The sequence below is a fragment of the Dipodomys merriami genome, unplaced genomic scaffold, assembly GCF_024711535.1.
Source record: "Dipodomys merriami isolate MVZ:Mamm:240054 unplaced genomic scaffold, mDipMer1.0.p SCAF_519, whole genome shotgun sequence".
Classification (NCBI taxonomy): Eukaryota; Metazoa; Chordata; class Mammalia; order Rodentia; family Heteromyidae; genus Dipodomys; species Dipodomys merriami.
The window spans coordinates 502899-570000 of record NW_027206090.1 but is presented as its reverse complement, the minus strand read 5'-3'; the positions used below and the strand labels follow the sequence as shown (position 1 = coordinate 570000).

The window sequence follows — 67102 nt, the reverse complement described above, 5'->3', positions numbered from 1 at the left end:
GATTATAGGTATATGCCACTACGCCCAGTTTATGTTCTTTTTAAGGTGAGTTCATCTAACATACAATTCACGATTTCAAAGAAAGCAGTCAGTGCTAATCGGTGTGTTCATAACGTTGTGCAATCCCTGGTTTCAAAGCATTTCATCACCCTATAAATACTTTGTGCCCATTGAGCAACCACCCAGCTTTCTCCTCTGGGGGATCTCTAACCCGTTCTCTCGGGTTTGCCGGGTCTGCGCCTTGTGTCTGCCCGCTCATGGATGGCGCTCTACCACTTGAGCCACAGCTCCATTTCCAGCTTTTGGGTTCATTGGAGATCAGAGTCTCATGGGGACCTTCCTGCCCGGGCTGGCTTCAAACCACGATCCTCATATGTCAGCCTCCCGAGTAGCTGGGATGACAGGCGTGAGCCACTGGCGCCTGGCTCTACACCCGTGTCTAATGAGCATCTAGTCTCTGGGCGATACTGTGAGGAAGACAGTAATGTCTAGCTAGACACAATTGGGTAGTGCCAGGACCAAGCTGTGACGCCTAACGTGCGGCGTTGTGTGCAAGGAGCTCCTTGGTGCTGGGGGCCTTGGTGTTTTCCTGATCGCACTTCCTCCCAGGTAGGCATCACCAGCCCTTCCAGGTGGAGGGGGAGGATGCGAGAGGCAGCCTGGCGCCCAGCGTCAGGAAGGTTCCTCTGGGGAGAGGACTTGATGCCGGTGGGTTTTGAAGGATGCCTAGGAGTTTGCCAGGCAGCCCGTCAGTACAGATGCGGGGACGTGCTGGGAAGTCGGGTGGGCGGGGGAGGAAAGGCGACTGCGAGGAAAAGGCGCTGTATCTGGAGGTCACCGGGAGCTAGAGCAACAGCCGGCGCCCCGGCCTGGGCGCCCTGCCAGAAGAGGCAAGGCAGGCCGGCCTCCCGCCCGCGTGCCGCCGCCGCCGCCGGGAAGCCGCCTCCGACTTCGGCCGTCTCCCTTTCCGCCCTCCTGCTCCGCGGCCGCGCGTCGCTTCCCGTTCCCACGCCGCCCTGCGCGCCCGCGGGCAGGGCGTGGAGCCCAGTCACCGCGGGCCGGGCCGGGCCGGGCAGCGCCCCGCCTGGGGGTGCGGGGGGGGGGGGGGGCGGCGCTGGGCGCGCTGGGCGGGCGCGCGGCCCCGGGAGCGCGTGCGCGCGCGGCCAAGGCGGAGTCCCGGTGACGTCACTGCAGCTTCAGCCACTACCATCCGGTCCCCTCCCCACTGGGTCCCAAAGCTGTCCAGTGTATAGAAAGGGGGGTCACCTGTGCGTGCCTGCATCCATCCACCCATTCACCCACCTATCCACCCATCCACCCATCCACCATCCACCCATCCACCCATCCACCATCCATCCACCCATCCACCCATCCACCATCCATCCACCCATCCACCCATCCACCATCCACCCATCCACCATCCATCCACCCATCCATCCATCCACCCATCCATCACCTATCTATCTACCATCCATCCACCCATCTATCCATTCACCCATCCACCCACCCATCCACCCATTCACTCATCTATCCACCAGCCATCCACCCATCCATCCACCTATCTACCATCCATCCACCTATCCATCCATCCACCCACCTATCCACCCATCCACCATCCATCCACCCATTCACCCATCTATCCACCCTCCATCCACCCATCCACCCACCTCTCCACCCATCCATCTACCATCCATCCACCCATTCACCCAACTATCCACCATCCATCCACCCATGCACCCATCCATCACCTATCTATCTACCATCCATCCACCCATCTATCCATCCATCCACCCACCCATCCATCCATCTATCCATCCATTCACCCATCCATCCACCCATTCACTCATCTATCCACTATCCATCCACCCACCATCCACCTATCCACCATCCATCCACCCACCCACCCACCCATCCATCCACTCATCCATCTCTCCATCCATCCACCCATCCATCTACCCACTAACCTGTCCACAAGGAGACCATGCATGAATACATACACCTATCCATCCATCTACCCATCCATCAATCATCCATTCATCATCCACCCAACATCCTTTCATGAATCCATCAGCCATCCACCCACCCATCATCCATCCACCCACTTTTCCAGTGATCCATCTACTCCTCTATCTATCTATCTATCTATCTAATCATCCATACAGCAGTCTCTCTGTCCTTCTGCCCACTAGTCTATCCATCCTCTATCCACCCACCCACAATCCATCCATTCATCTACCCACCTCTCCAGCAATCCACCCCCTCCCCATTCACTCATTCACTTCCCCATCCATCTCTCCACCCATCCATTAACTTGCTCTTTCAGTCGGCCATCCTTTGATTCACTCATTGCTTCACCAATGAAAAGTTTCAAGTATCGATAATCAATGTGGTCTTTCTCCAAGTCCACCCCTGGGTGCATACAACCCCTTGTTTGGTGGGGTCAGAGGGAGAGCAGTAGCCACATCCAGGCCAGAGGCTGAGGGCAGAGGGTGGGAGTCACTGGGTGATGCTTCTCTGGCATCCAATGGGGCCTGAGGAGGGCGGCACCATCTTGAGCCAGGGCTGAACGGAGGCGGGGCTTTGAAGAGGAGCTGAGTCACTAGTGCTATAGAGCTTGACTGGTGTGTGACCTGGGAGATTATTTCTACTAGGAGCCCGCAGGGAGGACCGTGAGGGAGGGTGGAGAGGGCGGGGTGGGAGGGGAAGGGAGGGGACATCCCGGTGGCTTGAGCTGGCAGAAAAGAATGGAGCCAGCCTGTGTCACCTGCCTGTCATCCTAGCTACTCAGGAGGATCTGAGGATCAAGAATCAAAGCTAGCCTGGGCAGGAAAGTCCTTGAGTCTCTGATCTCCAATAAACCACCAGAAAACCAGAAGTGGCGCTGTGGCTCAAGTGGTAGAGAACCTGCCTTGAGCTGAAGAGCTGAGGGACAGCGCCCAGGCCCAGAGTTCAGGCCCCACGACCTGGGGTTCTCAGGAGGGCAAGGCAGAGCCTTGGGTGCTAGGCTGAGCTTGAACTTGGCCTTCAGGAGCCCTGGGAGGAGTGACTGGACTGGCGGGGAAGAGACCGGAGGTCAGGGCCCGGAAAGCAGAACCAAGGCATGACATGGGCAGAGGTCAAGGGTCAGATGTGCATCTTTGAACTATGAACTATGGCCTCTTCCCTACCACCCCCCACCCTCCCAACCCCCCCCACTCCCCTGCTTAACTCAGGGTCTCGGTTCTGTTCCTGAGCTTTTGCTTAAGGCAAGCGCTCTACCCCTTGAGCCACAGCGCCACTTCTGCCTTTTTGAGTCATTTGTTGGAAACAGGAGTCTCACGGGGGCTTTTTTGCCTGGGCCGACTTCGAACTGTGATTCTCAGCTCGCAGCCTCCTGATGGAGCTGGGGTGACGGGTGTGAGCCGCTCGTGCCCAGCTGACCTCAACTCTCTCCACAGCTGCCGTGGCTCCCAAGGATGACTTTTTCTACAGCTTCCTGACGCCCTGGCTGGGTGAGGGAATGGAGGGGAGGCCGGGGTGGGGACTTGAAGGAAGGGGGCAGGGGGCAAAGAAGGGGGGGAAGGGGATGTGGAGGAGCAGGAGAGGCCCCCCAACTTCCACCCTCGGGCCCTAGGGGACGGACTTCTGCTCAGCAAAGGTGACAAATGGAGCCGCCATCGGCGCATGCTCACGCCCGCCTTCCACTTCGACATCCTGAAACCCTACATGAAAATCTTCAACCAGTGCTCAGACATTATGCATGTGAGTGTGCGGGCCCTGGACTGGTGTGGGCGGGGGATGGGTGGGGAGAGGCTGGATAGGGGGGTGTTGCGGGGGGCCTCCCTTCCCAGGGTCACAAACCAGGCCCTGTGATCACCACGCCCATGCGGCCACGTGTGTGTGTGTGTGTGTGTGTGTGTGTGTGTGTGTGTGTGTGTGTGTGTGTGTGTCTGTGTCTCTTCCAGGCGAAATGGCGGCGTCAGATGGGCCAGGGCTCCATGGCCTCCTTCGACATGTTTGAGCACGTGAGCCTCATGACCCTGGACAGCCTCCAGAAGTGTGTGTTCACCCACAGCAGCAACTGCCAGGAGTGAGTGAGGCCTCCCTCCAGCCTCAGTTTCCTTACCAGCCCTACCCGCAATGGCCCCTGGTCACCCTGTGAGCATCAATGGTGCAAATCAAGGACTTGCACGCCGTGACTGCTCCCAAAATGCTACTCCCCCCACCTTCATTTGTCCACAAAGACGGGTGCGATTCTGCAGAAGCAGCCCACCCCTCCCCATATTGTTCTTTGATTTATTTATTTTGCCAATACCCGCATTTGAATTGAGGGTCTCCTGCTCTTGAGTGGCTTGTTTGCTCACAACTGGCACTTTTCCACTTGAACCACGTCTCCAGTTCTGATTTGAGATGGTTATTGGGAGAAAGAATGTCTCAGGCTTTTCTACTCAGCTTGGCCAGAAAGAATGTCTCAGGCTTTTCTACTCAGCTTGGCCTCAAACCATGATCCTTGAGATATCAGTCTCCTACTGAGTAACTAAGAGTACAGGTGTAAGCCGCCAGTGCCCAGCTCCTTTCCTTCTTTCTTTTTGGCAGTATTAATATTTGAATTCAGCCCTTGTGCTTGCTGAGCAGGTGCTCTAGCCACTTGAGTCATGTCCCCTTTTCATTTTAGTTCCCCCCACCAACAGAGTCTACAGTTTTTCCCCTCAGGACTGGTTTCAGATTACAAGCCTCCTATTTATGTCTTCCAGGTAGCTGGGATCACAGATGTATGTGACCATGCCCGGCTCGTTGGCTGAGATGCAGTCTTGTTTGCTTTCTTAGCCTGACTATGAACTGTGATCCTTGAGATCCTCACGTCCCCTTCCCCCCAATCCCCAATCCCCAATGGCTAGAATTACAGGTGTGAGCCACCCTCTGGGCCTTTATTTGGGGACTATCGCTATGTAGCCCAGGTTGACCTCAAATTCATCATTCTCCTACTTCAAATTCCCAAGTGTCAAGATCATAGGTGTGTGCCACCAGTGCATCCCGAGCCTCAGTTTCCCTGTTTCACTGAGGCGACAGTGCCTGATTCTTTTTTTTTTTTTTTGTCGGTCGTGGGGCTTGAACTCTGGCCTGGGCGCTGTCCCTCAGCTCTTCAGCTCAAGGCGAGCGCTCTACCACTTGAGCTACAGCGTCTCTTCCGGTTTTCTGGTGTTTTATTGGAGATAAGAGTCTCACAGTCTCTCCTGCCAGGGCTGGCTTTGAACCGCGATCCTCAGATCTCAGTCTCCTGAGTAGCTAGGATTACAGGCGTGCGCCACCAGCGCCCGGCTTCAGTGTCTGATTCTTTTGGGGTGAAATGGTGTGGCAGTTGTCCTGACACTCAGGTGCTTCATATTTGTTGGATGAATGAACATAGTAATTATTACCTTGGTTCATTCATCCTCTGCTGAGGGCGGGGCTCGCGGCTGGAGGCGTGGCTCTGTAGAAGGGGCGTGGTTCCCTGCTGGGGTGGGTAACCCGGCACACTGGTTGGGCGCGGCTCAGCGTCGGGGGCGGGGCTAGGCAGGGAGCGTGACACTGAGGAGGCATGTGTTCCTGGGAGGTGTAGTTCAGTGGTAGGGGCGTGGCTACTGTGGTCCAGCAGTCAGGGAGGCCTGGGCGCTGGGGGCGGAGCCTAGGGCGGGGCGGGGTTAGGCAGTGAGGGGGCGTGGCACCGCAGAGGCGTGCCTTATGCTGAGGCGTAGTTACGGACTAGGGGCGTGGCTAGCGTTAGGGGGTGGTCCGGCGGTCCAGGGCACGCCTCGGCGCTGGGGGCGCGGCTAGGCCCCAGGGGCGTGGCTCCTCACCTGGCCGCTGGTCCTGCTTTCCATCCCCCAGCCCACCCGCCCTGCCCGAAGGACGCGCTTCCGTTACTCCATCTAACGAATCGCCCGGTGGAGGTGGGAGCCGGGTCGGGGTCGGGGCCGGGCGGCTCACGGCTCCTCTTGCTCCCGGCAGGAAGATGAGCGATTACATTTCGGCCATCATCGAGCTGAGCGCGCTGGTGGTGCGGCGCCAGTACCGGCTGCACCACTACCCGGACTGCATCTACTACCGGACGGCCGACGGGCGGCGCTACCGCCGGGCCTGCGACGTGGTGCACCGCTTCACCACCGAGGTCATCCAGGAGCGGCGGCGGGCGCTGCGGCGGCAGGGCGCCGAGGCCTGGCTGAAGGCCAAGCAGGGCCGGACGCTGGACTTCATCGACGTGCTGCTGCTGGCCAAGGCGAGGGGGCCGGCCGGGGGCCGGGGGGCCGGGGCGGAGGAGCCGGGCGGGGGTCTGGGGGGCCGGGCCGGGGGTGGGCCGGGCCGGGGGGGACCTGGGGGGGGCCGGGCCTGGGGAGCCGGGCGGGGGCCGGGGGGCCGGGCCTGGGGAGCCGGGCGGGGGCCGGGCCGGGGGGGACCTGGGGGGAGCCGGGCCGGGGGAGACCTGGGGGGGCCGGGTCGGGGGGGGGTCGGGGGGCCGGGCGGGGGGGGACCTGGGGGGGCCGGGCGGGGGTCGGGGGGCCGGGCCGGGGGAGACCTGGGGGGGGCCGGGTCGGGGGGTCGGGGGGCCGGGCCGGGGGAGACCTGGGGGGGCGGGTCGGGGGTGGGCAGGGGGCCAGGCCGGGGTCTCAGGGGGCCGGGCCGCCACCGCGGGCCCTGCAGGCGGCCCGGCTGCTTTAATCTAACACGAAGGATTCCAGCCCTTAGAAACTAACCCAGGACTTTGGATCGTTTTTCCTTGTTGATGATTTGTTTTTGTCGGTCCTGGGCCCTGAACTCGGGGCCTGGGCGCTGTCCCTCAGCTCTTTCACTCAGGGCTGGCGCTGTACCATTTGAGCCACAGCTCCATTTCTGGTTTTCAGGTAGTTCGTTGGAGATAAGAGTCTCCCAGACTTCCCTGCCTGGGCTGGCTTTGAACCGTGATCCTCAGATCTCAGCCTCCCAGAGGCTAGCAGCATCAGACTCATTTATATTTTTGATCTTGGTCCCATTACTCTTCTCCTCAGTTTCCTCAATTACGGTGATCATAAGACCTGGAGACAGGTCTTGGAGGCATGGCTTGGCAACACCTACCCAACAAGTCCAGTTTGAAGCCCTGACTTCAGATCTTAGTCCCTCCATCACCACCCCCACTACCACTGATTAATAATAATAATAACGATCTGATGACAGTTGTTGGGGCATCAGTGGGAAATGTGGTGTTGAAGACTGCTTAGAAGATAAAGCTAAGCACCACACAATGACATTTTGGTCAACAATGAACCACATCATAACATCCTATCACCCAGGCTGGGGCTCTGCGGTGGAGCCCTTGTCTACTATGTACAAGGCCCTGGTTTCCATTCCAGCACTACACACACACACACACACACACACACAACTAGATTAATTAGTGGCATTACAGCTTCCTTGGGGGGGGGGCCTCTGGAGTAGTGGGGGAGCAGAAATTCACTGCGCACCCTCTCCTGTTCTTTCCAGGATGAAGACGGGAAGGAACTGTCCGATGAGGACATCCGAGCCGAGGCGGACACCTTCATGTTTGAGGGTAAGGTACAGGGGTGGCTGAGTGAGCACTGAAAAGGGCACTGGGAGCCCCTGGGTGGCAAAAGCACCTGCTCCCGTCTGCTGAGGTGTGGTCTTTCCCATCCCCCCCTGGGCTTGCAGGTCACGACACCACATCCAGCGGGCTGTCCTGGGTGCTGTTCAACTTGGCCAAGTACCCCGAATACCAGGAGAAGTGCCGGGAAGAGATCCAGGAAGTCATGAAAGGCCGGGATCTGGAGGAACTGGAGTGGTCAGTGTGGAAAGTCAGGGGGCTGAAGAGGGAAGCCAAAGAGAAAACCAGAAGGGAGGCATGGTCAAGGGGTAGAGTGTCAGCCTTGGGTACGAAAGCGAAGCAAGAGGCCCTGATTTCAAGCCTCCAATACCCACCCATACACACAGAAGGAAGGAAGGAAGGAAGGAAGGAAGGAAGGAAGGAAAGAAGGAAGGAAGGAAGGAACACCAGCTGGGATTGTAACTCCTATTGTTGAAAGCTTGCCTAACATATGAAGCTCTGGGTTCAAGTTCCACAACAAAGAAGCAAAGCAAAAAAGCAATCACGAGCTGGGAATGTGGCTTAGTGGTAAAGTGCTTGCCTAGCACAGATAAAGCCCTGGGTTCAATTCCTCAGTACCACATAAACAGAAAAAGCTAGAAGTGGTGCTGTGGCTCAGGTGGTAGACTGCTTATCCTTGAGCAAAAGAAGCTCAGGGACAGTGCCCAGGCCTCAGAACGGGGGGGGGGGGGGGGGGGGGCGGGGGAGAAGGGGAAGCAATCAGCCAACCAAAACAAAACAAGCCTGCCTGGCATGGTGGTGCATCCCGATAATCTCAGCACTCAGAAGGTGGAGGCAGATGGATGGATCTACACGTGACAGTAACAACAATCAAAACAAAAAGTCCCAAAATACACCCCCATCCCTCCCCCATGGAACTTAGCTATTTTGATTAGTCAGTGGTCTAATGTGTGTGTGTGTGTGTGTGTGTGTGTTGGTCCTGGGGCTTGAACTCAGGCACTCCTGAAGCTGCTTCTCTGCCTGCATGTGTGCGCGTGTGCACGCATGCGTGTGCTGGGGAGTCACGCCCCTCTGCTCTGCAGGGATGATCTGACGCAGCTGCCCTTCACCACCATGTGCATCAAGGAGAGCCTGCGCCAGTTCCCACCGGTGACCCTGGTCTCCCGCCGCTGCACAGAGGACATCAAACTTCCAGATGGGCGTGTCATCCCCAAAGGTGCGCACCGTGTGCCCCGCTCAGGGGCCTGGCTGCACGGGGCAGCTGGCTAGCTGGGCCTGTTGCTTTGGAGGGTGACTGGTGAAACCAAGTGTGTCATATAGGGGAGCTGGGGAAGAGCGAGCCCGGGTAGGAAGGAAGGAACTGGGGTGGCCAGCTGGCCCCAGGAAAGGGGCAAGATGGCAGGGGACTCTTTTAAATTCCAACTGTCCCTTGGTGATCAAGGTTGGGAATCTAGAAAGTTCCAAGACCTAGGCCTTGGGTGTCAATCCACCTGGCCTGTGGGCTGTTACACACACAGATCTTCCCAGCTGTGTGGGGTGAGGGATGGGTTCCAGGGAGAGACGGGAGGGGAGAGGATGCTCATAAATGGGGGGATGTTTTCATCCGTCCTGGGGAGGAAGGGAGGAAGGGAGGAAGGCCAGGGGGCTTCCGTTCGGGAGGAGGCCCGTCTTCAAGGGTGCGGGTTGTGAGGGGCCTTGCCCTCCAGCCCGAGGGCAGCAGGGCGCCAAGGCGGTGACCGGCCGGGCCAGCCATGGCAGCTGGGGGAGGTGGTAGGGAGAGGCAGGGGGAGTAGACAGGGCCCAAGAAGTTTCTAGAGAGGGATGATTGGGAAGTGGCGGCAGATGGCTCCCGAGAATAAAGTGGATCTGGGGAGGGAGGGAGGGGGCGTTGGTGGAGGAGGCCTCCTGACCCTGCCGCCCGCCCCCGTGACCTTGGTCTGTCCCCACAGGAGTCATCTGTTTGATCAGCATCTACGGAACCCACCACAACCCCACGGTGTGGCCTGACTCCAAGGTGAGCGCGTGCGCGTGGGGCTGCGGAGCCGTCAGTCTGGGCTAGCCCCGCCCCCAGGCTCACCCCAGGCTCTTCCGTCTAGGTGTACAACCCCTTCCGCTTCGACCCCGACCAGCCACAGCAGCGGTCGCCGCTGGCCTACGTACCCTTCTCTGCGGGGCCCAGGTAAGGGACTCAGTTTCCCCCGGGGCGGCGGCGACCACGCCCTCCCCACCCGTCATTCCCTCCAACCCCAGTCCGTTCTGCACGGACCCCTCCCCAGGAAAGCAGGAGACCCTGCCGGCGCCGGCCCAGCTCAGGGGCCCAGCTCAGGGGCCCGGCCCAGCTCAGGGGCCCAGCTCAGGGGCCCAGCTCAGGGGGCCCAGCTCAGGGGCCCAGCTCAGGGGGCCCAGCTCAGGGGCCCAGCTCAGGGGCCCAGCTCAGGGGCCCGGCCCAGCTCAGGGGCCCAGCTCAGGGGCCCAGCTCAGGGGCCCGGCCCAGCTCAGGGGGCCCGGCCCAGCTCAGGGGGCCCGGCCCAGCTCAGGGACCCGGCCCAGCTCAGGGGCCCAGCTCAGGGGCCCAGCTCAGGGGCCCAGCTCAGGGGGCCCAGCTCAGGGGCCCAGCTCAGGGGCCCGGCCCAGCTCAGGGGCCCGGCCCAGCTCAGGGGCCCAGCTCAGGGGCCCAGCTCAGGGGCCCAGCTCAGGGACCCTGCCCAGCTCAGGGGCCCGGCCCTGAGCTTCTCGAAGTCTCACCTCGTTGTCACTCGTCCCCCAGGAACTGCATCGGACAGAGCTTCGCCATGGCGGAGATGCGCGTGGTCGTGGCGCTGACGTTGCTGCGCTTCCGCCTGAGCGTGGACCGCACGCGCAAGGTGCGGCGGAAGCCCGAGCTCATCCTCCGCACCGAGAACGGCATCTGGCTCAACGTGGAGCGGCTGCCTCCGCGGGCCGCCACGGACCCGGGCCCAGGCCCCGCCCAGGAGGCCCAGGCCCCGCCCAATAAGGCCTAGGCCCCGCCCAGAGAGATCCAAGGAAGCCACATTCCCGCCCAGGAGGGGGACAGGCCACGCCCTGATGGCGCAGGCCACGCCCCAAGAGAATAAGCCACGCCCCCTCGAAGTCCAGGCTTCATTCCTCAAGGGCCGGGCTCCGCTAGCAGCAGCAGCCGGTTGGTTGTGGCCACGCCCCCAAGGCGAAGGCCCCGCCCCCTGACATCCTTATCCCGCCTCTATCCGCCCCTGGGCTTGAGAGACCAGGCTGTGCAAGCCATGCCCGCCATGCCCCTTGCCTTAAGCCATGCCTCCCAGGAACGAATGGCAGGCCACGCCCCCGCGGTGTCGTGTTTCGTGCCCCGCCCACAGGCTTCTGAGGTGTCAAGCCCCGCCTCCCCGCTGGCTGGACCAGGCTGGCTGGCTTCCACGCGGAGGACCGCGGCGGACCGCGAAGCTGGAGCCCAGGGTGGGATCCGGGAGCCCCTCGAGTCACGTGGGGACAGCTCAGGACCCCAAGTCTGCAGTCAGACTTGGGCTTTCGTCGTTTGATAAACCCAGATCCCCCGCGAAGCCCCTTCCTTCTTGCTGCCTGTTCTGATTTTGAAGAATAAAAGCCAGAGCGGGCAGGTGTCACTGGCAAAGCACCGCCAGCCCGGGCACAGCTGATGGGCTCGGCCCTCGCTTCCATGGGGGAGTCGCTCCCTCTGCTGGACGGCCGGGAGACCACAGGCAGATTCCGGGTCGTGTGCGGGCCAAGCCCAGCTCCTTGGATTTGAGTGACCGTGTGTGCAGGCCTGATGTTCACGGCTGGAGTCCCTGACAGGACATTCACAGGACCTCTGCCCTATCAAGCAGCCTGGTATCCGGTCTGGGGGGGTAAAGACCCCGGCTACCTCGCTCTGGGAGGAACAATACTGAGGATTTGTGTTTGGTGCTCTCTCTTCCTTTCACTTCTGACCCCTCCCCCCACCTTCCCATCTCACCTCCCCACTGTCCTGCTGGGTTCCCGAGATCAACTCCCTGAGACCATTCGCTGTTGAATTCTTGTCATTTCCAAATAAAATATTTGCACTTGATGCCTTGGCTGGCTCTGCTATTCTGATTTGCACCTGTCAGACACTCTACGGTGTCAGCCGCTCTTCCAACTCTAGCTCGGTTAGCTTTCCTTGTTTTTTAAAATAGGATCTGGCTCCATGATCACAGCTGGACTGATCCTCCTATTGATGCTTCCTGATAGACAGGTGTGTACCACTGTGTCCAGCTTTGTATTGGTTGAGATGGGGTCTCATGAACTTTTTGCCTAGATTGGCCTGAAACCTAAAGCCTCCAGATCTTAGACTTCTGAGCAGTTAGGATTACAGGTGTGAGTCACCATACCTAGTTTTATATCTCCTTTGGACTCCTTCCTGTTTCCTAATAATCCCCCTTTCTACTTTTATGTCTTCTTTAACTGTAGGTTCCACGTGAGGTAAACTTTATTTATTTTGTTCAAGACCAAAACTCAAACTCGGTATCTGACACTTTCCCTCAGTGGCTGGTGCTCTACCAGTTGAGCCATGCCTCCAACCCCCTGATATTACCTGAGTCTTGCTTGTTTCATCTGGCATGATCTCTAGGTCCATTTATTTTCATGCATGACATCATTTCGTCTTTATGTCATCATCGTGACATTTTTATGGCTAAATAACACTCCATATAAGCAACATTTTTTTAAAAACATTCATTTGGGGCTGGGATATATAGCTCAGTGGCAAAGCGCTTGCCTAGCAAGTGCAACATCCTGGGTTAGATCCCAGTACCAAAAAAGAAAAGACAAAAAAAATACAGTTAAAACACATTCATTTATCCATTGATGGGCACATAGGCTGTTTTCATGACTGGGTTATTGTGAATAGTGTCATACTAAACATAAATGGGCAGGTGTTCTTTTGTCAGTTATGGGGCTTGAACTCAGGGCCTGGGACCTGTCCCTGAGGTTTTAAAGCAAGCACTCTACCACTTTGAGCCACAGCTCCACTTCCAGGTTTTTGGTGGTTTCAGATGAATCTTATGGATTTTCCTGTGCAGGCTGCTTCTAACGTTGATCCTCAGATTTCAGCCTCCTGAGGAGTCAGTATTACAAGAATGAGCCATCAGTGCCTGGTTTGGTGATTTACTTTCTTTCTCTATTTTTGTCAGCTTGGGGCTTGAAGTCAAAGCCTGGGCGCTGTTTCTGAGATCTTCTGCTTAAGGCTAACACTCTACCACTTTCTTCCACAGCACCATTTCCAGTTTTGTGTGATTAATTGGAGATAAAAATCTCCAATTAAGATTAGCCCAGCCAGACTCCAGTGGCTCATGCCTGTAATCCTAGCTACTCAGGAGGTTGAGATCTGAGGATCGCAGTTCGAGGCCAGCCCAGGCAGGACAGTCCCCGTGAGACTCTGATCTTCAATTAAACACTCACTCAAAAGCTGGAAGTAGAGACGTGGCACAAGTGGCACAGCACTAGCCTTGAGCAAAAAAGCACAGGGACAGCATCTGGGCCTTGAGTTCCAGCCCCGGGACCGGTACAAAAACAGAAAGAAAAGTAAATCTTGACTCCACTCCAATGTCCTTACTTGAGCAGGAATTCTGTTTCTTTCTGTAGAATTCTGGCTGCAGGCCCAGGCCACAGAAAAGGCCTCAAGTAGGTTACCTGTGGTTTGGCCGGCGCGAAGGGCGCCCTGGAGCCCGGGACCACCATTCATTCTGCACGGGCTCCCTGCCAGTCTTCAGAGTCACAGCAGGACGGCAGCCCGGGGAAGGAGGGACTTCCGGTGGGGCTGGCTTCCGGTGGGGGTGGCCGCCGGAAGCGAAGGCCTGCGGCTGGCCCGGGCCTGCGGGCAGGCCTTGCGAGCTTCCGCGCGCGTGGCGGTGCAGCTGCCGGGGTTGCTCGGTCCCCGGCCCCGGGAGTGCGTGGCGGCCCGGGCCCTGCCGAGGCTTCTGCTCCGGTGGGGAGGCCAGCGGGCCGCGCGCCCCGCCATCCCGAGCCCCCCTCGGCCTCCCGGCCCCACAGTGCAGTCCTTTCTCAAGTGAGGAATTTGGGGAAAAGTCCAGACATCTCCAAGAACTGTTAGAACCAAGAAAAACAGGAGAAGGGGAGCCTGCAGCGAGCCAGCAGAGCAAGACGTTTCAGGCAGAGAAACTCCAGGGCAGCCATTCGAAGGAAAAAGTCGGAAGAGAAAGCCTGGGATGTGTTCTGATCAACACCGGTTAAACCCCAACCCGGGCACAAAGGGAAGACCTGGGATAAGAACTTTGCCTTGATGACTGATTGCCTTGGTTGCTGGAATCATAATCGCCATTTGTAATCACTCACTGCTGGCTCTGCTCCTGTAACTTAGCTTCTTTGCTGATTACAAAACTACCATTGACCACCCCATGGATCTTGCCTTCAAATACCCTGAGCTAGCCGGGCGCCGGTGACTCACGCCTGTCATCCTAGCTACTCAAGAGGCTGAGATCTGAAAATCATGGTTCAAAGCCAGCCCGGGCAGGAAAGTCTGTGAGACTCTTATCTCCAATGAACTACCAGAAAAACGGAAGTGGCGTGATGGCTCAAGCAGGCTCAAGCAGTAGAGTGCTCACCTTCAGCTGAAGAGCTGAGGAACAGTGCCCAGGCCCAGAGTTCAAGCTCCACAAACGACAACAACCAAAAAAAAAAAACCCTGATCCAGGTGCTGGTGGCTCACGCCTGTCATCCTAGCGACTCAGGAGGCTGAGATCTGAGCATCACAGTCAAATCCAGCCCAGGCAGAAAAGGCTGTGAAACTCTTATCTCCAATGAACCACTAGAAAACCGGAAGTGGTGCTGTGGCTCAAGCGGTAGAATGCCTTGAGCTGAAGAGTTCAAGGACAGCATCCAAGCCCAGAGTTCAAGCCCCTGACAGACTCTCTCTCCCTCTCCCTCCCCGCCCCCTATTTGAATTTGCTGCTGTTCTTCACTGTCCCTATAGTGGAGAAAGTCGCTGCACCGCTAATGAAGACTCCTAGTCTGAGTGACTGAGTGTTGGTGACTCTCTTCACCAATTGTGGGTTCTAGTCCCACTGGCCCCAGGAAGTTGGGGTACTTGAGAATCTTTGCCTCATTTTGTCTCACTGGGCAGCTTCACGCTTCAAACTCACCTGCATTTGGGATCCTGCCTGAGGTAGAGAAGGCTCAGACCAGCACACAGGGGAACTTGGGACTGTTTTTGGACAAAACATGCCCCCCACACACACCTTTTCTGAGCCCTGAGAGGGCCGTTGCTGTCCACCAGCTAGGACTCTGCCCCGAGCCTCCTGACTGCCCTCCCCATGGGCTCCTCGTTCCTCTTAGCCTTCCCCTCTGCCACTTCTCCTCTGCCCTCTCTGAAGCTGAGGACTCCAGATGTTTCTCCAGATGAGCCCTTTATCTCCACAGTCAGACCCAGAGAGTCAGCCTGGCTGGATTCTTTGTACCTCAACCAAGAAATCCCAAATTGCTCAGCTACAGTGCTCTACCACTTAAACCACACCTACAGCATTCTGTTTCTGCTCTTAAAAGTCATGACCAAGCCAGGTGCCAGTGGCTCACACCTGTCATCCAACAGCTCAGGAGGCTGAGATCTGAGGATCACCATTCAAAGCCAGCCTGGGCAGGAAAGTCTGGAAGACTCTTCTTTTTTTAAATATATATATATATATATATATATATATATATATATATATATTTTATTGTGAAAATACTATACAGAGGGGTTACAATTACATGGGTAAGATAATGAGTACATTTCTTATCAAGCATTGTAGCCTTCTTTGTTTCCCCTTCCCATCCCTTCCCATCCTCCCCTACCCCCCACCAAAGTTGTAAAGTTCATTTTCGACATAACAACTTGTACATCTCATTGTTGCAATGGGTCCACCTGTATCCCTGTTTTAACAATTTGATTTTTCCCTTCCCCTCCACAAATTATAGTGACATCAAATACAGTGAAAGCAGGGGTTATACTGTGGGGGAGGGACACACAAAGCAACAAAGAACAGGAGACTCTTATCTCCAATAAACCACCCAGACAACTGGAAGTGGCGCTGTTGCTCAAGTGGTAGAGCTTCTGAAGTGGTAGAGCGTTGGCGTTGGCCTTGAGCTGAAGAGCTGAGGGACAGCGTTCAGGCCCAGAATTCAAGCCCCATGACCTAACAAAAAAAAAAAAAAAAAAAAAAAGCCATGGCCAATCCTAGCTACTCAGGAGTTTGAGATCCGAGGATCACAGTTCAAAGCCAGCCAGGCCAGCAAAGTCCATGAGACTCTTTACCTCCAATGAACCACTAGAAAACCGAAAGTGGTATTGTGGCTCAAAGTGGTACAGTATTAACCTGAAGCAAAAAGAGCTCAGGCACAGTGCCCAGGTGCTGAGCTGAAACCCCACAACTGGCCAAAAAAAAAGGCAACTGAACCCACACCTTGCGCTGACTGAAGGCAGGACTTGAACCCTTGTCAGTTGTGCAGCTAGTGAGTTAGAGATTCATGTCCAGAGCCTCAGAATTCTCCAGGAGAAATGGAACATTGCATCTTTGCTCAACCTCAGGGGCTCTGGGGAGATGATCTGAGACAAGACTTGATCTAGCCCTGATCTCCTGGGCCCTGAACTCCAAATTCATGCTGTTACTTGCCGTCCTTAGCCTTTGGGAGGGCTGATAGAGCAGAAGGTGCTGATTCCTGAGAGTCCATTGTCAGCCTGTGACCCTGAGTTGTTTCCCTGTGTGCCTTCCCAGCTGTCCTTGCCCTCAGACCTTGGCTGCCTGCCCAGTGTGGGAGGGCGCAGCTGGGTCTGCAGGGGATTGGCTAGTGCACCACAGCCTGGCCTCCTCCTCAGCAGCCAGAGACAAGGAAGTCCCAGATGAGGGAAGCGGAGTTGGTGAGAGAGAAGTTGCTCCTGAAAGAAGGTGCCACACTGGGGAAGGTGGTCGCAGCCTGAAAGGGGGCGGGCACTGCGCCAGGTCGGGGGGGCTCCAGGGAGCCAGCGGGCTCCAGAGACTGGTGGTTTCTGGGTAACATTCTCTCATGACTTCCCCCTTGACTCCAAGTCGGTGATCTAGACTCCTCCCCATGTCTACCTTTGTCTCGCCTCTCCAACCTCTGTTCCTCCTCTCCACTCCCACCACTGCTTCCCTGGGACTGTCTTCTCTTTACCAGCACGCACGCTCCATGCCTCTGTGTTCCTGGAGTTCCCGGATCATCTCCTGAGCTCCCCTCTGTCCCTCGGTCCCAGGATGCTGCAGCTGAGTCTGTCCTACCTGGGCCTGGGCTGGCTGCTGACCATCTCTCCGTGGACGCTCCTGATGCTGGCTGGAGCCTCATGGCTTTTGGCTCGACTCCTGACCTGGACCTACGCTTTCTATGACAACTGCTGCCGTCTTCGATGCTTCCCACAGCCCACCAAACGGAGCTGGTTTTGGGGTCACCTGGGCCTGGTGAGCACGATGGGTCAAGAGCCCACGGTGGTTTCCCAAGGAGTAGGGAATGGGCTTAAGGCACGGGGGGGGGGGGGGAATGTTTGAGGCTTAGGATAGCAGAAAAGTGAGGCAGAGAGGCCGCGCGAAGCTTCTCTTTCTTCATATCCTGCCCAGTCCATTCCTGTCCTCAGTCCACTCACATTTCAGGCTATTCTGTCATGAGTGCATCCCTGGATTATTGGGGGTCATAGGATGGGCAACACCAAACACAGATCCCCCTTCCACTGGCTCAGTTTCTACCCTTGAATTTGAGGCCTACTTTGTGGACCACATAGAGTCTCCACCCTGTGCGAATCATCTCTGTTGGCCTCAGGCAAGTGTACACCTATCTCTGAACTGCTACGAGTGAGACCCCCTGCAGTTGCTAGCAGGACACCGTAGGGGCAGCGCGTCCTTTTCTTATCTTCCTCTCTCTCTCCACCAACAAGTACCAATGGACCTCATTTCTTTTCTTTTCTTTTTTTTTTTTGCCAGTCCTGGGGCTTGAACTCAGGGCCCAGGTGCTATCCCTGAGCCTCTTTGTGCTCAAGGCCGGCGCTCTACCACCTGAGCCACAACGCCACTTCCGGCTTTTTCTGACTAGTTTATTGGAGATCAGAGTCTCACAGACTTTCCTGCCTGGACTGGCTTCAAACCATGATCCTCAGATTTCAGCTTCCTGAGTAGCTAGGATTGCAGGCGTGAGTCACCAGTGCTGGCATGAATAAAATGTGACCTTTTTTCTTGGGACAGTCATGGGACTTAAACTCTCAGAGCCTGGATGCTGTCCCTGAGCTTTTGCTCTACCACTTGAGCCACGGTTCCACTTCCAATTTTTTTTGCTAGTTAATTGCTTTATTGGTGGGAGAGAAGAGTCTCATGGGCTTTCCTGACTAGCCTGGATTCAAACCACAATCCTTACATCTCAGCCTCCTGAGGAGCTGGGATTACAGGCATCAGCCACAGTGCCAGGCTGTTATTATTTCTTTCATCCCTCTCTTCATCTCTTCCACCCATCCATCATTCATACTCCTATGTAGGGCAAGAAACAGAGGAAGAGAGGAAGGAATCAGAGAGACGGACTGAAAAAGAGAGAGATGCACGGGAACCAAAAGAGACAGCTGTGGACGACAGAGGTTGCCCGGTGGCAGCACAGATGAACTCTCGGGAGAAGCGGAGGACAGGGGCAGGCTGGGGTGGCCCCGATGGCCTCCGGCCCGAACTGGCCTCGGCTTCTCCTTCCCTAGACGAAAAGCAACGAGGAAAGCATGAAGCTGGTGGAGGAGCTGGGCCGCTGCTTCCGAGACGTCCACCTGTGGTGGATTGGGCCCATCTGCCCCATCCTGCGGCTCGTCCACCCCAAGTTCGTGGCCCCCCTGCTCCAGGCCCCAGGTATCTCTGCGGGGATTCCCCTCACTGGCATGTCCCTCGCCTCTTCTCCCCCCTCTAGAAAGGCCAGGCTGAGCAGAAGGGGCGGGATGATTCTGTTGGCATAAATCAGAGAGGTGTGTGTGTGTGTGTGTGTGTGTGTGTGTGTGTGCATGTGTGTGTGTGTGCATGCGTGTGTGTGTGTGTGTGTGCGCACGCGCACGCATGTGCAGCATGCTTTCCCCGTCAGGTGGGACATGTCCAAGTTGTGCAGAGGTGTGTTTTGCGCGTTAGCCCAGGCATTTGCCCTGCTGGGTGTTGCAGCCTGGCCTGGGCTATCCATGTCTCCCCTCTTCTTCTGCCTTCCTTCTGGGCTTGGAGGGGGACATGGGGATGCTCCCCCTCTTCTGGGAGCTCTGCACCCTGCGCGGCCTGTGATGGTTCTCCTCCATGTCAGCTGACTTTGCCCCCAAGGAGATGACACTCTACAACTTCCTGGAGCCCTGGCTGGGTGAGCGAGGGGCTGCGGGCGGGCGGGCGGGCGGGCCGGCGGGCAGGCGGGCAAGGCTGGGATGAGGGAGGGCCAGGCGACCGCCCGCCGGACTCAGTCATCAGCCCTTCCTCTCCCCTCTCCCCCCTCCACTAGGAAACGGACTCCTGCTGAGCGCCGGAAGCAAATGGAGCCACCGGCGCCGCTTGCTGACCCCCGCCTTCCACTTCAACATCCTGAAGCCATATGTGAAGATCTTCAACAGGAGCGCGAACACCATGCACGTGCGTGCCTGGAGCCGGGGTCCCTCTGGGAACACCCCGGGCCTGCTGGCATGGCACAGGCGTTCCGCGGCCCGCCATGCCAGCCATGACATATCTGCCGCCACCTGCAAGGCCAGAGCCAGAGCGAAGACTAGGAGAAGCAGGCTCTGCTTCCCGAGGGAAGGGGCCATCATCTCCACGGTCAGGGCGGAGGGTGGAGAGAGATGGAGACTGGGGTCCCGTCGTAACCAGCCACCACTGGGTTCACGATAAAGGTGATGTCGGTGGTTCCCAGTTAACTAAGCACGTACTATGCGCCAGAGAAAGCAGGCGTACGTACTAACGTAACTTATGCCTACCTGGCTGCGGGTGATGCTGAGTGGCAGACCAGGGATTTGAACCTGGCACCTCAGATACAAAAGCAGGCCAGCTTATCTGTTGGACCCATGGCTCCTGGTTCCCTTCAGCTCCCAGTCACAGGTTCAACTCCCTTCCTGGGGGTCAGGTACCTGGGCAGAGGACCAGGAAGGCTGGCCCAACCCTACTCACCAACCTGGCATTGGTTCCAGCCCTGTCCCCTTCCGGCCAGGCCAAGTGGCGGCGTCTGATTGCGGAGGGCATCACGAGTCTGGACATGTTCGAGCACATCAGCCTCATGACCTTGGACAGTCTGCAGAGATGCGTCTTCGGCTTTGACAGCAACTGCCAGGAGTGAGTCCCTGCTCAGACCTGGAAATCTGGGTCATGGACACTCAGGAGGAGAAAGGGGAGGGAGGAATGTCTGGAGAAAACCCGGGGGCCTTCCTGGAGGAAGAGGAGGAGAACTGGAACGGAAGGGGGAGTGAGTGGTCCCTCCAGGCCGGGTAGATTAGTGTGAGTGAAGGCTAGCCAGCAAGGTGAGCAGAGCAGGGCACTGGGGACCGGAAGTGAGTCTGAGGCGACATGTTGCCCAGACTTCCTACCTCTGTGACACGAGGTCTGAACAAAACAGCTTAAGGCAGGAAAGACGTGGTGTGCATTCCCCCCATCAGAGCTTTCATTTCATCAGAGCAGGTGTGGGGGGAGGGTTGAGCAGGTCACCTGTGGTGGTTAGGAAGTAGTGAAAAGGGGGAGGGGCCTGGGGCTTGAGGCTTCTTCCTTCTTCCCTTTTATTCTTTTACCCCAGTCCCCACCTAGGGGACAGAGCCTCCCATAAGCAGAATGAGTCTTCTCCCCGCTTAGTCCTGTCTGGAAGTTTCCTGACAGTCGTGACGAGAGGTCAGAGGCACGCTTGGTCCACCATCTCCTAGGTATCTCCTGTGCAATCAGGTTGATGGGATTAACTGTCACAGAACTGGGTGCCCGTGGCTCCCGCCTGTCATCCCAGCTACTCGGGAGGCTGAGATCTGAGGATCGCGGTTCAAAGCCAGCCTCAGTTTAAAAAGCAAAAAGTTCAAGAGACCCCTCCCTCACCTGAACTAGTAACTTTGTCACCCAGCTGGGTAGGAAGCATAAATAGGAGGATCGTAGTCTAGATGAGCCTGGGTAAAAAGCAAGAGGAGAAAGGGATGAGGGCATGCCTGCCTGGCTAGCTTGAAAGCCTGAGTTCAAGTCCACTTCTACCAAACAACTACAACAAAGCCCCTGTGTCCCGCCTCTGGCCGGTCTGGCCCTGCAGGAGTCGCAGTGACTACATCGAAGCCATCTTGGAGCTGAGCACTCTCGTAGTGAAACGGTACCAGCAGATCTTCCTCCACAAGGACTTCCTGTACTACCTCACCCCCGACGGCCGGCGCTTCCGCAAAGCCTGCCGCCTGGTGCACAGCTTCACTGACGGCATCATCCGCGAACGGCAACGCACCCTTGCCAGCCAGGGCCCCGAGGGCTTCCTCAAGGCCAAGGCCAAGACCAGAACTTTGGACTTCATCGATGTACTGCTCCTGGCCAAGGTGGGCCTCCCTGGGGACACTTTTGATGTTAGCTGTCACCTTAGGCCCAGCACCAGTGGTTGATGCCTATAATCCCATCTACTCAGGAGGTTGAGATCTGAGAATGGTGGTTCAAGTCCATAAGATTCCAAGTCATCAGCAGAAAGGCAGAAGTGGCAGTGTGGCTCAAGCGGTAGAGCCCCAGCCTTGAGTGACAATGTTAAAGGAGAGGGCGAGGCCCTGAGTTCAAGTCCCGGTACTAGCACATCACCGTATGCACACACACACAAGCACACACACACGAAGCCAACAAAAATGTCCAAGAGAAGAAGTTGGAGTTGATGCAGAAGGCCCTGGGGAGGCGCAGGGAAAGAGGGGGAAAGTTGGAAGTACATTTTAGAGGTGACTCTTGATGGCTTCTAGCGCCCTCAGACATGGTGTGGTCTGCAAGCGTTTTCTCTTCCAGGATGAGGACGGGAAGGCGCTGTCCGACCAGGACATCCGGGCGGAGGCCGACACCTTCATGTTTGGGGGTGAGGGTCCCAGTGTGGGTCTTGAGATGGGGCCACGTGTGGGTCCCTCCACGCTGGGGCCCCGCTCTGCGCCCGCCCCCTCCCCGCCCGGGCGCTGTCCGCGCTCAGCCCGGTGACCCCCGCCCCGCCGCTGCCCCTCAGGCCACGACACCACGGCCAGCGGGCTCTCCTGGGTCCTCTACAACCTGGCCAAGCACCCGCAGCACCAGGAGCGCTGCCGGCAGGAGGTGCGGGAGCTCCTGAGGGGCCGCGACCCGCAGGAGGTGGAGTGGTGAGCGCGCTGGGCGGGGCCTCCCCGGCTGCGCCCGGGGGCTGTGTGCTCCGGTCCTGCTTGGGAAGGGTAGCAGCCAGAGCCTGGCCCGCGAAGAGCTGACAGTGTCTTCTTTGTCGGTGCCGGTCCCGGGTCCTGAACCCTGGGCCCCTTGCGCTGGGGCCAGCGCTCTGCCGGCTTCTCCTGGGAGGGAGGGTGGAGGCGGTGCCGGCGGGCGGAGGCCGGAGGAGGGTGCGGGCGCCCCGGTGACGGCGGGCGCCCTCAGGGACGACCTGGCCCGGCTGCCCTTCCTGACCATGTGCCTCAAGGAGAGCCTGCGGCTGCACCCGCCCGTCACCGTCATCTCCCGCCGCTGCGCGCGGGACGTGCGGCTGCCCGACGGCCGGGTCATCCCCAGAGGTGCGGGGGGGGGGGAATGGGAGGGGCGGGAGGAGGGGCGGGGGGGCGCCGGGTCCCGGAGCCCAGCAGGCCGCACAGACTTGCCCTGAACGGCTCTGCCTCCCCCACAGGGAACACCTGTGTCATCAGCATCTTCGGAATCCATCACAACCCTTCCGTCTGGCCGGACCCCGAGGTGCGGCCCCGCCCCCTCCATCCCTGGACCCGGGGGCGTGGTCAGACTGCCCCGCCCTCTGATGTGTGGTCCTGGGCGTGGCGTGTATTGCCCCGCCCACTCGTGGGACCCTGTGGGCGTGGCCAGGGCTGTTGTCCCGCCTATCCATCAGGAGACCTGGCAAGGGGGCGTGGTCATCACGTGGCCTGCCTTCCACAAGGCACCGACGGAGGGGCGTGGCCTGTGCGGCTCCGCCCCGACCCTCGAGGGGCGTGGTCGGTAGGCTCCGCCCCGACCCTCGAGGGGCGTGGTCGGTAGGCCCACGAGGGGCGTGGCCAGGGATCCGGCCGTCTCACCCGGTGCAGCTCTTGCATCGGCGGCGGCCTTCTTTGGGGGCGTGGGAGGGAGGGGGGCTCCTGAGTTGAAAGACACAACCGTCCAGTCCTGCCGCACCCCTAGGTCTACGACCCCTACCGCTTCCACCCAGAAAACGTGCAGGACAGATGTCCGCTGGCTTTCATGCCCTTCTCGGCAGGACCCAGGTGAGGCCTGGGCCCGCTGGGGACGGGCGGGGGGGGGGCGAGGCCGGAGCCGGACACCGGCCAGGGAGACGGAGGCTCGGAGCCGTCCGGGGCTCCTCACCGCCTGGCTGCCCGGGGGGCGCAGTGGCTGGGGATTGGGGTACACGGGTGAGTCAATGATTTGGGTGCGCAGCTGGCCCAGTAGTTTGGAGGTGGGGGCGCGCAAGTTTGGGGTGCATAGGTTTCACGCAGTGGTTTGGAGGTGGGGGCGCGCAAGTTTGGGGTGCATAGGTTTCACGCAGTGGTTTGGAGGTGGGGGCGCGCAGGTTGCTCGTGGTAGTTGGGAGATTGGGTGCACGCCAGAGTTGAGTAGTTTGGAGAACGGGGGCACCGTTGCTGAGCTTCCCCCGCCCGTTGGTCTAGTTGGGGGCAGACCCCCCGTCCGCCCGGGGTCCCCGTCCTCCATGGCCCCAGTTCTCCGGAGTCCCCGTCACCCCCCGTCCGCCCGGGCTCCCCGTCCTCCACCGCCCCGGCACCCCGGGCCCCCAGTCACCCCCCGTCCCCCCGGGGTCCCCGTCCTCCACGGCCCCGTCCCCCCGGGGTCCCCGTCCTCCACCGCCCCGGCACCCCGGGCCCCCAGTCACCCCCCGACCCCGCAGGAACTGCATCGGGCAGACCTTCGCGCTGAGCGAGATGAAGGTGGCGCTGGCGCTGACGCTGCTGCGCTTCCGCGTGCTGCCCGCAGGGGGCGCCGCGGGGCCCGAGCCGCGCCGGAAGCCGGAGCTCATCCTGCGCGCCGAGGGCGGCCTGTGGCTGCGCGCGCAGCCCCTGGACTGACCCCGCCCCGCCCTCCCCCTGCCCGGACAGGCCCCAATAAAGCTGCGCCCCAGTCGTGTCTGAGCCTCTTTGGGTGGGAGGTGGGAGCTGGGGTCCGCACGGGGCCAGGCTGCGTCCCCCGCACCGCAGCCCGGCGGCCTGGCCTCTTACGTCCGCTGGTTTAAGTGTGCGCCCGGCCCCGAGCCCCGGGGCCCTCCTGAGATCCGGGTCTGAGGCTCTGTGCAGCTGCTGCTCCCCGGAGGCCCCGCCCCCCGCAGGAGGCGGCGCGGTGAGTGCGCGCCTGCGCACCGGCCCGGCCCGGCCCCGGCCCGCCCAGCACAGCCCAGCCCCCCGAAAATCCACACCTGTCTGCCCGGCGAGGTGACAGGCCGCCGAGGGTCCAGACTGAGGCCAGGCCGGGGCCGGGGCCTGACCTCGGGGCCGGGCACCAGGCCGGCTCTGAACCGCGATCCTCAGATCTCAGCCTCCGAGTAGCTGGGATGACAGGCGGGAGCCATGGGCATCTGGCCCCGGGATTTTACTCATTTATTTATTCATTGATTCATTTATTTTTGCCGGTCCTGGTTCTTGAACTCTGGGCCTGGGCACTGTCCCTCAGCTCTTCAGCTCAAGGCTAGCGCTCTACCACTTGAGCCACAGCGCCACTTCCGGCTTTTTTCTTTTTGCTTATGTGGTGCTGAGGAATCGAACCCAGGGCCTCAGGCATGCAAGGCAAGCACTCTACCACTGAGCCACCTTCCCAGCCCTGAGATTTTATTTTTATAGCAAACAATGCATAATTTCTTTTTAAGTGGAGGATCTGGATGTGGTCGGACAAGTTTTCCCAGAACCAGTTTGACCTGTCAGCTCCCTGTCTTCGGAGGCCTGTTAGAAGAGGTAGACTGTGCGGAACAGAGACTGCGAAGTCTACCCCTGGCCTCACCTTGGTGGGCAGAAATTTCTTTCCCCTTCTATTCTATAGAAACCCACCCATTCATTGGTCAGGCCTATAATTGTACTTTCTTCTGTGGAATTGGGTAAGCACGTTTGTACAGTGTGTTGTTTTGGTACCTGACTTTTTACATTTGAGATTCACCCATGTCGTACAAGATCTGGGAGCTGTCCCTGAGCTTTTCTTCATGACATTGAGCCTTTCATTCCATGAACATTGTATGCCTCTCCATTTCCTTGAAGATCCTTACATTTTCCCTCCATTACTGCGTTCAAGTTTTTACCAGAGAGATCCTGCACATCTCTTGTTAGATGTCTCCCTGTGCACAAGTCACAATAACAAGGGATTCTTCAAAACATCTGTTCTCCAATGATGGATTGTTTTCCATAACAAGCATTGGCACATCTTTTTCTTGTCCAGGCCACATAAGCCCAGGCCATGCTGGTATTCACAGGTAGGTGGATGGCAGAGAGATCCCCATATCAGACAAATAAAAGCTGGGCATGGTGGCCCACAGCTGACATCCCAGGAGAATAGTGGCCCATATCTCCCCCCACACACACACCCCAAAAAAAACCAGTTGCCTCAAATGATAGAGAACGCGTTTGCCGAGATGTCAAGGCCCTCTTTGTAAATCATGGTGGTATGAGGATGAGGAGATCTTAGCCTTTGCATTGCCCTTTTGATTTCTCCTCCTTATCCAGCTCTTTATATTTATTTATTTGCCAGTCCTGGGGCTTGAACTCAGGGCCTGGGCGCTGTCCCTGAGCTTCTTTTGCTGAAGGCTAGCACTCTACCACTTGAGCCACAGCACCACTTCCAGCCTTATCTGAGAAGTTTATTGGGGATAAGCGGTCTCACAGAGTTCCCTTCCCAGACTGGCTTCAAACCATGATCCTCACATCTCAGCCTCCTGAGTAGTTTAGGATGACAGGCGTGAGACACCCACGCCCGGCTTATCCAGCCCTTTAAAAATCTCCAGACCATTCCTAGCCCACACACAAAAAGAGGCCACAGGAATGCCTGCATCTGTGGATTATAGTCCAATGACCCTAGAACACAGAAGTCAAACTGATGGATCATTGAGAAATGCCCAGAAAGACCTCTGTGTCTGCAGGGTGAGCTAGGGGTTGAGCTGCTTCCCGCAATGTGCGGTTGGAGAGTGGAAGGTCCCACGGTGCTTAGAGACCCTCTGGGCAAGGATGGTAAATGAGTGCAGGTGGGGAGGGGTGTCTTGGGGGTAGGGGTCCCTCAGATTCTGCGCACCTGCTGTGTCATTCTAAAACCCAGGCTGCCCTGGGGCCTGCGCCACCTGCCCGGGGAAGGGCGGCCCCTGCTGGACACTGTGGGGACAGCAAGGCCTGAGGCGTCAAGCTGAAGAGCTGGGGGACAGCGCCCAGGCCCAGAGTTCAAGCCCCACAACTGACCCCAAAAAAAAGACATTCAGGGGACCCATACCTACCTCACAGGCTGCCCTGGCTCTGAGAGTGGATGTGGGTGGATAAAGGCCCCGGATCCCAGGGAAGGACGATTCTGAGGCTTTGATCTCTGCTCCCACCCTACCCCCCACCCCCAGCTATGTAATATAAACCATTTATATAATTAGCTATCATTTATCCGCCTAATTAGCTACAGCTATTATGTTTATCTTTATGGTCTTCATCATCTCTCCATCTTGTTCAGCTAATTACTATTTAAAAAACAATGTAGGGCTGGGAAGGTGGTAGAGTGCTTGCCTTGCATGCATGAGGCCCTGGGTTCGATTCCTCAGCACCACATAAGCAAAAAGAAAAAAAGCCAGAAGTGGCGCTGTGGCTCAAGTGGTAGAGCGCTCGCCTTGAGCTGAAGAGCTGAGGGACAGCGCCTAGGCCCAGAGTTCAGGCCCCATGGCCGGACCCAAAAAAAAAAAAAGTGTGTGTGCTGGTTCTGGGGCTTGAACTTGGGGCCTGGGCGCTTGAACCACGCCTCTACTCCCAGCTTTTGGGTACTTGACTGGAGAAAGGAGTCTTTCTCCCCAGCTCCCCCCACCCCACCCCTACCTTCAGGGCTGGATCTCAGCCTCCTGAGCAGGTAGGATTACAGGCCTGGGCCACAGGTGTCTGTCGGACATTACTAACTGCTATGGAGACTCCTGTGGAAAAGAAGGTGCCCTGCCCTTCCTGCTCTCCGCCTGCTCCCACCTGCGCCCAGCCCCCGGGTGTGGCTTCTCAGCCCTGGAGCTCTGCCCCTGGACTCTGACCCAGGAAATCCCCCGAGGTGCTGGCTGTCTGCTCCTGACCCCCGGCTCTGCATCTCCACCCAGAGCCTGGGCTGCGTGGACGGAGGTCCTGCGGTGTCCCAGGCCGTGCGCTGCTGGACGGGGCTGGCTTCTCAGGCTGCCTTCTGCGAGGAGGAACTGGGCCGCTGCAGGGGGCGTGCGTTCTGGGACAAGGCTGGCCTGGACTCCTGCTTTTATCTCCTGTCCCCTGCACGTGTACACACTGGGGCTGAGGGGATGCCCCCCTCCCCAGCCCACACTGCGTCCAAGAAAGGCCTGTTCCTCTCTGGCTGGCCAGCCCCGCCCCCCTGTGTCCTGGCCACCTGCCTGGCTGGTGGGGAGGAGGAGGAGGAGAGGAGGAGGCAGCTGGGCTTGCAGGGGATTGGACGGTCCACTCCAGCCCTGAAGGCGATTGGCTGGCCTGGCTCAGCCCAATCCCACAGCCTCCTCTGGTCAGGAGTCCAGAAGAAATTATCTCCTTGAGGACCAGAGACCAGGCAGAAGAGGAACCAGCAGCTCCTCCTGAAGAGAAGGATCCAGGACAGGGACGGTAAGCGCGGAGCCCTGACTTTAGGGGAGGGCTTTGCTTCAGGCTGGGCTAGCTCCACAAAGATGGCCGCCCGGGCCTGGGCAGCTGGTTGGACAGCCAATGGCCGCCCGGGCCTGGGCAGCTGGTTGGACAGCCAATGGCCACCTGGGACTGGGCAGCTGGTTGGACAGCCAATGGTTCCTCTCTGAAGTCTATGCCCGTCTCTCTCTAGTGCCCAAAGGGTCCACTCTGTCCTTGGTCCACCTGGTCCTTTCCTTCTTCCTCTTCTCTCCTCCCATTTATTGATGTTTTTCCTAAGATTTGAACCCAGGGCCTGGGCGCTGTCCCCCGAGCTTTTTCGCTCAAGGCTGGTGTTCTACCACTTGAGCCACAGATGCACCTTCTGTTGTTTTGATGATTCAGTGGAGATCAGAGTCTCATGGACTTTCCTCCCCACACTGGCTTCCAGCCAAGATCCTCAGATCTCAACCTCCTGAGTCGCTGGGATGACAGGCGGGAGCCACCAGCGCCCTTTCCCTTATCTATTCCTTTCCTCCTCCCCTCCCCCTCCAGACCCTCCTCCTCCCCCTCCAGACCCTCCTCCTCCCCCTCCAGACCCTCCTCCTCCTCCTGCCTCTTCCTAGGGTTGCCCTGTGTCTCCTTCTCCATTCTTGCTTTGGCTCCCGCATCCCATGCCCGCTCTGTCCAGCGTCCCGGAGCTCCTGGGGCCTTGTGTCTTGCAGGATGCGGTGGCCCAGCCTGTCGTGGCCGGGCCTGGGGCCCATGGTCCCCTCCCCGTGGCTGCTGCTGCTGCTGGCCACGGCGTCCTGGCTCGGGGCTCGGGTCCTCATGTGGATCTACACCTTCTGCAAAAACGCGTGGCGTCTCCGGTGCTTCCCGCAGCCGCCGAGGCGGAACTGGTTCCTGGGGCACGTGGGCCTGGTGAGTGGGAGCGGGCGGGCTCCTGCCCTGGCAGAGGGGCTCCGGGAGTCGGGCGTGGGGCCCCAGCTCCGGTCTGGGCTGTGGCGGCTAAGTCTTACTCCCCAGCTGTCCCTCCAGCTCCTCCCTCTTCCTTGCGTTCTTTCCCACGCTGTCTGTCCTTCCTGGGGCACCCAGGAAAGGCCCAGCAGGAATCCTGCGTGAGGATCCTAAGTGCTCCGGGGCTGGATCAAAGGCCCCCCCCACCACCGGGGACTCTACACCTCCCTATATCCAGGGTTTCGGTTTTTCAAAAGAATGACCTTGGCCAGGCGCCGGTGGCTCCCGCCTTCATCCTAGCTACTCAGGAGGCTGAGATCTGAGAATCACGGTTCAAAGCCAGCCTGGGCAGGAAACTGTGAGACTCTTATCTCCAATACACCACCAAAATACCAGAAGTGGCGCTGTAGCTCAAGGGGTAGAGCGCTCGCCTTGAGCTGAAGAGCTGAGGGACAGCGCCCAGGCCCAGAGTTCAAGTCCCACGACTAACAAAGACAAAAAAAGCTGGAAGTGGCGCTGTGGCTCAAGTGATAGAGCACCAGCCTTGAGCAAAACAAAAAAGGCTCACAGATAGCGCCCAGGCCCTGAGTTCAAGTCTCAGGACTGGAACTGAATGATCTTTGAGTTTGCAGGCAAACACATGCAGGGCATATAAACGTGTGTGTGTGTGGACTGTGATAATGCCGATTTGTCTTGTGAAGCTCCACTCTTCCACAGCACTGTAAGACGTGACACTTAAGAATCACCTAATCTCAATAAAAATTATTTTAAAAATAAAATGAAAAAGACAAAAATGTATGCATCTAACTCTTTACCACCTCCATCTGTGTCTGTCTGTCTGTCCATGAAAGACAGAAGGAAGGGGGACAGTGGGTTTTGGCTTATGATGTTATGGGATACCGGATCGCAGATGGTCCCTACGCGCTGTCCGCGGGCTGGGCCGGGGTTGCTGACGGTGTGAGCCACCCGCACCGGCTCCTCCAACCTTCCAGTCTTCTCAGAATCCCCCACGGACGAGAGGAGGCCGGATCTGCCTCACTCCAGCCCTTCTCATCTCACACACCCTGGGAGAGACAGGAAGGGGGGGGTCAGAAATCATTCCTTCAGATGTGAACCCCCCATTGCTTGCAGGGCCCGCCCACAGAGCAGGGCATGCAGGAAGTGACGGAGCTGGTGGCCGCCTACCCACAGGGGTTCATGGTGTGGCTGGGCCCTGTTGTTCCCCTCATCAGTCTGTGCCACCCCGACGTCGTGCGACCCGTCCTCAACGCCTCAGGTACCCGCGGGGAGCCGGTGGTGGTGAGGGCCCGCACGCCGCACCTCTGCAATGGAGAGAGGGGAGAGGCTGGGGCCGCGGTCCCCCTCTTCCCCCAGCCTGGCCCCTCCCCTCCCCAGGGCCCAGAGGCTCCGGGCTGCTGTCCCCCCCAGCCTGGCCCCTCCCTGCCCTCGGGGACCATGGCTCTCACCCTGGTCATGGCCCTTAGTGGCCGCCAGGTTCTTTTATTCGGGTCTAGCGTGAGGTCAGCAGAGAGAGGGACCCCTGGCCTGCGGGGCAAACGAAGTGGCATTCAGGCCTGGCTGTGACCAGCCGTCCAAGAATGACATTGCAGTCTGTCTGTCTCCCCATGGCGGGTTTGCTGTCTGTGTGTCACTATCCCTGTCAAGGTAGCCCTTCCCTGGCCCCGGGATCCAGGGCCACACACACCGAGACTGGCGAGAGAGTTCACTTTCCCCAGCTGCACTAATCAGTTGCCAGAATCCTCTCCAATCACCCTGGCTTCAAAGTCCACAGTCCTCATGTCACCTGTGACTTTCCAATCGCCAGGCCTGGCTGCCATGCCACCGTCAGCAAGACTGATTTGGAGGGCGAGGGCTGAGTGTGAAGAATTCAGGCTGGGGCTGGGAAGGTGGAGCAGTGGTAGAGCGCTTGCCTTGCATGCCTGAGGCCCTGGTTCCATTCCTCAGCACCACAGAAGCAGAAAAAGCCAGAAGTGGCGCTGTGGCTCAAGTGGTAGAGCGCTAGCCTTGAGCTGAAGAGCTGAGGGACAGTGCCCAGGCCCAGAGTTCAGGCCCCACGACCGACACACCAAAAGAAAACAAAAAAAAAGAATTCAGGCCGCCTTGGGAGAGTGCTGGTGGCTCCCGCCTGTCATCCCAGCCACTCAGGAGGCTGAGACCTGAGGATCGAGATTCAAAGCCAGCCTGCCAGGAAGGAAAAAGTCCCTGTGAGACTCTTTTTTTTTAGGTGGTTTTTTTTTTTTTTTGGGTCCCGTCGTGGAGCCACAGCACCACTTTCGGCTTTTTTCTTTTTGCTTATGTGGTGCTGAGGAATGGAACCCAGGGCCTCAGGCATGCAAGGCAAGCGCTCTACCTCTGAGCCACCTTCCCAGCTGCCCTACCCCCCCCCCAGACTCTTTAATTAACTACTCAAAACTCACTAGTAGTGCTGTGACTCAACATGGTAGAGTACTAGCCTTAACAAAAGAGCTCAGGGGCAGTGCCCAGGCCCTGAGTTTGAGCTCCAGGGCCGGACACACACACACACACACACACACACACACACACACACACACACACACACAATTTAACTGACTTTATACCTGATATAATCAGATAACTGAGACTGAGAAATTCAACTAAGGTAAAGATAAACTGTGTACTGTGTGTGTGTGTGTGTGTGTGTGTATGCCCTCACTAGTCTAGTCTAGGGCTTGAACTCAGGGCCTGGCTGCTGACCCCTAACATTTTGCTCTACCACTCAAGCCACAGCTTCACTTCCTGCTTTGTGTGTGTGTGTGTGTGTGTGTGTGTGTGTGTGTGTGTGTGTGTGTGTGTCGGCCATGGGGCTTGAACTCTGGGCCTGGGTGCTGTCCCTCAGCTCTTCAGCTCAAGGCAAGAGCTTTACTGCTTGGGCCACAGTACCACTTCCAGTATTTTGGAGTTTCCTGCCCAGGCTGGCTTTGAACCGTGATCTCAGATCTCAGCCTCCTGAGTAGCTGGCTTAGGGCCGACTTGTTGGGTTGATGGGAGGCTTGTCAAAGTGCATGACAGACCATGCTGTGGGGGGTGGAGGCCCCACCCCAGCACCCCACCCCCTACCCCGCCTGATGCTCTCTCCTGTCAGCTGAAGTCGCCATCAAGGACGTGATCTTCTATGAGTTCCTGAGGCCCTGGCTGGGTGAGCGTGGGGGGACAGGGCAGGGGACAGGGTGGGGGCAGCCCGGGGGCCTGGGGGGCGCTGCCCTCACCCATGACGCACTCTGCCCACTGCCAGGGGACGGACTCCTGCTGAGCGCCGGGGCCAAATGGGGCCGCCACCGGCGCATGCTGACGCCTGCCTTCCACTTCAGCATCCTGAAGCCATACCTAAAGATCTTCAACGACAGCGTCAACACTATGCACGTGAGCGCCTGCAGCCGTGGCAGCGGAGAGCGGGGCCGCGGTCTGGGCCTGGGATCTGATGGTCACTGGGGGCGTGGTCTGGGATCTGATGGTCACTGGGGGCGTGGTCTTGCCTGGGATCTGATGGTCACTGGGTCGTGGTCTGGGATCTGATGGTCACTGGGTCGTGGTCTGGGATCTGATGGTCACTGGGGGCGTGATCTGGGATCTGATGGTCACTGGGGGCGTGGTCTGGGATCTGATGGTCACTGGGGGCGTGGTCTGGGCCTGGGATCTGATGGTCACTGGGGGCGTGGTCTGGGATCTGATGGTCACTGGGGGCGTGGTCTGGGCCTGGGATCTGATGGTCATTGGAGGTGTGGTCTGGGATCTGATGATCTCTGGGGCATGGTCTGGCCTGGGATCTGATGAGGAGAGAAAACCTCTAACTTTGAGGCTGGTCTACACAAAGCAATGGAATCCCATCTCTAGCTCACAATAGGCACTCACATGACACACAGTAGGTATGTGCATGGCACACAGTAGGTACGTGCATGGCACACAGTAGGTACTCACATGGCACACAGTAGGTGCTCACATGGCACACAGTACGCGCTTGCATGGCACACAGTAGGTACACGCATGGCACACAGTAGGCGCTCGCATGGCACACAGTAGGTGCTCGCATGGCACACAGTAGGTGCTCACCCCTATGGCAGTTTCTGTTTCTTTCAAGCTGGTCCTGGCTCTGTGTTTCTGTCATGACTGGGGCTCAGTCAACTTCAGGCTGGTTTCATATGCTCTTAACTGGGACAAGTAGATTCTTGTCCCTGTGATTCCTCCGATGGCACGGACACATTCCGTGGGAGTGAGAGGCGTCTGAAATGCCCTGGGGGCACAGATTTGTAAGGAGTTGTGGCCCCACCTATTTCCCTCACCTGGTGTTGGCCAGTCGGTCCATCCCAGCATCAAGACTGGGGCTGGAGCCAGGCGCCAGGGGCTCACGCCTGTCATCCTAGCTATGCAGGAGGCTGAGATCTGGGGATCGCGGTTCAAAGCCAGCCCAGGCAGAAAAGTCTGTGAGACTCTGATCTCCAATAAACCACCAGAAAACCAGAAGTGGTGCTGTGAGTCAAGTGGTAGAGTTCTTGCCTTGCTGAGGGACAGCGCCCAGGCCCTGAGTTCAAGCCCACGACAGACAAAAAAAAAAGTGGGTGTGGAGGGAAACAATACTATGCCTTGCATAAATATCTCCTGCCCAATTCTTCCTTTCTTTTACCTCACCTGTACGTGGTAAGGACTGAGCCACACTCACCTCTTCTTCCTCTTCCTCCTCCTCCTCCTCTTCCTCCTCTTCTTCTTCCCTCTTCCTCCTCCTCCTCCTCTTCTTCTTCCCTCTTCCTCCTCCTCCTCCTCCTCCTCCTCTTTGTGTGCCAGTCCTGGGCTTAAACTCAGGGACTGGGCGCTGTCCCTCAGTTTCTTTATGCTCAAGGTGAGAGCTCTACCACTTGAGCCACAGCAACACTTCCGGTTTTCTGGTGGTTCATTGGCGATAAGAGGCTCAGACTTTCCTGCCTGGGCTGGCTTTGAACTGTGATCCTCAGATCTCAGCCTCCTGAGTAGCCGGGGTGACAGGCGCAAGCCGCTGGCGCCCCGCTCCAGTTCTGTGTCACTCTGTGTCAGCCCCGCCCCCTTCTCCGGCCAGGCCAAGTGGCGGCGTCTGATCGCGGAGGGTGTCACACGTCTGGACATGTTCGAGCACATCAGCCTCATGACCTTGGACAGTCTGCTGAAATGCGTCTTCAGCTTTGACAGCAACTGCCAGGAGTGAGTCCCTGGGACCCTACGTGCTGCGGTCATTCCTAGAGACATCTGACCAGATGTGTGAAGTCCTGTCCAGGACGTGGGCCCCTGGGCTACCAACCCAAGGAAGGAGTTCTGGGAGAGTGGGCCATCCAGGGGGAACCAAGGTGGCCTTCCTGGAAGAGGATGGTCAGATCAGTGTCGAAGGGTGAGGAAGGGGACTGGGGACTCATCTTTCCAAGCAGGTAGTGAGAGGCATCTTGGCAGGGAGGCTGGAAGGAATATTGCGAAGCCTGACAAAAGCTGTAAACCCCTCTTGAGCTTTCCAGGGAGCCCCCGAAGGTTCCACGCCCCTGTTCGTAAGATTTCTGTCCTAGTGACAAAGTCCTTCAGGTGGCTGGTATAAAAGGGAGAGAGAGCTGGATGCCCGTGGCTCCCAGAGGCTGAGATCTGAGGATCGCAGTTCAAAGCCAGCCTGTGGGGGTCGGGGAGGCTCAGGGGGCCTCCCGTCGGGCTCGTCCTGCAGGAAGCCCAGCGAGTACATCGCCGCCATCGTGGAGCTCAGCGCCCTGGTGGCCAAGAGACACCAGCAACCGCTGCTGCACCTGGACTTCCTGTACCAGCTGACCCCCGACGGGCGCCGCTTCCGGAAGGCCTGCCGCCTGGTGCACGCCTTCACCGACGCCGTCATCCGGGAACGGCGCCGCTCCCTCCTGGGCCAGGGCCTGGACGATGGCCTCCGGGCCAAGGCCAAGGCCAAAACCCTGGACTTCATCGACGTGCTTCTGCTGGCCAAGGTGGGCCGGGCAGAGGATGGGGGGGAGAGAGGGGGGGACACAAACTGTGTTCTCAGCCTCAGGAAGCTCTCCAGAGAAAATCTGTGTGTAGACGGTGGGTTGGGCGCCGGTGGTCACACCTGTCATCCCAGCTGCTCAGGAGGCTGAGATCTGAGGATCGTGGTTCAAAGCCAGCCCGGGCAGGAAAGTCGGGGAGACTCCTTATCTTCAGTGAATCATCACAAAGCCAGAAGTAGAGAGGTGGCTAGGAGAGGAGGACGCAGGCCGGGGCCTGGGGCGGTGGCGGCCGGGCAGCCCCGGCTTGGGGTGGAAGGTGGGTGCTCGGGCTGCTCTCCGCTGCGGCTCCCGCGTCCTCGGCTCCCGCGTCCTCGGCCTCCTGCGGTTCTGCAGCGTTTTCTCTCCCAGGATGAGGACGGGAAGGCGCTGTCCGACCAGGACATCCGGGCGGAGGCCGACACCTTCATGTTTGAGGGTGAGGCTTGGGGCAGGAGTCCCTCCACGCTGGGGCCCCGCTCTGCGCCCGCCCCCTCCCCGCCCGGGCGCTGTCCGCGCTCAGCCCGGTGACCCCCGCCCCGCCGCTGCCCCTCAGGCCACGACACCACGGCCAGCGGGCTCTCCTGGGTCCTCTACAACCTGGCCAAGCACCCGCAGCACCAGGAGCGCTGCCGGCAGGAGGTGCGGGAGCTCCTGAGGGGCCGCGACCCGCAGGAGGTGGAGTGGTGAGCGCGCTGGGCGGGGCCTCCCCGGCTGCGCCCGGGGGCTGTGTGCTCCGGTCCTGCTTGGGAAGGGTAGCAGCCAGAGCCTGGCCCGCGAAGAGCTGGCAGTGTCTTCTTTGTCGGTGCCGGTCCCGGGTCCTGAACCCTGGGCCCCTTGCGCTGGGGCCAGCGCCGCGCCCGGCTTCTCCTGGGAGGGAGGGTGGAGGCGGTGCCGGCGGGCGGAGGCCGGAGGAGGGTGCGGGCGCCCCGGTGACGGCGGGCGCCCTCAGGGACGACCTGGCCCGGCTGCCCTTCCTGACCATGTGCCTCAAGGAGAGCCTGCGGCTGCACCCGCCCGTCACCGTCATCTCCCGCCGCTGCGCGCGGGACGTGCGGCTGCCCGACGGCCGGGTCATCCCCAGAGGTGCAGGGGGGGGACGGGGGCGGGCGGGCGGGGGAGGGCGGGGGCGGGGCGGGGCGGGGCGGGGCGGGGCGGGGCGGGGGAGGGCGGGGGCGGGGCACCGGACGCCGCGGCCTCACCCCTCCCCTCCCCCCGCAGGCGTCGTCTGCCTGATCAGCATTTTCGGGATTCATCACAACCCCGCAGTGTGGCCGGACCCCGAGGTGCTGCGCCCGCGCTCCCGGGGTCCCCGGCGGGGCGGGGTTCCGGGGTCACCGGAGGGGCGGGGTCCGGGGTCCCGGGTCGGGAGCCGCCCCGCCGCAGCGCCCCGCCCGCCCCTCTCCGTCCCGCAGGTCTTCGACCCCTCCCGCTTCGACGGGGACCACGCGGAGGACCGGTCCCCGATGGCCTTCATCCCCTTCTCGGCGGGGCCCAGGTGCGGGCGGGGCGCGGAGTGCGGAGCGGGGGCGGGGCCCAGGTGCGGGCGGGGCGGGGCGCGGAGTGCGGGGCGGGGGCGGGGCCCAGGTGCGGGCGGGGCGGGGCGCGGAGGGCAGGGCGGGGCGGGCCGGATTGCGGCCCGGGGGGGCGGGGGCGGGCCCGGGGGCGGGGCCCAGGTGCGGGCGGGGCGGGGCGCGGAGGGCGGAACGGGGGCGGGGCCCAGGTGCGGGCAGGGCGGGGCGGGCCGGATTGCGGCCGGGGGGGCGGGGGCGGGCCCGGGGGCGGGGCCCAGGTGCGGACGGGGCGGGGCGCGGAGTGCGGGGGCGGGGCCCAGGTGGGGGCGGGGCGCGGAGGGCGGGGGCGGGGCCCAGGTGGGGGCGGGGCGCGGAGGGCGGGACGGGGGCGGGGCCCAGCTGCGGGCGGGGCGGGGCGGGCCGGATTGCGGCCCGGGGGGCCGGGGGCGGGCCCGGGGGCGGGGCCCAGGTGCGGACAGGGCGCGGGGCGGGGCGCACTGTGCGGGCTCCGCGCCAGGCGGGGGGAAGCGGTGCGGAGATTGGGGCGCAGCTGCTCGCGGCTGCTCGCGCCCCGTGGCCTGAGTTAGGGACCAGAATCTTCCCCGTCCGCCCGGGGTCCCCGTCGTCCACGGCCCCGTCGCCCCGGGGTCCCCGTCCTCCACCGCCCCGGCACCCCGGGCCCCCAGTCACCCCCCGTCCCCCCGGGGTCCCCGTCCTCCACGGCCCCGGCACCCCGGGCTCCCCGTCCTCCATGGCCCCAGTACTCCGGAGTCCCCGTCACCCCCCATCCCCCCGGGCTCCCCGTCCTCCAGCGCCCCGGCACCCCGGGCCCCCAGTCACCCCCCGACCCCGCAGGAACTGCATCGGGCAGACCTTCGCGCTGAGCGAGATGAAGGTGGCGCTGGCGCTGACGCTGCTGCGCTTCCGCGTGCTGCCCGCAGGGGGCGCCGCGGGGCCCGAGCCGCGCCGGAAGCCGGAGCTCATCCTGCGCGCCGAGGGCGGCCTGTGGCTGCGCGCGCAGCCCCTGGACTGACCCCGCCCCGCCCTCCCCCTGCCCGGACAGGCCCCAATAAAGCTGCGCCCACCGAGTCCGCGCCTCACTGCCGGCGGGGTGGGCGGGGCCGGCGGGGTGGGCGGGGCCGGCGGGGTGGGCGGGGCCGTGCCGGAGGGCGGGGCCTCGAGCACCTGGACCCGGGATGGAGCCGCGGTGCGCTGACTGCCTGGAATCCCAGCCGCTCCAAGGCAGAGACCTGAGGATGGAGGTTCGAGGCCAGCCCGGGCAGGAGAGTCCGAGAGAACTCTTATTTCCAGTGAACCAGCCAAAAAAGCCACACGCACACGCACACACAGAGGGGGCTGAGGCCTGAGGCTCTGTCACTGACCCTCCGCCCTCCGGGCCGCGGGTGGATGTCCTCCGGCCTGGAACGGGGATCCCTTCCCCTGACCGCGTGGAGGCCGCCTGTGCCCGGGCCGGGAGAGGCCCCGGAGGAGCGGGGCTGGGGCGGCCCGGGTGCAGCGCGGGCCTGGAGCTGAGGAGCCGAGGGACAGCGCCCGGCCCGAGATCGGGCCCAGGACCCACCAGCAAACAAGAAAAGAGGGACACTGCGGGGAGAACCCGAGGCCTGCGGGCAGGGAAGGGGGGCCTCGAGTGTGCTGACCCCCGCCCAAGCAGCCTTGCCTGCCCCGTGAGTTCTCTGAGCAGCTGAACTGACCCCTGACCCTTCCCCAGAACAGAAGCATTTACTATCTAGGCACTTTTCTGAGTATGTGTACTGATCCCTGCTCCTTCCCCTGGAACGCAAGTTTTGGGGGTTTTGTTTGTTTTTTATGTTTTTGGTCCTTCGTGGGGCCTGAACTCTGGGCCTGGGCGCTGTCCCTCAGCTCTTCAGCTCTAGGCGAGTGCTCTACCACTTGAGCCACAGCGCCACTTCTGATTTTGTGGTGATTTATTGGAGATAAGAGTCTCTGGTGGCTCAGTGGTAGAGCGCTTGCCTTGCATGCCTGAGGCCCTGGGTTAGAATCCTCAGCACCACATAAGCAAAAAGAACAAAAGCTGGAAGTGGCGCTGTGACTCAAGTGGTAGAGCGCTAGCCTTGAGCTGAAGAGCTGAGGGACAGCGCCCAGGCCCAGAGTTCAGGCCCCAGGAAGGACCAAAAAAAAAAAGTCTCATGGCCTTTCTTCCCCGGGCAGCTTTGAATCACAATGCTCAGATCTCAGCTTGCTGAGTAGCTAGGATTACAGGCTTGAGCCACTGGTGCCCAGCATAGAATGGAGTTTTGATTCAGCACTTCCCTGAATACAGATCCTGGTTCCATTCTCCAAAATGCAATCATTGACTAACCCAGCATTTTTTTCCAAATGTATTTACTGATCCCTACTCCCTTCCCTAGGGTGGAAGCATTGTCTAGCCCAGCACATTCCTCAATGAGTTTACTGATCCCTGTTCCCTTTGCTACACAGAAGTCTTGATTTTCCCAGGCCTTCTCTGCACATGTGTGCACTGACCCCAGCTCCATCGTTCAGAGCATGGTTAAGGTGCTGTCCTGTCAGTGGCTGTGAGCAGTGACTGTCCTCACAGAGGGCAAGTCTGCCAGAGGCCTCGGTGTCCACAGCCTCCCCTCCGGAGGAGACTCCGAGGCCACCCGAGCCGCAGGGTTCTGTGTTCTGGACTCGGAGCAACGAGTCACCGGCCCACAATGTGGGTCAGGTGACCACGGGCGATCGGAGCCTGGGCCCTCCTTTCTCTGCAGGCTCCTCCCGTGAGCCAGGCCCGATCGGCATTTCAGGGTTCCTGTGACCACTCAGGAACGCAGCCTCATCCTGGAATAAAGCTGAGAAGCGCTGCCCACCTGGGCATCCCAGGAGCCAGGCGGAGCAGGAAGGCCGGAGTGGAGGGAATAGTCGTAAGATTCTGTTACTAGTTCTCACAGAACCACTGCAGATCCAATTCTGCATGGGTTTGCGCAAGGCCAGCGCTCTACCACTTGAGCCACAGCGCCACTTCCAGTTTTCTGATGGTTTATGGGAGATCAGAGTCTCATGACTTTCTTGCCCAGACTGGCTTTGAACCTTGATCCTCAGATCTCAGCCTCCTGAGTAGCTGGGATAACAGGCGTGAGCCCCATACACCCGGCCTAAAAAAACATTTCTATTGTTATTTTTATTTACTGCCAATCCTGGGTCTTGAACTCAGGGCCTGGGCGCTGTCCCTGAACTTCTTTTGCTCAAGACTAGCACTCTACCCCTTGAGCCACAGCACCACTTCTGGCTTTTTTCCCCTTGTTTATATGGTTCTATTGCTATTATAAAGGTGATGTGCAGAGGATTGAGGGTTTTGTTTTTTTTTTTTTGAAGGGACTGTGTGTACCAGTCCTGGGGTTTGAACTCAGAGCTTGAGATCTTTTTATTTTTGCTCCAGGCTGGTACTCTACTACTTAAACCACAGCTCCACTATGACTTTTTGGTGGTTCTTTGGAGCTAAGAGTCTCATGGGCTTTCCTGCCCTTGGCTGGCTTTGAACCTGGATCCTCCAGTCTCAGCCTCTTGGTAGCTGGGATTACAGGTGTGAGCACAGCACACGGCCTGCTGTTTACCTTCAATGTGTAGGTGTGATGTTCTAACACCCTAGTGCACTCAGGATGGCTCCGCAGCATATCGGCAGTCCTAAGAAGTAGCAGCTTCAGAAATGTCTGGTATGGAGGGGTCCCCCACCCCTTACTCCCAGATCTCTTCAAATGGGGGACAGACCTTCATCCAGGACCTGTGCAGTGAGAAGCTGCTAGAGGAAGGCCTTGGGGTGCCCTGGCCTCCACCCTGTGGTCACGGAATCAGACTGATGCTTGATTTTCTTTTCCCAGCGATTGGAATGATGACTCTTCTTACGACTGTGCATAGCTGACGGGGTCTGGACTCGGGTCTGCTGTCCCCTGCCACGTCTTCCATTGGTGTCTATGTGGGAGCATATGGGAGAAAGCACAGATCTGCCAACTCCAGGCCTGCGCCCTGCTCCACCCAGGGTGTGTGTGTGCGCGCGCGCACACGCACGTGCCAGTCCTGTGCACTGTTCCTGAGCGTTTTCCTTCAAGGATTAGTGCCCTACCACTTGAGCTACAGCTCCACTTGCAACTTTTGGGTGGTTAATTGGAGAAAAGAGTCTCACAGATTTTCTCACCCAGACTGACTTTGAACCGTGATCCTCAGATCTCAGCCTTCTGAGCAGCTGAGATGACGGTCATGAGCCACCAGCACCTACCACTAGCAAATTGCTTTTTTCTTTCTTTTTTGTCAGTCCCGGGGCTTGAACTCTGGGCTTGGGTGCTGTCTCTCAGCTCTTCAGCTCAAGGCGAGTACTCTACCACTTGAGCCACAGAGTCACTTCAGGTTTTCTGCTGGGTCAATGTAAGAGTCTCATGGACTCTCCTGGCTAGGGTTGGCTTTGAACCTTGATCCTCAGGTCTCAGCCTCCTGAGATTCTAGGAAGACAGGCGTGAGCCACCAGAACCTGGCTGCTAGATTTTTTTTTTTCCTGGTTGTGGGGCTGAGCTCAGGGTCTGGCAGCTAAGAAAAGAGTCTCATGGATGCCCCTGCCCGGGCTGGCTTTGAACCGCGATCTTCAGATCGCAGCCTCCTGAGTAGCTGGCATTACAGGTGTGAGCCCAGCTCTTGGTGAGCCTGTCAGCCACGCTCTGGCCTACAGCGTGTTTCGTTCACAGCACAGACACCTGCGCCCAAGGCTTCCTATGGTAGGGTGTGATGAGTGCTGTTTGGATCTCTGGAACTTTCTCATCAGGAAAAAAGTTCTTCGTCTCGGCTTTGTTGCTAATCAGCCAGCAAAGTTTCAAGTGGAAGCGAAGAGGGAGCGCGGGAGGGGGTGCCCCGGGGTGAGGGGGAGCTCATTGCTCATTACCACTCCCCCAGCTCGAGTCTGAAGCTCTCCTGCCTGCAGCTCCCGGGCAGGCCCTTGGGGAATTTTGTTTTTAATTTGCACAAATGAACGTGGAGATGGAAAATTGCAGGCCAACTTTTAACGAACTCCTAGGAGACTGGGGAAGGCCCATGGCAGGTTTGCACAGGAAACTTGGAATGGGGTGCTCTGGGATTGTTAGGGCGAGTTGTGCCAGAAGAGATGCCAACGAGCTTTGTATTGGCAGGGGAAACTCGAACCTTCTTCGGCTCTGATGTGTCCTGGGAGCGATGCCCAGTGGAGCTCTGCCTTCAGGGGTGCTGGGAAGGTTAGGCTGCTGATGGCAGATTCGAGAAACTTCTAATTGTAGAATCTCAGGACACAGCTTTAATTGGCCTCTCTCTAGAGCTTGTTTTGAACTTTAAACACCAGCCAGCAAGTCTCCGGGGCAAACTGCCGCTTGCCACATTACATGCCACACATTAATGACCAAGAAGAGACCTGCATAGCCTGCCATCCCACAGACGCCATTTTAGAGAAGATGTGGGTTCAAGCCAGGAGCCAGTGGCTCCCGCCTGTCATCCCTCGCTACTCAGGAGGCTGAGATCTGAAGATTCTGGTTCAAAGCCAGCTCGGGCAGGAAAGTCTGTGAGACTCTTATCTCCAATGAACCACCAGAAAACCAGAAGTGACGTGTGGCTCACGTGGTAGGGCACTCGCCTTGAGCTGAAGAGCTGAGGGACAGCGCCCAGGCCCAGAGTTCAAGTCCCACAACTGACAAAAAATATTTAAAAAATAAAAAAATAAATGCTAGATAGGACTATTTCAGTGGAGTCCTAAAGATGTCTGTCGCTGTACCACAGGCCACACTGTGGGTGGTACCCATTCATTCATCATTAATCATTCATCAGATCCTACTGAGCAATGTCTGCATTCTAAGGCACTGCGAATTCAAACACAGAGCCAGCAAGATCCTGGGATCTCCTGGTATTAATCTAATGAGGAGAAAATAATTTGGAAGAATACAAATTAATGAGCAGAATAGTTCATTACATGCACCAGTGTCTACTATGCCAATATTGGCAAATTGTATCCCTGAGGAATTGGAGCTCATGTTTGTAGGAATCAGCTGGGTGCTGGTGGCGATCCACCTGCGATCCAAGAAATTCAGGAGGCTGAGATCTGAGGATCATGGGTTTTTTTTGTTCGATTGTCAGTTGTGAGGCTAGAACTCAGGACCTGTGGACTGTCCCTGAGCTTTTTCCTTCAAGGCTTGGTGAGCAAACAACTGCACTTCCAGTTTTTGGGTGGTTCATTGGAGATAAGACTCTCAGGGACTTTCCTGCCCAGGCTGGCTTTGAACTGCCATCTTTGGAGCTCAGCCTCCTGAGAAGCTAGGATCATGGGGGATGAGCCACTGGCACCAGGCTGAGGATCATGGTTTGAAGCCAGCCTAGGCAGGAAAGTTGTGAGACACTTACTGCCAATTAAATATTTAAAAAATCCTGATGCGGGCTACCCGTGGCTCACTTCTGTCATCCTAGCTACTCAGGAGGCTGAGATCTGAGGATCGCGGTTCAAAGCCAGCCCGGGCAGGAAAATCCATGAGACTCATATCGCCAATAAACCACCAGAAAACTGGAAGTGGTGCTGTGGCTCAAGTGGTAGAGCGCTTGCTTTGAGCTGAAGAGCTGAGGGACAGCGCCCAGGCCCAGGGTTCAAGCCCCATGACCAACCAGAAAAGTCGGAACTGGAAGTGTGACTCAAGTGGTGGAGCACCGGCCTCGAACAGGAAAAGCTTAAGGTACAGCACCCGGGCCTCGGTCTTGGCGTGCGCACACACACACACACACACACACACACAGTCTAACATTACCCTTCCCCGCTGACCTCGGCGCCTGGAGGGCCGCAGGGACCCGCCCCGCGCTTCCTCCCCGCGGCCTGGCGGCGGACGGTGCGCAGTGCAGGCCGAGCGCTCGGCGCTCCGCCCGCAGCCGGCCTGCGGTCCGGGCAGTGCGTGCTCGGCGCGTGCAGGTGCAGGTGCGCAGCTCCTGCCAGCCTAACCCCGCCTCACTGCTTTATTGGTCGGTCGTGGGCTCGAACTCGGGGCCGGGCGCTGTCCTCAGCTGCTCGGCTCGGGGCCGGCGCTCTTCCCCTTCAGCTCAGCGCCACTTCGGGTTTCCTGGCGGTTCACTGGAGATCAGGGTCTCGCGGACTCCTGCCCGGCTGGATCTCAGCCTCGGAGCAGCTGGGATGACACAGGCGTCCTCCCGGGTCATCGCCGTCAGCGCGGGTCAGCCCCGCGCTCCCCCTCCCGCCGGACGGCGGCTGCTGCCCCCGTCGATCGGGCCTTGCGGGGGGCGGTCCCTGAAGCGGCAGCCAATCAGAACGCTGCAGCGGCGTCGGCTCTGCCCAATGAGGAGCGCGGAGGGGGCCCCGCCCACGGCGCGGGTCGTCGGGGCCCGGCTCGGGCCGGGTCTCCCACCGAGGCGGCCCCGGAGCGCGGCGCCCGCGGGGCCCGCATCGAGGGTCTCCCCATGGCCACCAGAAGATAAGCAAGAAAGCAAGCTCGGTTGTGGGGAGGAAAGGGGGTCAAACCGATTCCCAGGACTCCAGAACTCCCAGATCCCAGCCGGCTGCGCACGCAGAGCCGACCCGCACCAGCCGCGGAGGTCTGGAGGTCTCGGCGCGACCTCGCGGAGCCCGCGGGCCCCGCGCCGGCCTGGGCGTGGTGGGGCGGGATGTCCGGGGAAGACGCTGAGGGTCCCGGGTCTCCTGGGAGCGGAGTTTGTGTCGCCTGGGTTTCTGGTGTCAGCACTCGGGTGGGACGGAGATCTCCCGGCCTGAATTTTCTAGATGGGAAAGCAGGCGCGCGGTGGGCCTGGGTTCGAGTCCTCAGCACCCCATAAGCAGAAAAACCCAGGAGCCGAAGGAGCCGAAGGAGCCGAGGGACCGGAGCCCTGAGGTCGGTGCCCAACAAAACCTACAGCACTTCCTGTCACCCTTAGTAGAAACTTCCAGCACGTGCGTTTATTTCTGGCCTCCCGTGGGCGGGGCAGTCACACCTGACCGCTGGAGGCAAGGACTCCAGTTTTGCCAGCACTGAGCACCCTCTGGTCGTTCCTGTCCCCCATGCGCTGGCCGGGGGCAGCACCGCGGGGCCCGGCGCTCCCAGCCCGGTGGGGCCGCCTCTCTGCGGGGGTGTGAGAGTCCTTCACTGCGTGGTTGGGATGGCGATCTCCCCGGTGCCTCCCAATCCGAGCCCCCGCCCTCCCTGGAGCGCTGCAACCCGGCCCTCACCCTCGGCCACGTGAGCCGCAGCTCCACTTCTGGTTTTCCTGTGATTCGCGGGAGCTAAGAGTGTCCTGGGCTTTCAGGCCCCGGCTGGCTAGGAACTGTGATCTTCAGATCTCAGCCTCCTGAGTCACCACAATGACAGGTGCATGGAGCTTAGCCCTTGAGAGCCCACCGGGCCTTCCGACACGGGAGCCGCCACTCAGGTGTCCTTGATCAGAGACAGGCTGCATCCCCAGCTCAGGGCACAGCTTCGGGGGCTGCACATAGGACAGCCAGGGAGAAAGGGAAAGGGATGTCTGTCAGGCAGATTGTAGAGCAATTTCTTTTTTCCGGTCCCGGGTCTTGAACTCAGTGCCTGGGCACTGTCCCTGAGCCTCTTCGTGCTCAACACAAGCGCTCTAGCCACTGCGCTACTTCCAGTTTTCTGGTGGATCACTGGAGAGGAGTCTCAAGGGGTTTTGGGGGGGGTTGCCTTTGAACCGTGATCCTCAGATCTCAGCCTCTGGAGCAGCTAGGATGCCCAGTTCTCCAAGCAGTTCTTCAAAGGTCACATTTCTGAGGATACTCCATTGAGATTTCCAAGATGGTCGAAATAGCTTAGATTCCCATAACAGTGCACGTGGGTTGTTTACCCCCTCCACACACCCCCTTAACCTTTGCCAGCATTTGTTTTGTGAAGATCTTGGGGCTTGAACTCAGGGACTGGGCACTGTCCCTGAGCTTTTGGTGCTCCACGCTAGCACTCTACCGCTTGAACCACACAGGGCCACTTCTGGCTTGCTGGTTGGCTGGAGATTAGAATCTGGCTGACTTGGAGCAGCAATCCTCAGATCTCAGCCTCCTGAGCAGCTGGGATGACAGGTGTGAGCCACCAGACCTGGCTGAGAGCTAGTGATTTAATAACACCTGTCCTAGACCTGGCCCAGGGAGCACATGAGACCTACAACTTCCAGACTTCATTGCTTCCTTCCTTCAGGTCAGTCCTTCTCGTGGGAAGTCCTTCCTAGACAAACCTGCAATATTGTGCTTCCGTTCTTACAGAGGTCAAAGCGCAGGTTGACTGTGAACATGAAACATCTCCAGCTGCTGTGCAGATGCCATGGTGAGCAGGAACTCTCCTGGGTGTGTGTCTGGAGAGGAGCAGTGTGCACGGACAGAGGAGACACAGGCCACAAACGTGAGCAGTGTGGGAAAGCTCCCGTTCCAGGCATGTTCACACACACAGGAGAGAGGTGCGTGGGTACCGGCAGTGTGGGAAAGCCCGAGCTTGCTCTGTGGGGTAGGAAACACCAGAAGCCAGAAGCCCCACTCCCACAGTGCACAGCATGGGAAAAGCCCCAGGGCCTGCAGCCCTTTCCGAGCATGGAAAGCGCCACAGTGGACAGAAACCTGCCTGGCAACACGAAGCCTTCAGCCCCGCGGGTGAAACCACGCCGCAGGGGAACCTTCCGTGGGCAAGCAGCATGCCAAAGCCTGTAGTTTCTTCTGGTTCCATTCAGAGCTCAGAGGCACTGCATGCAGGGTGGGGGGCTGCCATGACACCCACTTCCCTCAGGAAGCATGGGAAGTCAAGCAGTGGGGAAACCCACCATGGCGATGGGGGGGGCATGTCATTACCAGATCCTTCTAGCAAATAGAAGCATGTGTGTGGGAAGGCACGTGTAGCCATATAAAACCTGTGGTAACATCTTGTTTGTTTTTTTTGGGGGGGGGTCCGGACGTGGGGCCTGAACTCTGGGCCTGGGCGCTGTCCCTCAGTTCTTCAGCTCAAGGCTAGTGCTCTACCACTTGAGCCACAGCGCCACTTCCAGCTTTTTTCTTTTTTCTTATGTGGTGCTGAGGAATGGAACCCAGGGCCTCAGGCATGCCAGGCAAGCGCTCTACCACTGAGCCACCTTCCCAGCCCCTGAGGTAACATCTTGACTCATATTAGTTCAACCCACTGATATCAAAGAACACATGTGTAACCTTCAGAAGTGAACACGGTGGACTAGCAAAAATTTGGAAGACTTTCTGCAGCCAACGTGCAAAGACACGTGAGCAGAAACTGGGTGGTGCAAAATAGAAGCTGTCAGAGCCGGGCACCAGTGGCTCACGCCTGTCATCCCAGCTACTCAGGAGGCTGAGATCTGAGCATCACGGTTCAAAGCCAGCCTGGGCAGGAAAGGCCATGACACTCGTATCTCCAATGAACCACCAGAAAACCAGAAGTGATGGTGTAGCTCAAGTGATAGAGCGATAGATAGCCTTGAGCTTGAAGAGCTGAAGGACAGTGCCCAAGCCCAGAGTTCAAGCCCCATGACTGACAAAATAAAAATAAAAGAAGCTGTCAGAGGAACCAGTTCACTTCGAGTTCTATGTAAACTCTTCCTATGGAGAAATCCTGGAAATCCAGTATATAGTGTGTGATCTGTGTGGAACATGCCAGAAAATATGCAATAGAAAATGCAATCTTAATTACAAATGTATCTTTGCACTATGTATTTTTTTTCTCCAAAATGGATCATTTTTAGCATTGATGTATGGGTTTTCATATGTAGTGCCTTTTTTTGATATCTTTTTATTATTGTGAAAATACTGTGCAGAGGGGTTACAATTACATGGGTAAGATAATGAGCACATTTCTTATCAAGCATTGTAGCCTCCTCCTTTGTTTCCCCTTCCCATCCCTTCCCATCCATCCCGTCCCCCCCACCCAAAGTTGTAAAGTTCGTTTTCGACATAACAACTTGTACATCTCATTGTTGCAATGGGTCCTCCTGTAACTCTGTTTTAACAATTTGTTTTTTCCCTTCCCCTCCACATATACCAACATCATATATAGTGAAAGCAGGGGTTGTACCATGGGGGAGGGACATACAAGGCAACAAAGACATAATCTTATAAAGATGTTAGAAACAATCGCATGAAAGATTTTTTTTTTGTCAGTCAAGGCTTGAGCTCTGGGCCTGGGCGCTGTCCCTGAACAATTCAGTTCAAGGCTCACGCTCTACCACTTGAGCCATAGTGCCACTTCTAGTTTTCTGGTGTTTTTTGTTTTTTTTTTAAATTGTGATTAAGTGATTACAAAATTTCCCAAATTTCACAGTATTGTGGAATAATGATGCTCATTTAAAGTCACAAGCTCATTTTAACTTTCCTGGAGCAAATTGTCTATCACAGTCTATAACATATAACGGTGTACACATATACACCATACAGATGAGTGGAAGTTCTTTGTTTTTTTTGTTTTTGTTTTTGTTTTTTTTTTTTTGCCAGTTGTGGGGCCTGAACTCTGGGCCTGGGCACTGTCCCTCAGCTCTTCAGCTCAAGGCTAGTGCGCTACCATTGAGCCACAGCGCCACTTCCAGCTTTTTCTGTTATGTGGTGCTGAGGAATTGAACCCAGGGCCTCATGCATACAAGGCAAGCACTTTACCACTGAGCCACCTTTCCAGCCCCAGTTCTTTGTTTCTTAAGTCCTGTTAATTTTGTCGTATCACCTAACATTTTGGATTTAGCATCCACTTATCAGGGAGACCATGTACCGTTTGTCTCTTTGCTCTTGGCTTACCTCGCTCAACATGATTCCTTCTAGCTCCATCCATTTCCCTGCAAATGCCATTATTTTATCATTTCTAATGGCTGCATAATATTCCATTGTGTATAGATACCACAATATTTGCATCCATTCATCTGTGGTGGGGCATCTGGGTTGTTTCCATATCTTAGCTATTGTGAACAGTGCTGCAATAAACATGGAGGTGCACGTGTCCTTGTATATTGGTTCCTGTTGTTCAGGGTAGATGCCTAGAAGTGGTATGACTGGGTCGTAAGGGAGGTCAATCTTTAGCTTTCTAAGGACCCTCCAGACTGCTTTCCAAAGTGGTTGTATGAGTGTACATTCCCACCAGCAGTGTAATAGGGTTCCTCGTTCTCCACATCCCCTCCAGCATTTGCCGTTGGCTGATTTGTGGATGTGGGCCATTCTGACTGGGGTAAGGTGGTATCTCAGGGTTGTCTTTATTTGCATTTCCTTCACAACCAGGGATGGTGAACATTTCCTCATGTGTTTCTTTGCCATTTTTATTTCTTCATCTGAGAAGTCGCTTTTAGTTCCCTTGCCCATTTAGTAATTGGTTTGTTAGGTTTGGGAGGAATTAGTTTCTTCTTTTTTTTTTTTTTTTGTTGGTCGTGGGGCTTGAACTCTGGGCCTGGGCGCTGTCCCTCAGCTCTTCAGCTCAAGGTGAGCGCTCTACCACTTGAGCCACAGCGCCACTTCCGGTTTTCTGGTGGTTTATTGGAGATAGGAGTCTCACAGTCTCTCCTGCCTGGGCTGGCTTTGAACCGCGATCCTCAGATCTCAGCCTCCTGAGTAGCTAGGATTACAGGCGTGAGCCACCAGCGCCCGGCTGGAATTAGTTTCTTGAGTTCCCTTTGTATACAGGATGTTAACCTCTTGTCTGGTATATTGCTGGTAAATATTTTTTCCCAATTAGTTGGTTGTATGTAGTGCCTTTTAAACTTATGTCAGATAAAGTGTTTTGTGTTTTCATTTTAAACCACAGTCTGTGCCCAAAATTGTTTTTTGTTGTTGTGTTTGTTTTTGTGGGTTGTGGAGCTTGAAATCTGGGCTGGGCGCTGTCCCTCAGCTCTTCAGCTCAAGGCTAGCGCTCTGCCACTTGAACCACAGCGCCACTTCCGGCTTTTTTGTTTTTGCTTATGTGGTGCTGAGGAATCGAACCCAGGGCCTCAGGCACTGAGCCACCTTCCCAGCCCCAGAACCTACATGTTCTTAACTCTTGTATATATCCACTCTGTCCCTTGTTGGAATAAATGATATTTTTGTGTACTTCATCATTTTACTTTTAGATGTTTATTTTCTCAAATAACTGTAAACTTTTTAAATAAAGCTCAGCCAGTTTCCAGCAACCTATGAAATGTTCCCTTTATTTACTGTAAAGATATTTCCAAATGTCTATCACTATCAGAGACGGTCAATCGATGTGCCTGATTTTTCCTTTGTCCCAAAAGGAACTGTGGTATGGGGTGATGTCTCCCTCCTGTTACATGTCCTCTGTCTGCTTATGTTGACGCTCTTGTTTGGAAACATGTTTTTTTCTTGGTAGCAAAGACACATCATGGCCAAGACCCTCTCATCAGGTAACACATAACCAACTGATAACACAGCCTTTCTGTATTCTCCCGACTAGGAGCATCTCCTTAAATCCTGTGAGTCGATTGACTCTCTTGGCTAGTTTTCTGTGGATGACTGCTCAGTGCAGCAAGCTGGTGTGCTGAGGGATGGGTGGAGGTCTGGACCACAGGTGTGAAGTCAGTCCAGGCAAAAGCATGAGACCCTATCTGAAAAAATAAGTTCCAAAGGCTGGGGGCATGGCTCAGGTGACAGACTGCCCCAGGCTCCAAGTTCAAGGACCAGACTGGGTATGCACAAGCACACTCAGTCTATTAAAGAGAACAGGCTCGCCGGGCGCTGGTGGCTCACGCCTGTAATCCTAGCTACTCAGGAGGCTGAGATCTGAGGATCTCGGTTCAAAGCCAGCCCGGGCAGGAGAGACCGTGAGACTCCTATCTCCAATAAACCACCAGAAAAACAGAAGTGGCACTGTAGCTCAAGTGGTAGAGCGCTCGCCTTGAGCTGAAGAGCTGAGGGACAGCGCCCAGGCCCAGAGTTCAAGCCCCACGACCGACAAAAAAAAAAAAAAGAGAACAGGCTCATAAATACATGATTGGAATTATAAATACACTAAGTATTCTGCACACAATGTCATGAAACATTACTAGAAACGTCAGGATAATATATATCAAGCCAGGTGCTGGTGGATCACAAATCCTACCTACTGAGGAGGCTGAGACCTGAGGACAGGCAGTGAAGTCTGCAAGAATTTTATGCCCAATTAACCAGCAAAAAGCTAGAAGTGGAGGTGTGGCTCAAGTGGTAAAGCATTGGCCTTGAGCAAGAGAGCAGGGACAGAACCCAGGCCCTGAGTTCAAGTCCTCGTACAGGCAAATAGTAACACCTAACTTCAATATCCCCTACTCCAAATGAAAAGGAGTAAAATCAAGAGAGCATATGCATTTTAACTCAAGTGGATGTAGACCGCTACAGAATATTCCAGTGATGGGACTTGAACTCAGGGCCTGGTTCTTCCTGAGCTTCCTTTTTTGCTCAAGGCTAGTAGTCTACCACTTGAGTCAGCACGACTTCTGCCTTTTGCTGTGTATGTGGTGCTGAGGAGTCACACCAGCTTCATGCATGCTAGGCAAGCACTCTAGCACTGAGCCACATTCCCTGCTCCTGATGGGGTATCTGTAATTATCTTTTTGACACTATATGAAAATACTTGATAATATGCAAACTGCTGGGCCCCGGTGGCTCACGCCTGTAATCCTAGCTATTCAGGAGGCTGAGATCTGAGGATCGTGGTTCAAAGCCAGCCTCGGCAGCAATATCCGCAAGTGGCGCTGTGACTCAAGTGGTAGAGCTCGCCTGGAGCTGAAGAGCTGAGAGAACGCCCAGGCCCTGAGTTCAAGCCCCACGACTGAGACACACAGACACACACACACAAATGGCTGAAAACTCTTAAGAAACCTTAGATCTCAGCCTCTCAAGTAGCTAGGATTAAAGGCATGAGCCACCAGCACCTACCTTAAAAATCCATTTGGAGTTTTGGATGGCCCTTTAGTCAGTTACCATTAAACATACATAAACACCACCTATGACCTGTTAGAAGCACATTTGGAATTGTACTTCGAGTAGAAAGCTGGGCGCCCGTGTCAGCCTGGATTTGAGCAAGGACAGCAGTGAAGCAGGTGAGTTGGGGAGGCAGTGTACAACTTCCACACCTCAGACGAGCCAGAGCAAAGAGCAGTCTATTTGGAGGAAGAGATAAGGTGTGGGGAAGCTTGGAGAACGCGCATGCGGGGAGTCTTCCTGCCTCACCAGAACTCCACGGCTGGAACCACAAGCCAGCCTGTCCTGAGACACCATCAGCTAAGTGAGAGCGGTGGGTCTCCTCTCCTTAACCCACTGGGGATTTGGCCGTGACACCAGCACAGTACTGCTGGCTCATCTGGGGAGCGGCGGCCAGGCCCGACTGTGACATCTGGGCCCACGGGGCACGAGTGTAGACAGCTGCAGGGCAGTGAGCTGCGTGCGCGCCCGCGGGAACACAGGAAGCACTGCAGACAGCGCAGCCCGCTCCACGGAGCAAGGGCTTGGCTGTGGGAGGCACAGCTGCAGCCCCTCCACGTGGGCTCCTGTGGAAGCTGCCAGCCTGAACCCTGGGACTCGGATGCAACTGGCTCCTAGCAGCAGGTGTGAATGAACCTGGCGGGGCCCAGCGGGAGCCGGGGTTCCTCAGCCCCAGCCCCTGCGGCGCTGTCCCTCACGCCGCTCATGACCCCACATGCAGCACACAGCCTGGGCTCAGAGCTTCATATCCAAGGGGCACAAATGGGGGCCTCCGGGGTCCCGACAGATAGAAATCAGCCTGGCCAGCCAGGCACCAATGGCCCACACCTGTAATCCCAGCTACCTAGGAGGCTGAGATCTGAGGATCATGGTTCACCACAGGCAAGAAAACCCTTGAGGCTTATCTCAATTAACCACCAAAAAGTTGGAAGTGCAGCTCTAACTCAAATGATACAGCACCAGCTTGATCAAAAAGCTCAAAGGCAGAGCCCAGGCCCTGAGTTCAAGTCCCAGGAATAGTGTGCATGTACACACACACACACAAACACACACACAAACCCCACCTAGTACAAATGTAACCAAAGAGGCGAAAGATCTGTACAACAGAAATCATAAAGCACTAATGAAAAACTGAAGACACGAAAATGGAAAGGCATTTTGTATTTAAACAATGAAACTTTTGTTTACAATATCCATACCCACAAAGCATTTTACAGCTTCAATGCAATCTCTATCAAAATGTCATTCTTTACAGAGAAAACAAAAACAAAAATCTATGTATATGGAACAAACAAAACCCTGACGTAGCCAAAACCATCTTTACACGCAAGACAGGAGGTAGTACACCACGAACTCACCAGAACCAAACAGCAGAGACGGAGACAGTTCCGCGCGCGGGATCACCCCGAACCCACACCCAGCAGCGACTTTTCCTTCCGAGGTCAGTGAGAACACACGCACTGGAGACATCTGATCAACTGTGGACTCGGCAGTAGTGCACACCTAGAGTCCCGGCACTGCGAGGCTGAGGCGGACAGATGGTGAGGTGGAACTCCGCCCGGGCTCAGCAGCACACAGCGTTCAAAGTTTGAGGCAATCCTTCCTTTAAACGTTACATAATTTATCCTTGGATGGGACATCAGTGCAGAAGATGCTAGTTGTATTCTCAGTTAAATTGTAAAAAGATCAAAACAGCAAAACATAAAAATTTCAAACTAAAAAAAAAAATCTGACTTCTATTTAGGTGAGCTTGCTCCTACATATAAACAGGCAATTAAGGTATTTATTCATTCTCTTGATTTCAATACTTTGGTCTTAACAGAAATTAACTAATAGGGCACCAGGGACTTACCCCTGTAATCCTAGCTACTCATGAGGCTGACATCTGAGGATCACACTGTTTAAAGCCAGCCCAGGCAGGAAAAGTCTATGAGACTCAATCTCCAATTAAGCACAAAAGGAGAGATGGCAGTAGGGCTGTGGCTCAAGTGGTAACGCGCCAGCCTTGAGCAAAAACTCAAAGACAGCAGCCCTGCCCGCGGGTCAGGCACCAGAGCCAGCACGCACGCACGCGCACACACACAAAATAGTTAATACTTAATACATTCTCCATTTTTGCTAAAATAATGCTTTGCTAAACTGTCTCCAAGATGAATTATATGAATTTGGCCAAGAAATGTAAAGGTCAAAGGGTTAATATACAGGAAGTAGTTACAATGCCTATCTGTGCATCTTCTGCTTTTGAACTATTCCTTAACACCAGTAAGTTTTCTCTCTTCACGCTATGGTCTGTCGTCATCCGATTTTGCACGATCCTTGAACAATTATAGAGAAAAGTTTTCAGTAGATCTCCATTTCAAAAACCTATATACAACTGTTTGCATTGTTCTATTTTCCATTTAGCCAAAACATTTTATCAAGGGCCAAATTAAAAAAAAAAATCTAGAAACCTACTAACATTTGTTCCTGTGCAGGTATTCAAGACGCTTAGGCACCTTTTTTTTTTTTTTTTTTTTTTTTTTTAACATTTATGAGACTCTTTGGAGACAATGCCTATTAAAAAGTGAAAAATAGAAAATCTGATTAAAATGTCATTTGCTGCCTAAAAAGACATAATATATACATAAATACATAAACACACATCCAACCAGCCAGAGGAGAATTGCCATTAACAAAAATCCCTTTCTTGGTTACCACTATCAATTATTTTTAAATGTACATTTAAACCTTCTTTCTGGTTTATTACAAATAAATACACTTCCATTCTTTAAGGATCCAACAGAGTTCAAGAGAAAAATCTTATTAAGAGACATTACTTCATAAACTCGCTGTTGCATGAAGAAAAGTTAGGTCAACATTTAATTTCAAGGACAAAATTTAAAATTCCACTGTGGAGTTAATCTGGCAGCTCAGGAAACTAAAACTACAAAATGCCGCATGGAGAATGGAGCATGGAGAAACACACTGACACTTGCAGTATTTCCTCCTGGTTCTGTCACTTCTCAGAAGCCTCGCTCCTTTGCATGAGACAGCCCCTGTGACCTGGCCTGAAATCCTAGCTGTTCAGGAGGCTGAGATCTGAGGAAAGTCCTTCAAGTCAACCCCAGGAGAACCAACCCGAGATGCTCAGCCTCCACTTACACAGTGAAAAGCCAAAATTGAAAAGATTAGCTCAAGAGGTAGAGTGCCAGTACTACATAAGCTCTTAAACAGCCTCGTGTTGAATGACCCTCGTTATTACGTCACTGGCACGTCGTTTTGAACTCAGGGCCAGCTTTTTGCTGGGAATCTCCTGCCCGGGCTGGTCTAGAGGCCCAGCCTCCTGAGTCAGCCTGAGTAGCTAGGATGACGGCCATTGGCATCTGCCAAATGATCCTGCCGTGAGACCTTGCTCATATTTGAAGTGTTTGTGCATGTTCTTCACACCAGCGCACTGGGGGTGACAGGGACAAGGCGGTGGCGGGGGGAACGCGCCCCACCCAGTGTCACCCCAGGTGACACACAGGCCCCCTGACTCAGTGGCTGTAACAAAATACCTGACACAACCAAGATCAAGGAACTAATTTATTTTTTCACGTTAAAAAAAAACTAATCCAGACAGTGCCTCACTGCACGGCCCACATGGGCTCACCTGCTCCACACGCGCCCGCCTGGGCACATCTGAGTCTGAGTTTTCAGTCCCTGGTCCGTGTCTCCACGGACTCGGGACCCGCAGTGAGCCGAGACGTGACACACAACAGCGGGGAGAGACTCGTACGGGACAAAAAGAATTAAACAGGGACCAAGGGCCAGGGCCAACCTGGCACACCCATACCTACACACCCATAGAAGTTTCTAGAACCATGACCAGCTACTGGAGCTCAGACTCTAACCCCACCTATAACCCAGGCTTTCTAGAACACGTGCTCTCGTCTGAGCAACGCTGCGGGAAGGAGGCTTTCCCACATTTCTTACAGAACTTTCCCACGGTGACTGTGCATGGTTGAGCTGGCTCTCCTGCCTCATCACATGCTCGTGCACAGCGCCCTCCCCGGCAGGCCACATGCAGGCCGCTTTCCTGTGAGCAGGAGGAGGTCCCGGAGGGCTCAGGGGCCGGCCTGCTGGGTGTGCGTGCGCTCGTGGCGGCGCAGGTGGCTCTTGTGGAAGAAGTCCTTCCCGCACTGGGAGCACACGCACGGCTTGTGCTCGCTGTGCGTGCGCTCGTGGCGGCGCAGGTCCCCGAGGGAGAAGAAGGCCTTCCCGCACTGGTTGCAGGAGAAGGGCTTCTCGCCGGTGTGGATGCGGATGTGCACCTTGATGTAGCTGGCCGAGCTGAAGGCCTTCCCGCACTGCTTGCACACGAAGGGCTTCTCGCCCGTGTGCGTCTGCTCGTGCTTGCGGAAGTCGCTCCAGGCCGAGAAGGCCTTCCCGCACTGGTTGCAGATGAAGGGCCGCTCCCCGGTGTGCGTGCGCTCGTGCCGCTGCGCGTCGCTCAGGGAGAAGAAGCCCTTCCCGCACTGCTTGCACACGAAGGGCTTCTCCCCGGTGTGGATCCGCTCGTGGACCTTCACGTAGCTCTTGGAGCTGAAGGCCTTCCCGCACAGCTTGCACACGAAGCTCTTCTCGGCGTTGTGCGTGAGCATGTGGCGGCGCAGGTGGCTCACGTAGAAGAAGCCGATGCCGCACTGCTTGCACACGAAGGGCTTCTCCTCCGTGTGCGTGCGCTCGTGCACCTTGATGTAGCTGGCCGAGCTGAAGCACTTGCCGCAGTACTTGCAGATGAAGGGCTTGTCGCCGCTGTGCGTCTGCTCGTGCCGCTGCACGTCCCGGGTGGAGGCGAAGGCCTTGCCGCACTGCTTGCACTCGTACGGCTTCTCCCCGCTGTGCGTGCGCTCGTGCTTACGCACGTCGCTCCACGAGTAGAAGGCCTTCCCACACTGCTTGCACGCACAGGGCTTCACCCCGCTGTGCGTGCGCTCGTGGGACTTGACCACCCGCAGGGAGTAGAAGGCCTTCCCACACTGCTTGCACTCGAAAGGCTTCTCCCCCGTGTGGATGCGCTCGTGCGCGATGCACGAGGTGGACTGACTGAAGGTCTTGCCGCAGTGCTTGCACACATAGGGCCGCACGCCCATGTGGATGCGCTCGTGTCTCTGGAGGTAGATGGGGGAGCTGAAGCCCTTGCCGCACTGCTCACACACATAGCTCTTCTCCCCGCTGTGCGCGTGCACGTGCTTCTGCAGGTGGTTCAGGTAGAAGAAGCCCTTCCCGCACTGCTGGCACACGTACGGCTTCTCCCCGAAGTGCGTCCGCTCGTGGATCTTGATGTAGCTGGAGGAGCTGAACGCCTTCCCGCAGTACCTGCACACAAAGGGCTTGGCGCCCGTGTGCGTCTGCTCGTGGCGCTGCACATCCCGCAGAGACAGGAAGTCCTTCCCGCACAGCTTGCAGATGCACAGGTTCTCGCCCGTGTGGATGCGCTCGTGCATCTTGAAGTAGCTGGCCGAGCTGAAGCCCTTGCCGCACTCCTTGCACATGTAGGGCTTCTCCCCCGCAGGAGCCCTCTCGGGCACCTCGACTGAACTGGCCGGGCCGAAGGCTGCCTCGTACTCCTTGTACGCATGTGCGGCTTCGCCATAGCCCTGAGGCGCATACGGATTCTGCCCGGCAGCACTGGCAAAGGGCACACTCATCGACGAAGGGTCCACAAGGACTTCCGTGTACTCACAGGCCTCACCCGTGCCTGCGTCCACGTCCGCATCCACTGCAGGGGGCATCTGCGTGTCGCCTGCGTCCGAGGCAGAGGCGCTGATGAAAATGTCTTCAAAGGGAATCACTTCTTTATGCTCTGAGAGTCCCTCGACCACTTCATTTCTGGAAAGAAGCACGGTGTTGGCGTTTGGCAGTTAGATCACTCACCCGCGGGGAACAAATTTTATTCCCTCAGAACTTTTTCAATCATGAAGATGTGATGGGAACAGGTTGGGCTTTAGGGTAATGCCCCAGCCCTGCCTGCCACTCCACACGCAAAGCAGGACGAGCATTCTCCACGCTCATGGGCGCAAGTGAGGCCAACAAAATCCCCCTCCCACTCGCCATGCATGCCCACGCCCTGGAGTAATGGCTCGTAACATTCTTGAATGTTCTGCGTACATGGAACAGTCTATATTAAAACATCAGAAATGACTACCATGCTAGGGTTGCTGTTTTCAGACATGGATATGTTTTTACCTTTTTTTTTTTTTTTTGGGGGGGGGGGGTAGGTTGTGAAGCTTGGCCTGGGCGCTGTCCCTCAGCTCTTCAGCTCAAGGCGAGCGCTCTACCACTTGAGCCACAGCGCCACTTCCGGTTTTCTAGTGCTTTATTGGAGATAAGAGTCTCATGGACTTTCCTGCCTGGACTGGCTTTAAACTACGATCCTCAGATCTCAGCCTCCTGAGTAGCTAGGATTACAGGTGTGAGCCACTAGTGCCTGGTCCATTCTTCTATTTTTACTATTTTTTTTGCCAGTCCTGGGGCTTGAACTCAGGGCTTGGGTACTGTCCCTGAGCGTTTTTTGCTCAAAGCTAGCACTCTACCACTTGAAACACAGCTACGTTTAGTGGAGATGAAAAGTCTCAGGGTAGGGGCTGGGAAAGTGACTCAGTTAACAGAGCGCTTGCCTTGCATGCCTGAGGCCCTGGGTTCTATTCCTCAGCACCACATAAGCAAAAAGAAAAAAATCAGAAGTGGCGCTGTGGCTCAAGTGGTAGAGCGCTAGCCTTGAGCTGAAGAGCTGAGGGACAGCGCCCAGGCCGAGTTCAGGCCCCATGACCGGACCTAAAAAAAAAAAAAAAAAAGAAAAATCTCAGGGTAGCCGGGTACCTGTGGCTCAGATCTGTAATCCTCAAGAGGCTGAGACGTGAGGATCACGGTTCAAAGCTAGCCTGGGCAGGAAAGTCCATGAAACTCTCATCTCCAATAAACACTCAGAAAACGGGAAGTGGCGCTGTGGCTCAAGTGGTAGAGTGCTAACCTTGAGCTGAAGAGCTGAGGGACAGCACTCTAGGCCTAAAGTTCAAACGCCACAACTGACAAAAAAAAAAAAAAAAGGAAGAAAAGTCTCAGGGTCTTTCTTTTTTTGGGGGGTCCGGTAGTGGGGCCTGAACTCTGGGCCTGGGCACTGTCCCTCAGCTCTTCAGCTCAAGGTTAGCGCTCTACCACTTGAGCCACAGCGCCACTTCCGGCTTTTTCCTTTTTGCTTATGTGGTGCTGAGGAATCAAAACCAGGGCCTCAGGTATGCAAGGCAAGCGCTCTACCACTGAGCCACCTGCCCAGCCCCAAGTCTCAGGTCTTTCACGGGCAGGTTAGCTTCAAACTGGAACCCTCAGATCTCAGCCTTGGCAGCCAGGAGCCACGTAGTGAACCACCAGTGCTCTTAGGAGAACTGAGTCCAGTCCATTTGAACTTGAGCCTATTATCATGTCATGGTCTTGTTCTTAAATTCTACTAGGACTTTGATTCTCTGATTCTCATGAGTACAAATTACCTTAACTCCATGGCAGGATTTTTGTACTCGTCTTCCATGTTCTGGTCTTCTTGTGTTTTTCCTAAAATGCAGTCCCAGAAAAACACGATCACTATTACATAAAGAAACGACTAGGCTCTAGACAGGTTCCCAACTCCGTGTACAGCAGCAGGGATAAGGCGGGGGCCAGGCCCTCATCCGGCAAGGGGGGAGGTCCTTACCCACGGAGGCCAGGTTGCGGAAGGTCTCGCCCATCACGCTCCTGTACAGCTTCTGTTGGGCAGGGTCCAGCAGAGCCCACTCCTCCAGGGTGAAGTTGACAAACACATCATCGAAGGTCACAGACTCCTGAAAGGTCACAAGGGCATTTCAAGGAGGAAGGGTGCGATCACAGAACTGCAGATACAGACATACCTTCTAGATGTTACCATGTGGCTAAAGCACCTGCTGTCCACACTGCAGATACACAATGCTCAGTGCTGCAAAGAAAGTTCCCATCACGTGTTCTGAGATAGCATTCCTGGAAATGCTCAAGCACAAAGTTGGATACTGCCTGGCATCTGGAAAGTTCTGTGAGACAGACTTCACTAGACAAATTAAGAAGTGTGACTGGATGGTCCTGGTGTATGTGAACATGCTATTTCCTCGGACTAAGGTTCCTGCAGACCAAACCTCAAGAGTACGTAGACTCACAAGGGAGTGCACAGCCCTGTACAATGCTAGCTACTGGAGGCTGATGTCTGAGAAACCTGGGTTTTTGTTTTGGGGATTTTTTCTGGCTGGTCGTTCTCCCTGTACTCTTCAGCTCTATGATTGGAGCCACAGCACCACTTCCGGTTTTCTAGAGGTTTATTGGCGATAAGAGTGTCATGGACTTTCCTGCCCGAGCTGGCTTTGAACCATGATCCTCAGAGCTCAGCTTCCTGAGTAGCTAGGATTATTGGTATGATCCACCGGCACCTGACTGAAACCTGGGTTTTAGACATTTTTTCTTTCATCATAGCCAGGCCAGAAAGTCCATCTCCAAAATAACCAGACAATAGCCAGGCTGATGGTATGGCTAAAGCAACAGGGCACCAGCTAAGCAAGTACAGACCCCAAGATGTCTGAGATATAAAACTCCTCATTAAGCCATGTGGCTTATGCCTGTAATCCTACTTAGGAGGCTGAGATCTGAGGATCACGGGTCAAAGGTAGCCCAGCAAGATAGCCCTACGGCCAACCAAAAAACAAAACAAAACAAAACAAAAAAACCACCCAGAAGTGGTACTATGGCTCAAGAGGTAGAACACTAGCATTGAGCACAAAGCAGCTCAGGGACAGAGCCCAGGTCCTGAGTTGAAGGCCACAACTGACCCAATTTTTTTTTTAAAGGGAAGTAGAGGTGCAGCAGTCTTTAAGGAAGCTCTGTGACACAACCCAGGTCAGGAACAGAATAAAGAGGAAGAGACAGCCGTCCTGGAAGACCCCTCCTGGGAAGATCTCCCTTCTCTCAAGGGGGACTCTGGCCACCTCTACTACAGGAAGCCTCCAATGCCCTACTAGAATGACCTGCCATTCTTCTGGGTCAAAACAAAAGGAATTAGCTGGGTGCTGGTGGCTAACATATGTCATCCTAGCTATACAGGAAACTAAGATCTGAGGACTGCGGTTCAAAGCCTGCCCAGGCAGAAAAAGACTGTGAGACTCTCATCTCCAATTAAGCACCGGATAGCCAGAAGTGGCTCTGTGGTTCAAGTGATAGAGCGCTCACCTTGAGCTGTGAAGAGATCAGGAACAGCGCCTAGACCCAGAGTTTAAGCCCCATGACAAACAATAATAAAAAAAAATACAAAAGCCCGGTGCTGGTGGCTAACTACTCAGAAGGCTGGGATCTGAGAATCACGGTTTAAAGCCAGCTTTAAAGCAAGAAAGTCCGTGAGACTCTCATCACCAATAAACCACTAGAAAATCATAAGTGGTGCTGTGGTTCAAGCGGTAGAGCGTTCATCTTAAGCTGAAGAGCTGAGGGATAGCGCCCAAGCCTAGAGTTCAAGCCCCACAGCCCACAGAAAATGGGGGGAGGAGAAATCAACCATTAGGGTTGGATGCACAGCTCAGGTGGTAGAGCACCACCAATGAGCAAGAGTGCCAGACACCAAATTCAAGTCCCAGTCTTGGACAAAAATAATGATGATGATATAATAAAATTGGGTATGACCCTCTGCAAGTCAGACCTAACTGCAGCCCTTCATGAACACAGACTGTGAATGGTCCTACTTATCATCTACAAAATGGGGAAGGAAAGAAAGCAGGGCATTCCACAGTGAGCCAGAAGGAAATGTGGGCCCCTGCCAAGGGGGACGGCTGCCCACAAAGTACAACAGCCACAGCTAGAACTCTGACCCTAGGACAAGGAACAAGGGCTGCCAAGTCTACAATTCCTGAAACTCCACGCCCATGCTTCTGTAAGCAGGGTTTCTGAACCAGCAGGCAGTCTTCTGCAAAATGGGGTCATTGAGCCAAGAGCTGGTGAAATTACACCTGTAACCCTAGCCTTTGGGAGGCTGAGATCTGAGATTCAGGGTTCAAAGGCATCTGGGGCAGCAAAGTCCATGAGACTCTTCTCTCCAATAACCAACAGAAAGCTGCAATTGGAGCTGTGGCCCAAGAGGTAGAACACTAGCCTTGAATGAAAAAGCTCAGGGGCAGTGACTTCAAGGCCTAGAATCAGCACCAAAAACCAAACAAAAAACCCTTGTGAGAGTCCCTTCATAAGGCCAGGCGCCTCTCAGGCTGTGGTCAATGGAGTGTCTTGGCCCAGGAGTAGCTTCCCTCTGAAACAAGCCATGGGCATGCTCCCTGGGATCCTGTCACAACTCAGGACCAAAAGTGCCCCCTCTAGTGGAAACAAACAAGGAGAGAAGCATCTTGGTGAGGGCTGGCAGGCTGACTGCACCCACAGGCCACTAGCTCCTGTTAGCCCTGCTGACATTTATGGGAAGACTGAGGTCCTCTCTTCCAGAACAAAAAGGTCCTAAGTGATAACAGCCGCCCCTCCCCCCCATTAAAAAATTATCCCCAGGTTTTGATTACCTGAAAACATTCCAAATGACAACGGCCCAGCACCGCTTCCCATCATACAGGGCGCAGCCAGGACTCTGGTAGTCTGGCACTGACTACCACCTGCATTCCACCAGGAGGCCGCAAGTCCCAGAACCAACCATATGCAAAGACCCGAGGTTCAACTCAACTCTCACCGACTGGTAAGGAGCAGGCCATTTCTCTTTAATGACTTGTCCATCCAGGGGCTGGTGAGGAAGCAAGGGAGGCAACTCACCTGTGACAAATCCAACAGATTGTCGGAGAGCGGAGGCAAAGATTCATCCTGCAGCAAAAGAAGGGGGGAGAAGGCCAGGTTAGAGCAGACTGTGGGCCCTGACCACTCCTCCAGCCAGCCAGTCACAAGGAACCGATAGTGGATAAAGTGCACACTGAGTAAATTCCTTCTGTCCAGTGGAAGCCAAAGGGCACCTGTTCCTGTGAGCCATTGAGGACCCAGACTTGTTTCCCAGAGGACTGAGACAGACCCTGGTGCCCAAGGCATTCCTGGTTGTGGCGTGATGTGGTTCAAGGAGTTGCTTACTTTGCCTGGGAAGGGCAACACGTGGCACTGTGGGGATCTCTCCCCCCTCCTCCAAGCCCCCAGCCCCTCACCCACCCCTACAGGTGCAAAGCACTGCAGTGGCTTCGGACGTGACTGTGAGGACCCAGCCAGCAGTGGCACCGACACCTGTGTCAAAATGGGCACCCCAGGTCTACACGAGGCTCTCTCAGCCCATGGAGCCATAGCAAATGCATCACTTCATGCGTCGGTAGGAGTCTCAGCAGAAGTTCTCCTTTCTCTCACTGTCCAATGACAACTCCGTGCTCTTTTGTGATTGGCCTTGCAAAAGACACTAAGTTCCTCATTTGTTTTTAAAACACTACCCACAATCAGGGGAGCCAATGGGGAGCCTGAGCATCACCCCATCTGACATCACCTTTCAGGAACACTGAATTCTACCCACGAGGAACAGTTAAGGCCTTGCGGCGTGTTCAGTAAACGTCACGTCTCTCTTCAGGACCTAGGAAAGGCCCAATTTGTACCAAAGAAAATAGAACTGGTCAGGATAGGGTTCACTAGCCAGCTGGGTGGCGGCATTTCTTTCTTGCACCCTCTGAAAAGAGGACTCCTGAGGGTATCTCAAGTTTTTACCCTTAAGATCTTCCCAACTGAGGCAATGAGCACCATGGCCTCAGAAAAGCTGCTTGCTTCCATTCAGATCATTTGGCACACGCTGCCAGGAAGAGACCCAGGGACCGCTGCAGCGGGGGTCAGCCATCAGCCTTGGATCCCACGCAGGGATTATTCTCCAGGGGTAATAAGGCCTATCTTACCTTTCCAATCAACTGGGAGGGAAGGTGCTCTTTAGCCTAACCTCCTTGGTGTGGATTATGCTCATGGAAACACCTAGATGTCCAGATCTATAATAATAACAATAATAATGATGATGATAGAAAACAATGCCAAAAGATAGTAGCTCCGGTGCAGGTTTTCAGTTACAGTGACCTTGGGACCGGCCAGGGCCACTGTGGGGCAGGCCGCTGTATACAGGTCAGTGCGGTAGGCCCAGGTACTCACACACCTATCTTGATCCGCTCCATACACTGACCCAACAAGGAGATTTCTTGGTAAGTGTGCTTTTACCAACTAGAAGGGCCTTAGATCTATTCACAGCTAGTGCTGGAAGCACAGGTGTATACTCGAAGGAAAAATGTTACTTTCATATTAACATCATAGGAAAGGTCATGAATTACATATAATTCAAGCCTCTAGTCTAGTAGACAAGGTGGATGCTATGTATGGGTGCTGGGGTTCCTTTAAAAACAAGTTCCTGAAATGGCTGTGGTCACTTTAAGCCTCCGGTCCAGTTCCCTTGCTTTGGACCACACCTGCTGCGACTCCTTACTGACTTCATCAGGTGCCAGGTCACACTCCTACAGGGCTTTCAGCCTGTGCCGAAGGGCCTGAAGTCTTCCTAAATGACATCCATCCTGTGGGACAACAGTTCAGACAGCTGGTAACAGCCCCCCTCGCCCCTCCTAGAGATAGAGCAGGACCAGAGACTGGTCCCCAGATAGGTAAGAACTTCACATCTTCAGCCCCATCTCACCACCAAAATCGGTACAAAAACCGGGTGGGGCTAGCTCAGGCCTGTAATCCTAGCTACCCAGGTGGCTGAGATCTGAAGATAAGAGACCAATGCCAGCCTGGGCAGGAAAGTCTGAGAGACTCTTATCTCCACTTAACTACCTAGAAAAGCCGGAAGTGGAGTTGTGGTTCAACTGTTAAGAGCATTAGCTTGAGCAAAAAACTAAGGTTCTGTTCCCAGGCACTGAGTTCAAGCTCCAGAGTTAAGTTACAATCAAAATAAACTCCAGCCCTATCTGCACCTCCCCCGCCAGGTATCGGGATCCTGTTTCTCAGAAGTTGAGTCAGGTTAACTATAAGGAATGAATGCTGAAATCAAACCCATCTCCAAGCCTCCCCAACCCATGGGTTCTATCTCCTCCCTAGTACCTCCACGGTCACTCCTCCTTGGGGGTAATTAGTGATCAGTTTTCTGTTAGGACGTCTCTTCCTAGGGGTAGAAAAACTGCGGGTCAGTTCTAACCAAGCCGAGGCCCCGGCGAGGCGGAAGCCGGGCCCCGGCGCCACAAACCCCTCTGATGCTTTCGCGCATAAGCGCTGCATCTCATACATATAATTACATCCGAGGGCAGGCGACCGGCGCAGATCCTTTCCAAAAATCTGCTTAGTCACCGGCCCGTCCTTTCCCGGGGATCAGCCCACTTCCAGGCCCGCGAGCCCCTCCCCTGCCCCCAGGAGGCCGGGGGGGGGGGGATGGGGGGACGACTGACATTTTCTGCACTGCGGGGTCTGCTCCGGAGCCGCCGGGCCCCCGGAATGGTGGGTTTTCCCAGCCAACCCTTAAGCCTGCGAGGCGCCGGCGGCTCACGCCTGTAATCCCCAACTGCTCAGGAGACCAAGGTCCGAGCCCGGCAGGGAGGGCCCCGACGGGCGGGGCGGGGTGCGCGGCGGCGAAGCCCGGGGACCTTTTCCTTTTCTTCTTGAGTCGTCGGTGAACCGCCGAAAAGCAGCAAGGGGAGCCCTGGCGCAAGGGGCCGAGCACCAGCCTGGAGCGGGAAGGCGCGGAGACGGCGCCCAGGCCGCGAGTTCGAGCCCCGGCCCCCGCGCACGTCCCTTCTGCGTCTCCGGCGCCAGCCTGGGTGGGATCGCGCCGCCCTCAGAAGCTGGGGTGGCGTCTGGGGGACGGCTGGGGGGCGTCCCCACGCTGGGAGGGTCCCCCAAGGTCGCGGGGGTCCCCACGCTGAGAGGGTCCCCCAAGGTCTCGGGTGTCCCCACGCTGGGGGGGTCACCCAGGTCGCGGGGGGTGTCCCCACGCTGGGGGGGTCACCCAGGTCGCGGGGGGTGTCCCCACGCTGGGGGGGTCACCCAGGTCTCGGGTGTCCCCACGCTGGGGGGGTCACCCAGGTCGCGGGGGGTGTCCCCACGCTGGGGGGGTCACCCAGGTCGCGAGGGTCCCCACGCTGGGGGGCCCCCCAGGCCGCGGGCGGGCCCCAGGCGCCCGGCCGGGCCGGGCCTCCCCGCGCCGCCCGGACCCGCCGCGCCGCGGCCCGGGCCCCCGACCTCCCGCCCGCAGGCCGCGCCGCGGCTCCGGGGCCCCGGAGGCCGCCAGCCGCGCGGGCCGCGCGCGCCCGGGCCGCGGAAGCCCCGGCCGGCGCCCAGCGCAGCCGCTTCCGGCCGGCCCCAACGGCAAAGCTTCCCGCACTCTGGGCGCCGCCGGACCCCGCACTCACCATGTCGTCAGTCCGGGGTGTCCCAGCGCCCTCCTAACGGGGCCCCCCGCGAGCCTTTCACCTCAAACCACCGCGGAAATCGAGCCGACCCGGGAGGCCGCGCGACAACCGTTGTCGGGACGAGAAAATGGCGGCGGCGGAAAGGAAGATCCACCCACGTGGGACCGCCCCTTCCTCTTACAGGCTTCGCTGATTGGACGGGGTTACGGGATCGTTGCTTCCTGTGATTGGCTTCTGCGGCATGAGTGACAGGCGAGGCGCCCCGCCCCCGCACTTCCGGACGGAGAAGAGGGAAGTGACGCCCTTTACCACCATGGCCACCACCCCCCTCACACCCGCGCGCCTGACGACTTCTGAGAGTGCAGAATCGGATCCGCCGGGCGTAACCGTGTTTCCTCCTGGCTTTCCAGAGTCAAAGGGAGACAGACTTCTCCCTCACCACTGGCTTCTTCTTGCTTCTTCCTTCTGTAGATGCGATCACAGATTCTGCCAGGGAATTCAGACTCAGTGTCCCCACCCCACCCCCATAGGGCCCAACCCAGGCCTCAGGGAAGAAGGGGGGGCTTGGCACCCCCCCCACACACACACACCTCACCCCGGGCACTGGAAGGGCAGCGATGATCTGATGCAGGAATTTGAGAGGAAGCAGTTGGTTTCGGGGCCAAGGCTTTCTCATACTTTTTTCTCTTCAATGCCTTCATTTTCGGTCAAGAAAATCTGAAAACCTTCAAACAGAAGAATAGTTGTGGTTTGGGGGGGGGGAGGGAGGGAAGAGTGAGGTTGTTTTTGGCCAGTCCTGGGGCTTGAACTCAGGGCCTGGGTGCTGTTTTAAAGAGGACTGGGAAGGTGGCTGAGTAGTAGAGTGCTAGTCTTGAGCAAAAGAAGCTTAGGAACAGTGCCCAAGCCCTGAGTTCAAGCCCCAGGACTGGCCAAAAAAAAAAGTAATAAAGTCAGATTTTTCCTGCCCAGGCTGGCTTTGAACTGCAGTCCTCAGATCTCAGTCAGTCTCCTTAGGGAAGTAAGGAGGTCAGGTCTGGCCGGCGCCATATAGGCCACAGGGTGGACGTTAGGATCTAGCATTTTGTCTTCATGCAGGTGGAAGAAAACCCCTTGCCCATCACCAGCCTCCCAGATGATGGGTGTGCCCGGATCCCTGGAGTCAGGGGCGGGCACTTGGCTGATAGGTTACTGAATCTGTCAGTCCAGTGCCTGGGACTGGAAATTTCCTGTGGCTCTGTCCCCTGTGCCAACCCTGTTTTAGGCCCAGACCAGCCTAACTGCCATTATCCCATGCCACATGTGTCTCCGTGATCCGGCCCTGTGTCCTGTCTCCAGTCATCATGGCGTCCCAATCCAGCTCTCCACTGGAGCTGAATTGGCTTATTAGTTTTGTTTTTGTTCTCTTTCCTTTGTAGTCTGTTTCCTAACTGGGTTAAGTGTGTTTGGGGCTGCAAGCACTTTTTACAATGGGTGGCCTGCAGCCTGCTAACTGTATAATAAAGACTCGAACATTTTACCTTTCAAAATATGGCATCTGAGATGATTCACCTAGGGTTACAGAAAAGGGCCACCAGTGCCCAGCAAGAATAGTTATTGGGCTGGGAAGGTGGCTCAGTGGTAGAATGCTTGCCTTGCATGCCTAAGGCCCTGGGTTCGATTCCTCAGCACCACATAAGCAAAAAGAAAAAATCCGGAAATGGCACTGTGGCTCAAGTAGTAGAGCGCTAACCTTGAGCTGAAGAGCTGAGGGACAGCGCCCAGGCCCAGAGTTCAGGCCCCACGACCAGAACCCAAAAAAAAGAAAAAAGAAAAAAAAAAAGAATAGAGTTATTAAATGCACTGA

The 67102-nt window shown here is 56.6% G+C and overlaps 4 protein-coding genes across 9 annotated transcripts in view; 3 read left to right on the top strand and 1 right to left on the bottom strand.

Moving 5' to 3' along the window:
- LOC138811006 (ultra-long-chain fatty acid omega-hydroxylase) overlaps positions 1-11612 on the top strand; it is a 30878-nt gene extending 19266 nt beyond the window's left edge. For both annotated transcript variants that reach the window (XM_069998465.1, XM_069998464.1), the window contains 10 exons: positions 3438-3491; positions 3614-3741; positions 3945-4069; positions 5968-6235; positions 7474-7540; positions 7660-7789; positions 8635-8768; positions 9502-9566; positions 9649-9731; positions 10320-11612. In XM_069998465.1, coding sequence (XP_069854566.1) covers positions 3438-3491; positions 3614-3741; positions 3945-4069; positions 5968-6235; positions 7474-7540; positions 7660-7789; positions 8635-8768; positions 9502-9566; positions 9649-9731; positions 10320-10554 — 1289 coding nt within the window. In that variant the 3' untranslated portion in view covers positions 10555-11612. The remainder of the gene's footprint in view (positions 1-3437; positions 3492-3613; positions 3742-3944; positions 4070-5967; positions 6236-7473; positions 7541-7659; positions 7790-8634; positions 8769-9501; positions 9567-9648; positions 9732-10319) is intronic.
- A 4757-nt stretch (positions 11613-16369) lies between these two features.
- On the top strand, positions 16370-23807 carry LOC138811003 (cytochrome P450 4F6-like). Of its 4 annotated transcripts, none has more exons than XM_069998457.1 (13): positions 16370-16461; positions 16788-16989; positions 18258-18402; positions 18836-18889; positions 19025-19152; positions 19721-19842; positions 20789-21059; positions 21505-21571; positions 21713-21842; positions 22108-22241; positions 22352-22416; positions 22855-22937; positions 23576-23807. In XM_069998457.1, the coding sequence occupies exons 2-13, from the start codon at positions 16789-16791 to the stop codon at positions 23751-23753; spliced, it is 1578 nt and encodes a 525-aa protein (XP_069854558.1). In that variant the 5' UTR covers positions 16370-16461; position 16788; the 3' UTR covers positions 23754-23807. The 4 variants fall into 4 exon arrangements, with proteins under 4 accessions (XP_069854558.1, XP_069854559.1, XP_069854560.1 ...); XM_069998458.1 differs by having other exon boundaries at positions 22838-22937; positions 23576-23696; XM_069998459.1 differs by lacking the exon at positions 16370-16461 and having other exon boundaries at positions 16902-16989; positions 18051-18402.
- Positions 23808-27156: 3349 nt separating this feature from the next.
- LOC138811002 (leukotriene-B4 omega-hydroxylase 3-like) lies at positions 27157-37065 on the top strand. The gene is made up of 13 exons (XM_069998456.1): positions 27157-27491; positions 28214-28412; positions 29580-29724; positions 31573-31626; positions 31723-31850; positions 33535-33656; positions 34159-34429; positions 34835-34901; positions 35019-35148; positions 35415-35548; positions 35684-35748; positions 35878-35960; positions 36832-37065. The coding sequence occupies exons 2-13, from the start codon at positions 28215-28217 to the stop codon at positions 37007-37009; spliced, it is 1575 nt and encodes a 524-aa protein (XP_069854557.1). The 5' UTR covers positions 27157-27491; position 28214; the 3' UTR covers positions 37010-37065.
- A 14950-nt stretch (positions 37066-52015) lies between these two features.
- On the bottom strand, positions 52016-65453 carry LOC138810989 (zinc finger protein 878-like). 2 transcript variants are annotated; one of them, XM_069998441.1, is made up of 6 exons: positions 64300-64456; positions 63959-64019; positions 61676-61723; positions 58578-58704; positions 58378-58438; positions 52016-56722 (listed from the first exon to the last, which is right to left on the bottom strand). In XM_069998441.1, coding segments are annotated over exons 1-6 (2067 nt in total). In that variant the 5' UTR covers positions 64302-64456; the 3' UTR covers positions 52016-54954. The 2 variants fall into 2 exon arrangements, with proteins under 2 accessions (XP_069854542.1, XP_069854543.1); XM_069998442.1 differs by lacking the exons at positions 63959-64019; positions 64300-64456 and adding an exon at positions 65260-65453.
- Between the last annotated feature and the right edge of the window lie 1649 nt (positions 65454-67102).

What these genes read in the sequence shown, in the direction of transcription:
- LOC138810989 (XM_069998441.1), bottom strand. An exon ending in AAGGAGGAGTGACCGTGGAG is followed by an intron (nt 61,724 to 63,958) that starts GTACTAGGGAGG and finishes CTTTTGCTGCAG; the next exon opens with GATGAATCTTTGCCTCCGCT. An exon ending in ATCTGTTGGATTTGTCACAG is followed by an intron (nt 58,705 to 61,675) that starts GTGAGTTGCCTC and finishes GTGACCTTTCAG; the next exon opens with GAGTCTGTGACCTTCGATGA.
- LOC138811003 (XM_069998457.1), top strand. Translation starts at nt 16,789, where the DNA reads ATGCTGCAGCTGAGTCTGTCCTACCTGGGCCTGGGCTGGCTGCTGACC. An exon ending in TTTGGGGTCACCTGGGCCTG is followed by an intron (nt 16,990 to 18,257) that starts GTGAGCACGATG and finishes CTCCTTCCCTAG; the next exon opens with ACGAAAAGCAACGAGGAAAG. An exon ending in CTTCCTGGAGCCCTGGCTGG is followed by an intron (nt 18,890 to 19,024) that starts GTGAGCGAGGGG and finishes CCCCTCCACTAG; the next exon opens with GAAACGGACTCCTGCTGAGC.
- LOC138811002 (XM_069998456.1), top strand. Translation starts at nt 28,215, where the DNA reads ATGCGGTGGCCCAGCCTGTCGTGGCCGGGCCTGGGGCCCATGGTCCCC. An exon ending in ACCCGTCCTCAACGCCTCAG is followed by an intron (nt 29,725 to 31,572) that starts GTACCCGCGGGG and finishes CTCTCCTGTCAG; the next exon opens with CTGAAGTCGCCATCAAGGAC. An exon ending in GACCCGCAGGAGGTGGAGTG is followed by an intron (nt 35,149 to 35,414) that starts GTGAGCGCGCTG and finishes GGGCGCCCTCAG; the next exon opens with GGACGACCTGGCCCGGCTGC.